At 33.8% G+C, this 72,089-nt stretch overlaps 2 protein-coding genes and 1 long non-coding RNA gene across 6 annotated transcripts; 2 read left to right on the forward strand and 1 right to left on the reverse strand.

Annotated features, from left to right (window-relative positions):
- The first annotated feature begins 42,411 nt into the window (after positions 1 to 42,411).
- Positions 42,412 to 44,361, forward strand: LOC107893024 (paired amphipathic helix protein Sin3-like 2). Of its 2 annotated transcripts, XM_016818013.2 has the most exons (6): positions 42,412 to 42,759; positions 42,865 to 42,889; positions 43,252 to 43,410; positions 43,575 to 43,755; positions 43,841 to 43,930; positions 44,038 to 44,361. In XM_016818013.2, exons 2-6 carry the CDS (start codon positions 42,867 to 42,869, stop codon positions 44,101 to 44,103), a joined length of 519 nt encoding a protein of 172 aa, XP_016673502.1. In that variant the 5' UTR covers positions 42,412 to 42,759; positions 42,865 to 42,866; the 3' UTR covers positions 44,104 to 44,361. The 2 variants fall into 2 exon arrangements, with proteins under 2 accessions (XP_016673502.1, XP_016673501.1); XM_016818012.2 differs by having other exon boundaries at positions 42,415 to 42,889.
- A 7,178-nt stretch (positions 44,362 to 51,539) lies between these two features.
- Positions 51,540 to 53,114, reverse strand: LOC107893023 (paired amphipathic helix protein Sin3-like 2). Of its 2 annotated transcripts, XM_016818010.2 has the most exons (6): positions 52,961 to 53,114; positions 52,835 to 52,850; positions 52,411 to 52,602; positions 52,172 to 52,331; positions 52,000 to 52,089; positions 51,540 to 51,763 (listed from the first exon to the last, which is right to left on the reverse strand). In XM_016818010.2, exons 2-6 carry the CDS (start codon positions 52,846 to 52,848, stop codon positions 51,692 to 51,694), a joined length of 528 nt encoding a protein of 175 aa, XP_016673499.1. In that variant the 5' UTR covers positions 52,849 to 52,850; positions 52,961 to 53,114; the 3' UTR covers positions 51,540 to 51,691. The 2 variants fall into 2 exon arrangements, with proteins under 2 accessions (XP_016673499.1, XP_016673500.1); XM_016818011.2 differs by lacking the exon at positions 52,835 to 52,850.
- Positions 53,115 to 66,962: 13,848 nt separating this feature from the next.
- Positions 66,963 to 68,709, forward strand: LOC121221124 (uncharacterized). 2 transcript variants are annotated; one of them, XR_005918495.1, is made up of 6 exons: positions 66,963 to 67,110; positions 67,197 to 67,212; positions 67,552 to 67,671; positions 68,053 to 68,236; positions 68,314 to 68,401; positions 68,491 to 68,709. It is a non-coding gene; the product is annotated as an uncharacterized lncRNA (long non-coding RNA). The 2 variants fall into 2 exon arrangements; XR_005918493.1 differs by lacking the exon at positions 67,552 to 67,671 and having other exon boundaries at positions 66,964 to 67,110.
- The last annotated feature ends 3,380 nt before the right edge of the window (positions 68,710 to 72,089 follow it).

Below are 72,089 nucleotides of genomic sequence, written 5' to 3' on the forward strand. Positions count from 1 at the left end.
AGTATTACTTCACTGTTTCTTCTTCCTTCATCTTCAAATTTTCAAAGTCCCTTCTCAAATTCAAAAGTTGTTGTTGTCTCGTTCTTTCAGTCCCTTGAAACTCCTCTTTGAGCTTATCCCAGTCTTGTTTTGGAGACTCACAAGCCATGATCCTTTCGAAAATCACATCAGACACATTATTTTGGATGCATGACATGGCCTTATATCTCTTGGCTCTATCATCAGAGTGCTGCCTGACCTGAACCACTATAGGATTGGCTCCTAAGCATGGTGGTTAAACATCCAAGTTGACAACCTCCTATAAGTCGAATGCCTGCTGGTAGGTCTTTATTTTCATTACCCAAATGTGGTAGCCTTCACTATTGAACATTGGTGGTGGAGCCGAAAAGAATCCAGATGAAGACATGGTTTTGAGGATTGAAAAATGACAAGTCCACTAATAAAATGAGCTCTTGATACCAATTGTTGGAACTAAGAAAATAGAATGAATGAAGTTTGACAGAAACTTGAGCTAGAAGGCTCTATGTCTTGCTGAGCAAACAAGAAAACTTAAGAGCTTGAGTGAAAAACTTGAGTAAAGACCAGAGCATGAAGAAGAATTTTCTGAATAATTTCATTAACAAAGAGTTGAGGCCTAATTCCATTACATATACCAGTCAATAAGCTGGTCAAAATAAGAAAATGTAACCTAAACAACTACCTACTACCACTAAATAGTCTTGAAACTAGTTAAACATAACTTGCACACATAGCTATGTTGATTTATCAATCTAACAACACCTAGTTACATCAAATATGTTACCAACTTAGTTTAAATCTAACTAAGCAACAAAAAATATTAACTTGAAGTAACAAGATCAGCAGCATTAGCTTCAGCTGCAACTGCATGGCTCGGGCAGCTTCTCTGCTTCTTGTTTGCATGTTGGCCAGCTTCAACAAGGACGAACATAGCTGGTGTGGTTGACCGAGTAAAAGAGTTATTAAAAGGCCATAAAAAACTTGCTTAAGGGATTTAATTTCTTTTCGCTAATGGGATATGAAATTACCGTCGACAAACACCAACCTTCTCCGAAAAAGATGGCTGGATTTCTTGAACCAAAAGTTTTTATGAGACTAATAAAGGTGAAATACTGAAACCATTTTCCCACAATATTTCCATGTTTAGGTATTTAATTTAAGCAATCTTACCATGTAGGAACGTGATAAGCATGTTTATTGGACATTTGTGGATGTATTACTTAGGTACCAAAGGGAGCAGAGGGACATAATTGAGCTTTATATTGAGGTAGCCTTTCTTGATTGGGTTATTACTTTCGTTTATAACTACCAAATTTTAACTAAACTTGAATTAGACTCAATTTCAACCTAAAAAGTTGACATCTAAATTTAAAATTTTAAAATTAAATTGACTCGAAATAATTGGAAACCAGTTTGTCTTGAAATTGAAATGATTCCAAAGTTTTAAAACCCAAATTGACTCTGTGTTTTGTTGTTTTAGTTTTGATATTCCAGAAAATATTAATTGTTGTTGGTTTGAGGTTGATGCTCTTTTTTCGAAGGACTATCCAGATCTATTTGACGACTTCAAAAGATATTTACCACCTACTTTTCTCTAGGTGTTAATTTGTTCACTGAGTTGAGCTATTTGGCGCCTGAGATCTATCCTCACCACTCTCTCGAATTGCAAAGGGTCATATGTACATATACATATACCAATTCAATTAGAAAAAAGAGTAAATTCACCTCAAACACTTGTGTGTTATTATTTTGTTTTGGTTTATCTGTTCGATACATGTTTTTAGTCTTTTGAGTTTGGATTCACTTTGCTTCGATGACTAAGAGAATTTTTGTGAAAACTCTTATTTTTCGAAAGTAAAACTGACTAAAACGAATTTGAACCCACGAAATTTTCTAAAATTACGCGATTTGTCAAACTAAAATTCTAACCTCGTGATACTAGATGATCTTATTGCAGTGTTAAAGCAAGGAAAAGTGGTGGAGAAAGGTAACCATCCAAATTTGTTAGCCAAGAGGCCAATAGGAGCTTACTACTCTTTCATGATCATACAATTGATTTGCTACTTCATCTCTTAAATTAATTATAAAATTTTGATCGATTTGCGGTGCTCTACCTCCTATTTGTTGTAAATCTTCATCATTATTTGAATGCATTTTCAAATTATCTTCATCAATATCCTTAAAGTAAGCGTATGTGTTGGGTAATTTTTTCATATAGTTATGCACAACTACACAAGTAATAACAATGTTTCTTTATATTGGAATGGATATGATGCAATCCTCTTCAGAAGAGGAAAACGAGCTTTTAAACCTCTGTAAGATTGCTCAATGACATTTCTTAATTTGACATTGCATAATTGAATACCTCTTCTTTTGTATGGTAGTGAGCACCATGACGAAAATTTGACAACCAATATCTGATATTACGATAAAGTGTCATAAATCCTCGAGTATATGTGTATGCAGCATCGCAAAGTATTTATCTGTAAAAAATAAATGAACATAATTTTATAATTTTATTACAAAACTAATTATAGAAAATTTATAAAATTTTTAAGCCTTTACATAAATTAAAAAAAAAAATTCTTTGGGCCTAAATGTGAAATGTATGGCTCCTCTATTATTCTCCAGTTATTTAAATATTTATTTTTCTTTTTCTCAATTTGCATATTCTTTCGTTTTGATTTTGACTCTCCCTTACACACCAAGTTTCCTTTCTTTTATTACTTTCCCTCTTCATTCCTTCTCTGTAACACGACCGAATCAAAAAAGAAAAGGTCGATCTGGACTAGTTTCTTTGCATTTTATTCGTAAGTTTCTTTAATGCAATTCTTGAAAAGGGTTTATTTGTATTTGTTCAAAGATAACTCCTATCCTATGTGAAAAGAATTCACTTTCTTTTTGGTTCTTGGCTTTACAGGAATGAAGAGTTGCTTTCTGATGAAATTGGCCAGCATGCTGCAACACCAGCCAACATGCAGATCATGAAGATCGACCAAGGCAGAAGCTGCTTCTCAAGTTCAAATGATCTAGTTCTTATTCATTTTGTAAATTCTAGTTAATGAAATGTAATTTAGTTCATTTAGAACTATGTTAGGTATATGATTGATGTAATTTGCAGCCATATGAGCTGTTAATTCTGCTTTGCTTGTATACACAAGTTAATTACTTCAAGTTTCAATGTTTAGTGGTGTTAGGTAACTATTAGGTGATTGTTTACTGTTTTTGACAAGCTTAGTGCTTGGTTTATGTATTGGCATTATGCCATTGTTTACTCAATGAATGAAACCAGTTTGTTCATCAATGTTCCTCTCCATTTTCCTTAGCTTTTTTCTTCTTTCTTTGGCTCAAATTCATTTGATTCCTCAGCAAGCATCAAGGCTTGTTGCACAAGACACTTGTTGAGTCTGTTATTTCAGTTACAACTCCAACAATTGGTATCTAGAGTCTATTTCTTAAGGGATCTGTTATACAAATCTATGGCTTCATCAAGCTTTTCACCAGCTACAGCTCAAGTCTGCAATGGATAAGGCTACCACATATGGGTGGTCAAAATGAAAACCTACCTGCAGGCTTTCGATCTGTGGGAGGTAGTCAACTCAGATGTTGAACCAGAGCCACTTAGAGCCAGTCCAACAGTGGCTCAAATCAGGCAGCATACTGATGAGAGGACCAAGAGGCCTAAGGCCATGACTTGCATCCAGAACTCAGTGTCAAATGTGATTTTCACAAGGATTATGGCCTATGAAACACCAAAACAGGCCTGGGACAAGTTGCAAGAGGAGTTTCAAGGGACAGAGAGGACAAGGCAGCAACAGTTGTTGAACTTGAGGAGAGAATTCGAGAATTTGAATATGAAGGAAGAAGAAACTATCAAGCAGTACTCTGACAGGATTATGGCTGTGGTTAACAGCATTAGGCTACTTGGAGAGCAGTTCAATGAAGCTAGGATGGTGGAGAAGGCTATTGCAACTCTGCCTGAGAGATATGAGGAAAAAATCTCATCTCTTGAGGACTCAAGGGACCTGTCCACCATCTCCCTAACAGAGTTGATCAATGCTCTATATGCTCAAGAGTAGAGGAGAGCAAGCAGACTGGAGGAGCATCAAGAAGGTGCCTTTCAAGCAAGAACAAATACTGCCTACAAAGGCAAGAAGGCCTGGAAAGACAAGCCAAGGTCTGATGCTGCAAGAAAAGAGGGTCAGACTTGCAAGCACTGCAGAAGAGTTGGTCATCCAGAAGAAAAATGCTGGTTCAATCCAGATGTTGTATGTCAGCATTGTAAGAAGAAGGGTCATATTGAGAGAGTTTGTAAGAGCAATGCCAAATCAAGGCAGAATCAGTTTCAACAGATGAAAACTGAGGCTCGAGTAGCTAAAGAGGATAGTGACCAAGAGGAGCAGGTCTTTGCTGTGTCATGCTCAGCTTCATAGGAAAGACTCTTATTTGGTTGTCTCCTAGACAGTGGATGCACCAACCACATGACACCTGATGCTGCTATCTTCAAGTCCTTAGACAGAAGCTGCAAAACTAAAGTCAAGATAGGTAATGGTCACCTTATCCAAGTGGAAGGCAAGAGTGATGTGCTGATATGCACTTCCACAGGTGCCAAAGTGATTTCAAATGTGCTTCTAGTGCCTGAAATTGACAGAAACCTGCTCAGCATAGCTCAATTGATTGAGAAAGGTTATTCTGTGGTGTTCAAGGACAATCAGTGCCAAATCAGTGATCCAAGTGGATCCAAGCTAATGGCAGTCCCTATGGCTGATAAGAGCTTTGTGGTTGACTGGACAAAGGAGTCAGACATTGCCTACACAGCTACATCAGATGAATCCAAGCTTTGGCATCAAAGGCTTAGACATGCCAACTTAAGATCGATGGCTCGAATGGTCAGAGAGGGCTTGGCTGAAAACTTCACCAACTCAGTGGAGCATGATGATGTCTGTGAAGTATGTCAGCTAAGAAAGCAGGCCAGACTCCCATTTCCCTCAAATCAAGCCTAGAGAGCCTCTGAAAAACTCCAACTGGTACTCACTGATATGTGTGGCCCCATGAAGACTGATTCATTAAGAGGAAACAGGTATTTCATACTGTTCATTAATGATTTCTCGAGATATTGTTGGCTTTACTACTTGAAACAAAAATCAGAGGTGGCCTCAGTGTTTTGGAAGTTCAAGACTGCTGTTAAGACTGAAACAGGCTGCAAGCTGAAGACCATAAGGTCTGATAATGGGGCTAAGGTTCTAAGCCTTTTGTGATAAGGCAGTCATCAAACATCAACTTACCAACACTTATACACCTCAGCAAAATGGTGTAAGTGAAAGGAAGAATAGGAGTTTGATGGATATGGTTAGGTGCCTGATGATTCAGAAGAATCTGCCTAAAGTTCTATGGGTAGAAGCAGTTAACACTGCAACCTATATTCCAAATAGGCTTCCAACCATGGCTTTGGACCAGAAGACTCCATTCGAGGCCTGGTTTGGATTCAAGCCATCACTGGCTCATCTGAAAGTCTTTGGATGCATCTGTTATGCACATGTACCTGCTGTTAAAATGGACAAGTTGTCTGAAAGGGCTCGACCTGGTGTTCTGGTGGGCTACAGCAGGAAGGGCTATAGGATCTTGGATCCTTCAACAAACAAAGTGTTAGTCAGCAGGGATGTAGTATTCAATAAGAGATCAAGTTGGAACTGGGAAAGACATGAAGCTGAGGAAGTCTCAGAAGAACTTGCAGCAGATCAAGCTGAGCCAGACCAAAATGGTCCTGAAATGGACATTGATGATGAACCAGTCAGGGGAACAAGACCATTGACTGAGATTTATGAAAGGGCTCATGTAGCCATAGCTGAACCAAGCAACTTTGAAGAGGCAGAAGGTCAGCAAGGGTGGAGGAAGGCAATGGCTGAGGAGATCAGCATGATTGAGAAGAACCAAACCTGGGAATTGGTTGAAAGGCCAGTCAAAAGGAAGGTAATTGGGGTGAAATGGGTGTACAAAGCCAAGCAGAATGCTGATGGAACCTTGAACAAATTGTAAGAAAGGCTGGTTGTCAAAGGGTTCAGTCAGAAATATGGCCTGGACTACCTGGAGACCCTTGCACCAGTGGCCAGGCTTGACACCATAAGGCTACTAATTGCCTTAGCTGCACAAATGTAGTGGAAAATTCACCAGCTTGATGTGAAGTCAGCCTTTCTAAATGGATTTCTTGAGGAAGACATCTATGTTGAACAACCTCAGGGGTTTGAAATAGCTGGGAAGGTGCAGATGGTATATAAGCTGAAGAAAGCCTTGTATGGCTTGAAACAGGCTCCTAGAGCCTGGTACAGCAGAATTGATGGTTACCTTGTTGATTTGGGATTCGACAGGAGCAAAAGTGAGCCAACACTCTATGTTAAGAAGGAAGGGACACAAACACAGCTCATTGTATCTCTGTATGTTGATGATCTGTTGGTGACAAGAGGAGACCAAGCAATGCTGGCTGATTTCAAGACCAAGATGCATGAGATGTTTGAAATGTCTGATTTGGGGAAGATGTCCTATTTTCTTGGCATGGAGGTGACACAAATGTAGAATGGGATATTTCTAAGCCAGAAGAGCTTCTCCTCGAAGATTTTAACCAAGTTCTCTATGGAAAATAGTAGAGCAACAAAGACTCCTGTTGCTGTTGGAGAAAAACTATCGAGCCAAGGTGATTTTGAGAAGGTTTGTGAAACAACCTACAGAAGTCTAGTTGGTTGCTTACTGTATTTAACTACAACGAAACCAGACATAATGTATGCTGTAGGTTTGCTCTCAAGGTTCTTGCATTGTTGCAATGAGAAGCATTTTTGAGTAGCAAAGAGAGTGCTCAGGTATATCAAAGGTACATTGAGCTATGGCTTGATGTATAGGAAAGAAGAAAGCCTAAGGCTGTTTGGGTATACTGACAGTGATTGGGCTGGCTCATTGGATGACATGAAAAGCACCTCACGGTATGCTTTCAGTCTTGGTTCAGCCATGTTCTGTTGAAGCTTGAAGAAGCAAACCTTGGTGGCTCAATCAACTGCTGAAGCAGAATATGTTGCAGCAGCAAGTGCTATCAACCAAGCCATTTGGCTAAGAAAAATCATGAATGATTTGAATGTGAGTCAAAAGGGAGCAACAGAGATCTTTTGTGACAATCAATCTACTGTTTCCATTGCCAAAAATCCAGTGTTCCATGGGAGAACAAAGCATTTCAGCATCAAACTCCATGTTGTACGAGAAATGGAGGAAGCATTAGAAGTCAAGCTAATTCATTGCAAGACAGATTATCAAATTGCTGATATTTTGACCAAGGGTCTTAATACAACTAATTCGAATATTTAAGGAAGATGTTAGGAGTTTGTAGCATCCTACCCTAGGAGGAGTGATGAAGTTGGCCAGCATGCTACAACACCAGCCAACATGCAGATCATGAAGATCGACCAAGGCAAAAGCTGCTTCTCAAGCTCAAATGATCTAGTTCTTGTTCATTTTGTAACTTCTAGTTAATGAAATGTAATTTAGTTCATTTAGAACTATGTTAGGTATATGATTGATGTAATTTGCAGCCATATGAGCTGTTAATTCAGCTTTGCTTGTATTCACAAGTTAATTACTTCAAGTTTCAATGTTTAGTGGTGTTAGGTAACTATTAGGTGATTGTTTACTATTTTTGACAAGCTTAGTGCTTGGTTTATGTATTGGCATTATGCCATTGTTTACTCAATGAATGAAATCAGTTTGTTCATCAATTTTCCTCTCTATTTTCCTTAGCTTTTTCTTCTTTCTTTGGCTCGAATTCATTTGATTCCTCAGCAACCATCGAGGCTTGTTGCACAAGACACTTGCCAAGTCTGTTATTTCAGTTACAGCTCCAACACTTTCTTCTTTTGTTCATTTCTCTGTTTTTATCATTTGCTAGCTTTAAAGCTAAATCTTTCCTTCTTTTTGGTTTAATGCATAGTTATTTGTTTGTTTTGTTCACCACTATGAACTGAGTGATTTGTTTATGTTTTGCTTGAATCTTTGTATTGGCCGTTCATGATTCTTGGATCATTACATCAAGTAAGATTTGTCACTCGGTTTCGTAGAAGGTTCTTTTTAAGACGTCTTTTTTTATTTCTACCTATTAAGTGACGGGCAAGACGAGATGGCTGGTGGTGTTGCAGCTGAAGGAGGCGGAGGCGGTGGAGAGGGAAGCACGTCAAGTGAAGAGACTAGAAACGCCGCCGAAAGGTATCTGAAGGAAGTGACGAAGATGTTTGAGGATCAACAAGAGAAGTTGGTGATGTTCCATGAAGTCATGAATGATTTTGGGACTGAGAGGTATTCCACTTTAGAAATGAAACGCCAATTTTGTTTGAATTATCAGTTGGATTAATGTTACTTTAAACATACATACAGGACGGACGTAGCTGGTGTGGTTGAGCGAGTGAAAGAATTATTCAAAGGCCATAACAACTTGCTTAAGGGATTTAATTTCTTTTTGCCAATGGGAGATGAAATTACCGTACGACAAAGACGAGCCTCCTCCGGAAACGATGGCTGGATTTCGTGAAACATTGGATTTTATAGGGGTAGTAAAGGTGAAATGCTAAAACCATTGTCCCATAATATTTTGGTGGTTATGAATATCCATGTTTAGCTATCTAATTTAAGCAATCTTACTATGTAGGAACGTGATGAGCGTCTTTATAGACCATTTATGGATGTAATATTTAGGTACTGGAGGGAGCACATGGACGTAATTAAGCTCCGTAGGGAGGTAATCTCTCTTGTTTTTCTTATTACTTAGTTTACAACTACCAATTTTGAACTACATATACTTGGAAAATTTTTTTGGGATCAATTTAAACTTAATTTGAATTAAACTTGATTTAAAAATAAAAAAGTCGATGTCATGAACTTGAATTGAGTCAAAACCAATTTGACTTTAAATGAATCAAAACCAAATTATCTCAAAATGATCCGAAAGTTTTAAAACCTAAATTGACTCAACTATTGATTTCATTGATTTCAGGTTGATGCTATTTTATCCAAGGACTATCCTGATCTGTTTGTGGAGTTCATAAGATATCTACCACCTACTTGAGCCTTATATTCTTTTTGATTCTTTTAGGTTGTTAATTGTACACTGAGTTGATCCACCATATTTGTATTTGGTGCCTGAGATATAACTCCATTCCCACAAATTGCAAAGGATCTTACGTGTAAACACATGCCCAGTTTAGCTAACAAAAAAATACAGTAAATTCATATTATTTTATATATATGAGTTTCTTCTTTTAGGTGGAAAGTAGCTTTTCTGAATTGGGTGTTATTCAACATTTCCATATCTACTTTAGTTTTAAATGCGTCTGGTTAAAAGCTTTTTGCCAAATGATCTGCACAACACTTTCCTTCTCGGTAAATGTGGCTAACTTTTGTGCGAGTCTGCTCTATATATTTCATTTTCTTCAAATTTTACAATATATATGAGTTTTTTTACAAGAGAACCCAACATTCCCCACAAATACAATCTTGAGATTTGAAAAAAAAAACATTTCTTGTAGACAAACTAAACATGTCATTCATCACCTAAACACAAAAAAAAAATCTAGCAACTAAGATTGGTTTTACCTAAAACACACTAAGAACAAACATGTACTTGTCACTGATGACATGCACCAAAATATTTTCATTTAATCGGAGGATACAGGCGCATGTACATTCTGCGGATATACTTCACATTTCTTCAACCCCGCCATATAAATTGCAGCTTCATGTGTCCACAAATTTGTTCTCACTTGGACAGTCCGCAGGCTTGAATCATATGGAATGTCCACATAATAGTTTGCATGTTCACATGATGGTCCACATAGTGATAGTCAGAATATGGACTTTCTGAGTTTTTCGAACCTCGCCTTTTGATGGTCACTAAACTAATTATAAATATGAATAAGGCAAGTACACCTATCGAACAATAGTATAGCTATGGTGAGTAGGGAATATCGTATCCACGAGGACTAAAAGTACTAGTAATTATCATTTTCTACTATTTAGTCGACAAATTAGAGTGACTTTTTTTAATCTAAAATTACTAAACTAATCTAACTAAGAACGCAACAGAGAATGAAGTAGGAAAATAATTGAGGATAACCAATGAGATAGACAATACCCAGGAAAGAATCCACCTAGACTTCACATATTATTTTGAATCTGAATTAAACGATTTATTCACTTGCGTCTTGATCCGTAGAAATCCCTAAATCATGTTAATATCTCTTTCAAGAGTAAGAACAACTGACTCTAGGTTGATTAATTGAAATCTCTTTCTAATTAAAACCGCTATCATCGCATTAACTCAATCTATGGATTCCCTTATTAGATTTGACTCTAATCCGGTATATTTATATTGTCCTATTTCTAGGATTGCATTCAACTACATTCAATTATACTAGATCTACTCTTAAACAAGGACTTTTTCTCCTCTAAAATAAGCACATTAAACATGAATTAATATCCTGGAAATATTAAAACAAGAAATAAGCATACATAATTGAGAACAAGAATCAAATATTTATCATTTAAATCATAAATCAAATAATAAGATTCGTCATAGGTTTCATCCTCCTTAGGTATCTAGGGAATTTAGTTCATGATCCTGAATAGAAACATCTCAAATTTAGGATAACCACAATCAATAAAACTTCGATAGAAATTAAAAGGAGATCTTCGATCTTAAAGGAGATCTTCGATCTTAAAGGAGATCCGCTTCCAAGTTGATTCTAATGGCATTCTTCGAGTGTTTTCTTCAATCTTCTCTCCATGCCCCCTTAGGTCTTCTTCTAGTAGGTATTTATAGATTTTAGAATGCTCAGAAAGCCTAAAAATTGGGGTTTTCTGCGTATTTGGGCAGCAGGGTACGAAATCGACACGGGCTTGCACATGGGTGTGTGGCCAACCTGTGTGGCTCACATGGGCGTGTGTCCAGCTATTGTGGAAATGCCTAACCCGTGTGGATACTGACAACACATCTTTTTGTCCAATTTCGGCTCGTTTTTTGCTCATTTCGCTCCCAAATGCTCTCCTAAGTATAGAAACATGAATTTAAAGGATTAGGAGCATCAAATTCACTAATTTGCATAATTAATCATCCAAAAACGCATTAAGAATGATATTAAAATATGTTACTTTTATAGCTTATCACCTTTCCTAGAGGCTTGGTCAGAATATCCGCTGGCTGATCTTTAGAGCTACAATAAACCAAAGTCACTTCCTTACTATGTTTAACTTCTCTCACAAAGTGATAGTTTATTTTTAAGTGCTTTGTGCTTTCACGAAAAACAAGATTCTTCACAATTACAATGGTAACTTGATTGTCACACAAAATTTGTGTTGCTTCTGTCTGTACAAGATTCAAGTTGCCAAGAAGTTTTCTCAACCAAATTGCTTGGTTGATCGGTGTTGTTGTAGCTACATACTCTACCTCAGCTGACGATTGAGCAACAATTTGTTGGTTCTTAGAGCTCCATAAGAATACACGGGATCCAAGTGAAAAGGGATAATAGTGTAGCCAATCAGCTTCAATGCTTCTTCTTTCTTAAACCATACGCCAAAGTTAGCAGATCCTTTGATGTATCTCAGCACTCTCTTAGCAGCCTTAAAATGCGACATGTTGCAGCAGTTCATAAATCTTGATAACACACCCATTGCACACATAATGTCAGGTCATGTTGCATTTAAATATAATAAGTAACCAATGAAACTTCGATAATTCTTCTCATTGACCTTCTTAAACTCTTCATTGCTACTAAGCTTTTCTCCAAGTGCCACTGGAGTGTTGACAGGTTTGCATCTCTCCATGCAAAACCTTTACAAGATTTTCAAGTCAAAGCTTTGCTGATTGATAAAAATTCCCCCGAAACATGTTACATTTCTATCCAAAAAAATACCTCATTTCTACAAGATCTGACATCTCAAATACTTTCTCCATCTGCAGCTTAAACTCCTTCACCGAGTTATCTCTACTCCCAAATTACCAACAAGTCATCAACATATAAAGAAACAATTAATGCTATGACCTTTTCAACTATTTTCACATATAGAGTTGGTTCATTTAGGCTTTTTTGAAATCCCAAATTTTGCAGGTACTCATCGATCCTTGCATACCAGGCCATTGGAGACTGTTTTAGCCCATACAAGGCTTTCCTAAGCTTGTAAACCTTTTCTCCACTTCCCTTAACTGTGAAACCAGGTGATTGTTCCACATAAATCTCTTCTTGCGAGTAACCATTTAAAAAAGGTGATTTAACATCCAGCTAATGAATTTTTCATCCCATCTGTGCCATCAAAGCTAACTAACTGTATCTTGTCTTCCTACTAGTGTAAAGGTCTACATGTAATCAACCCCATATTGCTAACTGAACCTTTCACAATCAACTTTTCCTTCAACTTATTGAGTGAACCATCAACATTGAGCTTGGTTCTATACACTCATTTGACACCAATAACTCTTTTGTGTGGTGCTTATAAACAAGCTCTCAAGTTTGGCTATTGTAAATCATTTTCAAATCAGCTTGCATTGCTTCCTTCTAGCCTTCTACTGATGCAGCCTCTTCATAATTTACAGGTTCAAGAATTGCCATATTAGCCCTTTCAAAATTTCTAATGATAGGTTGAGTCCCCCTTATTGGAAAATCATCAACATTGATCTTTTCTTACTCATATATTTTAACTTCATCAGTTATAACAATCTAACCTCAATTGTCTTGTTGTGGTTCTAATTTGTCCCAATTCTATGCTGCATTTTCAACAAACACAACACCTCTACTTGCAAACACTTTGCTAGATGATGGATCAAAAAATTTATAACCCTTCTTGTTGCTGCAATAGCCCACAAAAATTACAGGTTCTGCCTTTTTCTCCAACTTGTCCCTTTTGATAGCTGGAATATGAGCATAATAGATGCAACCAAAAATCTTCAAATGAGCAACTGACGATTTGAAACCAAATCAAACTTTAAATGGAGTATTATCCTTCATAACCTTGGTTGGCAACCTATTCTGAAGATAAACAGTTGTATTTATAGCTTCAGCTCAAAAACTCTTAGGCAAATTTTCTCAATCATGAGGCACTTGGCCATATCCATCATGATTCTATTTTTCCTCTCACTTACACCATTTTGTTGAGCTGTATAAGTGTTAGTAACTTGGTGTTCGATCCTTGAATCTTCAAAAAAATTCTCAAACAACCTTGAGGAGTATTCAGTTTCATTATCAGGCCTCACAATTTTGATCTTGCACCGAGACCGTGTTTTAATTGCAGACTTGAATTTCCAAAATACATGAGCAACCTTGGACTTTATTTGCAAGAAATAAACCCAGAAAAACCTAAAGCAATCATCAATAAACAAAAAAGGATACCTACTTCCTCTTAATGATTGAGTTCTCGTGGGTCTGCACACATCGATGTGAACCAAGTAAAGCTTTTCAAAAGCTCTTTTGGTTCTTTGTCACAGGAAACTATAACCTACTCTACTTTCCCAACTGAAACACTTCACTGACATCTTCATGCTCAGCCATTTTTGACAAGTTTTCAACCAACTCATCCTTAGACAACTGAGATAACGACCTGTAATTAACATGGCCCATTCTCCTATGCCATAACTCAAATTCATCTACTAAAGTTGTATACCCTTTAGATGTTTTTAAGTTTCGATCCACAACAAAGCTTCTATTAGACATCATAACTTATATAAGCTCACATCCACATGGATCAACAATCAAGAATTCTCTATTTTTAAACACAATAGAATAGCCTCTTTCAAGTAACTGACCTACACCTAGTAGATTCCGATAGATTTTAGGTACAAAAAGAATACATTAAACAAGTTTTGTACTTGATGAAGTGTTGATTAAAACATCTCATTTCCCTTCTGCTTTGAAGTACTGGCCATTTCCAACTTTGATCCTGGAGTTGAAACTTGTGTCAACACTCTTAAAGATGCTTTCAACTGAGGTCATGTGATTTGTACAGCCATTTTCAATGAGCCAGTGTTTTTCGAATGCTGCTTCTGGTCGCAAGGTACGAGGCAGTGAACATCAGCTCCTCTTGGGCTTGGTTTCCATCAACTGCCTGTGCCTGAGCATTTTGCTACTGTGGTTTTCCATTATTCTTGCACACCCTCTCTATATGGCCAAGTTGTTTATAGGCTCTACACTGAACATCATTCTAGAAAAAATTCAGTTTGGAAACAGTTTTCTTGCACAGCGAAAAATCAAAATTTTGAAAATCGACCCGATTTGTGATATTTATAGTAATAAATCGTAAATCAAAATCGTACTTGTGTTTTCAAATAAGTGGATTCTTGATGTTTTTCGTCTTTCAACCAAATGATCTTCTCCATTATTCTTTTACCACAAACTGCTTCGAGTGTGGGCTCAAGCCAATTGAATCAAAACTCAGAACTAGAAAAGTTTTCTTTTCTTTTAGGGTTGAAAATGAAAAATCTCTCTTCTTTAATAAAAATCGGTACAATTGTTATTTTTGAAAAATATACTTAATTACATAAGAATAAGTTCTCTCTATTTTTTGGTAGAGTAACAATCTCTCAAAGTTGTGTTAATAGTTCTACCGATGCCATCTATTTATAGGAAGAGAAAGTAGAACCCTTGTTGAGTTGTAGTGGTTTATTTCAAATAGAAAAACAACTTCCTACTTAGAGTGGTAGTAGTGTGGACAACAAACCTTAGTATTCCTACTAGGGTTGCTGCCGCTTTCATGTTATATTAGGGGTTTTTGGTCTCTCTTATATCGGGTTCAATTACGAGTACTTCCTGGGCCTTTTGACCTAGTACTCTATAATGTGATTCAACCTGATTCTATTTTTCAATTTCCTAAATGAAACTTTAATATTTATATTCAATTAAATAATTTGTCATCCCAATTTTACCCATGATAAGATTTTGACGAGTTTACCCCTAGTAAAATTTTGAGAAAATATATTTAATATTTTACCACTCAACATATTCAATATGACCGAATGATTTATTTTCATTTTCGAGCTTCCAAACAACTCAAAAACATAAACTCATTCTTCTGATCATTTCTGAGTAATCCATGTATATTTGCAAATGAATCATTTCTCATTTTTATTTTCATTTCCATTTCCATTTTAAGAAAACCACATTCATTTTCAAATGATTTCATTTCTCCATTTCGGAGAAAGCCATAATCATTTATGAATGTTTCTCATTTCTTTATTTCTGTTTATTCTATTCATTTTGATTCAAACACGTAATTCATTTTTGGTTTTAATGAGCTAGCAGAGGGATTGATTGGACATATGCAATTAGGGCTCAAATGATTTATAATTAAGTTGTGAATTTTTACCTATTAATTATAAACTCAATTAGTCACGAATTCATTCCACTATAGTTTCATGACTGAGCTTTTCCTAATGACATACCATTACAAAAGCATATACTCAGTGCTTGTCCAATGGCCTTATCATAAGTGTGTTACCCTCATAGGATATCCTTAATCCCTTTGGGATAATATCCGTTCTCTCAATATGATCCTATTTTATCTTATGGGAACCATTACATCTTCCTTCATGAAAAGTCAATTATTATTAAATAGTAAGCAAATCATTCATTACAAAGACAAACAACCCGTGACCATGTTTACTTTTCATAAACCATATAATGCTAATGAGAGGATATCATTTACCCATGTCTCAGGCTATCAATTTCACTATTGTGAACGATGCTACGTACTGCAGAAGTCGTACACCCAACACATCAACTTTCAGTTCCTTATCTATTCAAATTGTAACAACCCATTTTTAGTGGTGTCAAAAATAATGGTTTCGGGACCATAATTTCGATCAGGGAGTTAATAGTTATTATTTATTTAATATTTATAAGATCATTATTGTGTCGTATTAAAATTTGGCTAGAAAATTTTAATGTTTAGATAGTTAATTAAGTAAAAAGAACTAAATCGTAAAAGCTACAAAAGTTAATCGTAAAAGCTACAGTTTAAAGGTGATAATTTATGAAATTCTGGTTAAATTAAAAGGTTAAAAAGGTAATAAAATTAATAAATAATTTAAGCAATAGATGAACAAAGTCATCATCTTCATCTTTCTCCTTAGAAAATTGAAACTCCATAGCTCAAAGGATGTCAAGCTTTCGTCCAAGTCTTTTTCTATTGCATGGTATGAAATTCAAGTCCGTTTTTAGTGATTTATGTTTTTGAGATTGATAAACGATAAAGTAACATATTTTAATCTCATTCTTAATGCGTTTTTGGATGATTAATTATGCAAATTGGTGAATTTGATGATCCTAATCCTTTAAAGTCATGTTTCTATATTTAGAAGAGCATTTGGGAGCGAAATGAGCCAAAATTAAACAAATAAAGCTGTTGTTAAGAGCTAAACGGGCTGGACACATGGCCATGTGCCAGACCGTGCCTTTTTCACAACTTGAATCCCAAATGCAAGAAAAAAATGCAATTTTTAGGCTTTCTAAGCATTCCAAAGTCTATAAATACCAATTAGAAGAAGAGAAGAGGAGCCAACAGAGAATATCAAAGAAAATGACTCAAAAAATGCCATTGGAGCCAATTTCGAAGCAAATTTCCATTAAGATCGAAGACCTCCTTTTAATTTCTTCTAAATTTTTTATGAGTTTATTTGTTTCTTGTGCTTTTTCTAACTTTGAGATGTTTTATTCAGAATTATGAAGTAATTCCCTAGATATCTAGGGAGGATGAAGCATATGATGGATTCTATTATTTAATTTCAGTTTTACATGATAAATATTTGAGTCTTGTTCTCAGTTATGTGTGCTTATTTGTTGTTTTAATATTTTTGGGATATTAATTCATGTTTAATGTGCTTAATCAGAGGAGCAAAAGTCTCTGTTTAAGAGTTGATCAAGCGTAATTGAGTGGAGTTGCATGAAATCCTAGAAATAGGACTACATAAACCTACCTTAGAGTCAAATCTAATAAGGGAATCCATAGATCGAGTTAATATGACAATAAGGATTTTAATTAGAAAGAGATTTCAATATATCAACCTAGAGTCAGTTGCTCTTACTCTCGAAAGAGATATTAGTATAATTTAGAGATTTCTATGAATCAAGACACCAAGTGAATAAATCACTTAAATCAAATCCATAATAATAATAAAAACTAGATGGATTCTTTCTTGCGTATTGTCTCTATCATTGGTTATCTTTCAGTTATTTTCTTGATTCGTTCTCTGTTGAGTTCTTAGTTAAATTAGTTTAGTAATTTTAGCTTAAAACCCATCACTCCAATTTGTCAGCTAAATAATAGGAAAACAGTAATTACTAATACTTTTAGTTCTTGTGGATACAATATCTCTACTCACTGTAGCTATATTATTGTTTGATAGGTGCGCTTGCCTTTGTCGTATTTTTAGTTTGTCACGTGACACACATCAAAGATTGTTGTAGCTTAATCTAGCTAACTCATAGACTATTTTTTAAAACTTTTAAATGTTTTGATATGTGCTATTGATGAATTTTTTATGTTCTTGAAGTTTAATGATAGATTTATAAGCTTGTTAGCTAAATAAGATTATTTTGTAAAGTGATTTTAGTTCATTTATAAGTTTAAGGACTAATTTGATAAAATATTAACCTTGACATGAAATTATTTTAAAAAATCATAAATTATGGGTTTTATGAAGGCCATAAAGATTCAGCTAGCATTGGTTGGATTTAACTGTGATAAATGTGAAAGTTTCGAGTTTAAGGACTAAATTGAATAAAAGGTAAAAGTTCAGGATAAAACTGTAAAATGTTTATAAATGGTCTAATACATGAAGTTAAATATTTTAAGGTATTTTAATTGATTAATTGAGTTTAATTATTATATAGAGATCAAGAAACAAGATCAATTGGTTAATAATTACGAGAAATGAAAAGTTGTCGAGTAGTTCTAATCCAGGTGTCATTAGCTAATGTGTTTTGGTAAGTTCATATTAATTTTATTATGTTTGATAATGATTTGAATTTAATTTATGTATGTGATCATATATATATATATGTATAGTTAAATAGATTAATTGAAGTAGTTTTGAAAGTGATAGGTAAAGGATTGAAATATAATGTATGACATTATACATGATTGTATTGATATATGTTATTCTAAGGAATGTATGTGATCAAGTTGATTATGGTTTAAATTTATGAGGATGTAAAGATTAAGACATACAAGTTAAGGCCCGTGTGAACTCAGTGAATAACTAGGATACAAGTGACATGTCATTAGGGGTGATTCCAGTTTCCAGGTACTATGTATCGGTGTTTGAGTTCCAGGCATTCTATGTCGGTGATTACAGTTTTTAGGTACTATGTACCAGTGGTGGATACCATACTGATGATTGGAATCTAGCATTTGTTGTAGATTCTCATAAGCTTGTGTGAGTAGCATCGTGTATTGGTTAATGTCCTGATTGTTAGCTTGTGTGAGCATTATTTTCCCTACGTATCTAGAGTTAATTTACTATAGTTATCTAGGTAAAACAGTGAATAAAAGAAATGGTAATGAAATCATATGACATGAAGAGCTATGTTTATTTTGGTTATGATTTAGTATGTGAACTTTGATATCTTATGATTTTGATGATATTATATGTTCATGCCTAACCATTTAATATGGTAGGAATTATGAAACAAGGCAAGGAAATGCTAAGTCTATGTTATGTATGATTTATAAATTTAAAATAGCAGGTATGTAATGTTATGTTCTACGAACTTACTAAGCTTATTGTAAGTTACCCTTGTTTCAATTTGATTCCTTGTAGATTATTGGATTTGAGCTATCGATTGGATCGTCTCTGGAGATCACACTATCTATCAACTCTTCAGTAGCTATTTGTTTATTTTAGCCTGGTTTAAATGACATGTAATATTGTCTTGGTTATGTATGTTATAAGTACTTTGGTGATGTTTTGTCCCATTCAAAATTTGAAATATGTGTATTGATGTAAAACTTTAAAGGCATTTTGGTTGGTTTGGTCTTTGATCTCATAGGCATGTTGAAATCCTTAATGCATAATTGGATTGTTGAAATGGTATTTATATGATAGGCTAATTGGTGAACTTCAATTGATGAATTTTGCATTTGGTATTTGTTGTTGATTTGGTGAATGTATAAGCTTGGAAAGTTCGTTTGGTCTTTGATGTCATAGGCATGTTGAAATCCTTAACGCATACTTGGATTGTTGAAATGGTATTTATATGATAGGCTAATTGGTGAACTACAATTGATGAATTTGGCATTTGGTATTTGTCGTTCATTTGGTGAATGTATAAGCTTGGAAATTTAGTTTTGTTCAGGTTGGATGGCTAATGCTCATGTTTTAATTGTGGTGCCAATGAAGTCATATTGGTTAGACACTTAGGTTGAATGTTATTTGGTATATTTTGACATGTTTTGGTCTATTTTAGATAGGTATAATGGAAGGTAATTGAATGGCTTGTGATCTAAGAAATTGTAGGTGAAATGACTTGGTTTTGAACACATTTTTAGGTGCACACGGCCTGCTACAAGGCCATGTGCCACACACGGTTGCACGACATGGCCATCTAGCTTGTTTAATTTTGGTGCAGGTTGGTCCACACATCCACAGTAAGTTACATGACCGGGTGACACGACTGTGTGGCCCTAATTTACACAGAAATAGATTATTACATGGTTTGGCCACACGACCATATCTTTGGACCACACGGTCTCAGCCTTATCACACAGCCGTGTGACCACTATTTTCACTTTTAACCTGAATTTTTGTAAAATTTTCAAATTAGTCCAGATTTGTTACCGGGTTGTTTTAATAGTTTCTTATTCTCGATTAAGGCTTGATCAATTGAATGAATTTAATTATATTATGTTATGAATTTTTTGATTATTTATGTCAGGATAGTGAATAATGTTGATATTTTACAGTTGTAATACATTATAGCTTGGGCCAGGTGACTGAACCAGTATAGGGTGTTACACGAACTCAGGCTTTTACTTCTATCAAAGTGTGCAAGTCACATATACATAGTCCACCATCCACTTAGGATTTAGGTATGCCACACTATGAACGTCTCAAGTGAATAAATCCATAAACAGATTCGAGATCTATTCTGCTTGGGTCTAGTCTGATGTATTGTTAGTCCAGACAGTTAGATCTATGTCTCTATCTTTTGAGAGTCATCTGCTCCTATGCCCAAGACAAAACATCTCCCCAATTGGACTTGATAAATGACATATTAGTTTTTCAATCGGTTTACTCATTTTCGAATAAACTAAAGACATGTTTACGTCCATCCACTAATACATGTTGTCTTTTTGTATTACGGTCCGACCACGTAATACCGCTTAATAGTAGTTCAACATTAGACAACTAGTGAGAACATTTGCTGCCATTTTTCTTTGCGTGCAAAAACCATGTGAGGACAATGTACAAAGTATTAATGTAAATCATTAATAATTTTATTAACCAATCTATTTGAAAAATTTCAAGTTTATTTAGACGAAAATTATAACGTCCCGTTTTTAGTGAAATCAGAACAATGGTTTTGGACCACAAATCTAAGGTCATAAAATTTATTTTAATATTATTTTTTGGTCTACAACATGACATTATTATTTCATAAAAAAATTCCGTTAAGAAATTTTATCATTTGTAGGCTCAATTTGTAAAAAATGACTAAATCGCGTAAAGTGCAACAGTTGTGTTCCATGAGCTAAAGGTGTTAAATAGCTATATAAATTTAAAGTGGAGGTCCTTATGTGGTAATTAGACCATTAAAGGTGATAGTGGATGTGCATGGCTGGGTAATTGAGCAATTTTTGAAGTTAGGTAAGGGTAAAAAGGTAAATAAAGGCTAAATTGATAAAAGAAAAGATGTCATCTTCCTTCCTTATTCATGCTTCAGTCGAAATTCACCATTAAAGGAGAAGAGAAATTTTTTTCAAGCCTTTTTCCTTCCATGTAAGTGATTTCTTGTCTCGTTTTTGTTGATTTTTATGTTTTCGGGACCGTTGTAGCTTAATCTAGCTAAATGGAGGACTAATTTGCAAAAATATTGAATATTTTGATATTTTACATTGATGAATATAATAGATTTTTCATGTTTAATGGAAGAAAATGAATCGTTGTTGTTAGTTAAACAACTTTTGATAAGAGATTTGTAATGAAATTGTCAAATAGGGGCTAAATTGAGAAATGTGAAAATTGTGTTAAATGTGTGAAATTGTAGAATATATGGGCTTCGATGAGCACCTATAAAATTCAGCTAGGCTTGGGTGTAGAGAAATTTGCATGAATTTCATTTTACGAGCCTAGGGACTAAATTATAAAGAATCAAATGTATAGGGGCAAAATGATAATTTTGTGATAATATGAATTTTGGATTAAACTGAATGGATTGAGAATTAAATTAGTTGAATTTGATTATTTAGATCAAGAAAAACCACGTTCGAAATTAGATCGAGGCAAAGATAAAGCGGTAAATTGATCTGTCAATTTAATTCGTACAAATTCGAGGTAAGTTCGTATGTTTAATAAGCATTAAATTATATGTGTTTAAATGCTTAATTGATATAATTGTTATGATACAACACCACGGAAATTCTCAACGAAGTATCGACAATGTATGGATCCCAGTTGAACCTTAGGAATAGATAGTATACAAAAGACATGTCATTAGGGGTTACTGTGTTTTGGGTGCTGGTCTTGTACGTCCTATCGGTGGCTGAGTTTCTGACATGTGTTGCGGTTACTTTACAGCTTGTGTGAGCAGCACCGGATAGCCACGTCTTGACTGATAGCTTGTGTGAGTTGACCCAGTGATAGCTCGAGAGTGAGCATCTAGATATGAGACAGAGGTGGTTTTGACCACGTATTGGCACTTAGTGCGTGAGATACTTGAGTATCTGATAGTATTCCAAATGTTTCAACGGGCACAGATGATGATATGAGGTTATAAGAGTTTATACGAACCAGTATAGGCATTCATGTGAAATACGGAAAGTAATTCATAGTTAGGCTTTGGGCCAATTGGAAGTTACCTATGTTTTAATTATGCTTATCTAAATTGTGGACGAACGGTAAGTTGTATTTATTAGTTATACGAACTTACTAAGCTTAATTGCTTACTTTGTTTAAATTTTCGTGTTTTATAGTGATTCGGAAGCTTGCTCCGTTTGAAAGTTGTCGGAGATCGCTTCGCACTTTCAAACTCTCATTTTGGTATTCTGGACTTTGTATATCTTGGTAAAATGGCATGTATAGGTGTTTTGGCTAATGTAGCCTATATGTTTTGTGGTGTTTTGGCCATTTATTTTGGCTTCAATATGGTATGTGTTTGGTTATGTAAATAAGTATAAATGACTTTATAGTATGTGATGTATAGTTGATTGGTGAATGCCTTGTTTGTGTATTGGTATTATGGGAACCAAATGGTTGAATTTGAGATGTGGCATGCATGCTAAGTTAGGCACAATGTTTTGCATATAAGTTTAACCATTTAGGTATATTTTGGAAGTGTGATTGGTATGTTTTAAAGTGGTCAATGAATGTGTTGATGGATATCATGTTGTATGTGTGAATATTACATGTTATAATATATATATTGGTTGGTTTTGAATGATTATTTATGCCATGGTTGTATGTGCATTGTTGAGCTTAGGTTGGTGCCACATTGGGTGAGATATATGGCTTGGAAAATAACCTATTTTTGTCCATACGGGCAGAGACACGGGCGTGCGTATCAGTCATGTGTGACACACGGCCAGGTAACATGACCATGTGTCCCCTAATACTTCTATAGAAATCAAGTCAGTAGCTTCACACGGCCTAGCATACGGCCTGGCACACAGGCGTGTAAAGCCATTTCGAAGGGTACACGGCTAGGCACACGGGCGTGTGGTCTGGCCGTGTGACCCAAGTTAGTGAGTTATACGAGGTCGGACACGAGCTACGACACAGCTATGTGTCCCCATTCTGAATGCCTACATGGCTTGAGGCACGGGCGTGTCACTTCTCACACGGCCTGACCATACGTGTGTGTGTCCCCTGCACTTTGAAAATTTTCCATGGTTTTTTAAAAATTCCTTAAGTACTCGGTTTAGTCTCAAACCACTTTTAATGACTATTTAGGGCCTCAGGGCTCGTATTAAAGACTATATGAATGAATTTGAATGGCTTTTGTTTGGAATGAGAAATGAATATGAAATGTATAATTGTTTGAGTTATAAGTCTGGTAATGCTCTGTAACCCTGTTTCGGTGTCGGATATAGGTTAGGGGTGTTACAAAAATACTACACTTATCCAACACATAAGGCCTAAACCAGCAAAACCTTTTCGAATGACTTGTCTTCTTGCGATAAAAGCATGGAAGATACTTCTTCTTCCCATCATATCTCTTTTCCTTTTCTCTCTTCTCTATCAAGTCATTCTTTCCTTTGTAATTTGTGGAGATCAAGCCTTCTTTTCCTCTTTCTTGAAAGGCTCCCTTAGCACGCTCCTTTTGTCTTGATTCTCTCATCTGCTCTTAAGCATACAACGCATTGATCAACTCTGGCAGTGAGCCTGTTGACAAGTCCTTCGAGTTTTCAAGAGAGGAAATTTTTTACTCATACCTCACTGAAACAGTGGTTATACCCATCTCAACCACCCTACTATCATTGAACTGGTCTTCAAGCAGTCTAATATTATTGACCACCGCCATGATTCTGTTTGCATATTGCTTCACTGTTTCAGCCTCCCTTATCTTTAAATTCTCAAAATCTCTCTTTAGATTAATGAGTTACTGCTGCTTGGTCTTACACAAGCCCTGAAACTTCTCCTTTAGCTTATCCCAAGCTTCTTTAGGGGTGTTACAAGCCATAGTCCTAGTGAAAGTCACATCAGAAACACCACTTTGCATGCACTACATCTTTTTATACGTCTTACCACGATCATCACTATGCTGCCTGATCTGTGCTATGATAGGATTCACCCTTAATGGTGGTGTCTCAATATTAGCATTCACTACCTCCCACAAGTAAAAAGCCTGAAAGTAGGTCTTCGTCTTTACTACCCAAATTTGGTAGTTTTCACTATTAAAAATAGGTGGTGGAGGAGGTGAAAAACTTGTTAAAGACATTTTTGCAGGAACAAAAAAATAGCCCTCAAAGATCAATAACTCTCGATACCAATTTTTAATGTTATGACAAAGAAAGAAAGCAAAATAGAGAATTAACAGTATAACGAGTTTGCTCTATATATTTTATTTTGTTAAAACATTACAATATATATGAGTTTCTTTAGAAGAGAACTCAACAAACCCCATTAATACAATCTTGAAACTTGAAAAAACACTTCTTGTACACAAATTAAACATGTCATTTATCACCTAAACACAAAAAAAAATCTACCAACTAAGATTGGTTTTACCTAAAACACACTAAGAACAAACACACACTTGTCAATGATGGCATGTATAGGCACATTCTACGAATATACTTCACATTCCTTCAACCCCGCCACATAGATTGTAGCTTCATGTGTCCCCAAATTTGTTCTCACTTGGACAATCCGCCAGTCTTATATCAATATGGATTGTTTGCATAATAGTTTGCATGTTCACATGATGGTCTGCATAGTGATTGTCTGTGAGGCAATTCGTCAAATGATTGTCTGCCGAGTGATTCACATTTTGACTGTTCACCATTTGTGCGAGCTATTGCATGGATGGCCATTTCACAAAAAATCTCAAACCAATGTGCTAAAAGGATGAGTACCCTCTTCACCATTTTTCAACAAATATATCCTTAACGTCAAGCCTATCTCAAGAGTTACACATGACAATCCTTTGCTATTTGTTAGTAGAAAGCCTTCTCTCGCCCCTATAATTCAGCATGTAAGTTGTTAGGACTCTCAATTTTGCACATGAAACAAGCAGTCCATTCACCATGTTTATCTTTAATCAGACTACCGGCAATAGCACAATTTGAAAAAATTCTAACACTGCCTTCCATATTCAACATATAAGCTCCAGAAGGTGGTTTTATTAGTAGGAGGGATAGATTTCATCAATGCACTAATTGTATCAGTTGTCAGTCTCTTTCCATAGCCAAAAACTTGATTGGCAGTGTTTAAATTTGATTATAATTTATAAATATTAATGAAAATAAAAAATATCTTTTAAATTTTAATAATTTAATGAGCATTTAAAACTCACAAAACTGTTTGAAATGTACGAGTTTAAACAACAATAACAAAAAAAAATTACACAAAAATAGTCGAGCCCCCCATTAGAAGACTTTTTTTTTACTATAAATATTTACTTCAGAATTTTAAACAAACAAGGAAGGAAATATTTATAAATTGAAATTTAATAGGTTTAATTATGAATTTATTTCTTCTAAAAAATGATAAATCATATTTGTTAGAATTTTGGTAGTTGTATTTTACAAATTTTAAGAAGTTGGTCCAATTGACTAATTATATTAGAACTTGTTAAATTACTAAGCTTAAAATTATTGGTACGACAACTGACATGGAGTGCTTCTATGGGCAGTAACTTCTCTATTTTCGGGGTTTCCTCAGTGCATTAATAGTTCATAGAATGCAACATTAGTGACCCCTTTCAGCTTGGATGAGTTCAAAGTTGCTATAATGAGGACGTATTCGGATAAGGTCCCAAGCTAGAAGATGTGAATCCGACATTCTTTCAACATTATTGGCCGATTGTAGGTTCTAATAGTTTTAGTCAGTGTTGCGACTTCCTTGAGAAGAGTGAATTCTAGGCTAGCCTCACTATGATAGTTGTGCTTGTTCCCAAGAAAGACAACCCAATGTATGCAAGATTTTCTCCTGATTGCGTGTAATGTTGTTTACAATATTCTTGTGAAGGTGCTTGCAAATAAGCTTAAGCATCTCTCGCTGAGTATTATCTCGCCTATGCAATCAATCTTTGTGACTAACAGATTGATTATGGATAATATTCTAATTGCATTTTAGCCTTCACCACATGAGGAATAAAAGAAAAGGACACATTGGGGAAGCTAGTTTTAATATTGACATTAGTAAAGCGTATGACAGGCTTCGCTAGAATTTTCTACATTTTATTGTGTTAAAAATGGAGTTTAATGCTAAGTGGGTCAATTGCATAATGTTATGTATGTGCACTCTCCTATTTGGTCTCATTTAATAGAAAGGATGTAGGGTCGGTTATTTTGAACTGAGGCTTGTGTCAAGGCGATCCACTCTCCCCTTACTTGTATATATTGTGTACTGAGGAGCTTAGTGATTTGCTCCAACGAGCTAAGTTAGGTGAGTTGCATAGGGATTCAATATGTTAGTTAGGGCCTAGTGTCTCGCATTTGTTTTTTGCTGATGATAACTTCTTTTTCTCCCGAGCTTCTAAGACTAAGTGTTATGTCATTAAAGATATTTTATCTTGTTGTGAGGAAGCTTCGAGGCAGACCATTTTTAATACCCTAAATATTTTGTTACACATGGAACTATTTCGGTAACTAAATAGTGAATTTGTGAGAAATTAGAATAAAAGTATTAGTTAAAGGATTTTTTGGAAATGAATTTGATATTTGGATTTTGGAAATTATGAAAAGAATTTTAGAATTGAATGTTATGAAATGACCAAATCATAAATTTTTAGAAGTTTGAGGACTAAAATGTAAAATTGACCAAAAATGAAAAATGATTAATTATTTGACATGGAAACGTATTGAATTTCATTTTATTATAAAAATCACTTTCGAACTAATTTGGAAGAAATTTAAAAGTACAAGGACTAAATTGTAAATTTCATATTTTTGTTGAAAAGGGTAAAAATGTAATTTTTTTACCTAAGGATGTCTATAAAGCATTAAATGAGAAATATGAAAAATTGGGTTAGTTGATAACCAACTTATTGTGAAGATATTATGCTTTGAGGCATAAAGGGGCAAAAAGGTAATTTGACCCTGAAAAAGCATTTTACATTGAAAATATTAATTTGATAATTAATTTATTTATGGAATTATTTTGGATCATTGAGCCAATGAAATAATGAATTGGATAATAAACTTTTAAGACTTGCGCTTGTATATGGACTTGGGCTTTTTAGCCCACCTAGGTGTTTTTGTAACACCCTTACCCATCTCTGTTGCCGAAATCGAATTACGGGATGTTATAATAATAAACAGAATAGGAACATGTGAATTTAATTAAAAAATTCAACAAAACATTCATCATATCTCAATCATTCAAACAAACATGTTTTGCCTAGAATTCCGAGCTTAAATCGAGCTTACGAAAGCTCTAAATCAACCCGGAAACAATGAAGGACTAAATTGAAACATTTCAAAAAAGAATGGGAAAAAGTGTGGAATAGGGGTCACATGATCTTATAACCTGGTCGTGTAATAGGCTAAGACCTTGTGGCCTTGATTCACACGACTGTGTATCCAAGCTGTGTAACTCACTGAGGCCGTATGGGTCAAAGTGCAAAATTTCTACAAATGTCACACGGCCTTGTGGCTGACACATGTAACTAACTGTGATCGTGTGATTTGAAAGTAACCAAAAATCAAATTCCACAAGATTGTGTCAACAACCCGTGTGTGGCACACGATTCTATGCTAAATCGTTTGATCTAAAAATGTACTTTAACATGCAAGGTTTCAACCCAAACATTCATCTATGTCATGAATATGCATATAATCTTTCTTTAAACTTATCCAAAATACACAATAATCATGCCAAAACACAAAATTTCCTATTTCTAGCCAATATACCTCAAGGCACTATTACATACATGAATGAACTTCACGATACTTTTCCATTTCACGAAAACTAGAACATAACCATGCATATGCCTTATAAACAATCAAAATACCAATTTTCTATCATCTAAAATTTGATCATATTTCCAAACCAATACTAGCAAGTTTGACAACAAAAACCATTTCACATATCGTGATTTTAACATCCAATTCAATCTTGAAAATGTTATACCATGATTTCTGACAAAATCGCACCTATTCAAACATCCTATATCATAATCAAACCTACCAAAACTCCATATTGTTCCATCACATTCCATATTGAATAATCACATTCAAGCTACCATATCAAAACCATAATCAACATACAAAAATGTCAACAAGCAAACATTCTTTACATAGCATCATTCACACCTTGTTATTACAAACACTTATATACAATTCAACCCTTATTACATGCCACATAATCGAATTTGAACATTAAAAAGTCTACCAAAAGGTGGTTGGATAGTGTGATCTTCAAGTTGATCCGGTTGAAATAGAAAACAAAACAGAGTAAGCTTCAATTAAGCTTAGTAAGTTCATAGGTTCATAATAATAAAACTTTCCTTAAATCCCACAATTACAACATAACATATTTAACTAAACAATTGTCCATGTTACCATAATTCACATCATTAGGTGAGTTCATCGTATACATAATGAATAAATGTTCCATTTGATGTAATTTAATCTCAAGTGAAAGTATATTATCAAACCATTGCACATATGCACTCATACATCGTAGAACTATAGTTTATCATATGGTAACACATTTTCCATTCATTATTCTTCAATAACCATATCAATTTAGCCTGTTGAACTATTATGAATAGATATGGATACACGATTATCAACCCAACTCATAAAGGAGTTACAATCCTGATGCTTACACAACTCATGAAGGAGTTACAATCCTATGAGTTGATGTTAAATAGTGGTCAGCCAGTCCAAAGAGCAGAAACAAATATATTCGTCACTTCGGGAGAGTGTGCTAAGAAAGGCAAGGCTAAGTTCTTTGAGCTACCACAAGTGGAAAGGAAGAGAACCAGAAAGTCAAAAGACTTATCTAAGTCTAAATGCTTCTTCTACAATAAGAAAGGGCACTTCAAGGCAAATTGTTAAGAATGGAAAGAATACCAAGAAACAAAAGGAAAAGGTATGAAACTCTTGATGACAAAAGCTTGTTTAGTGGAAGATTTAATAGACCACTAGGTCATTGATCCGAGAACCACTAATCATGTTTGTGTTTCTCTACAGGGGTTCAAGAAGACGAAAGATATTAGAGATAAAAGCTTATCATTATGGATCAGGAGTAGGACAAGTGTGGCAGCCGAAGCAATAGGAGATGTACGTATTTATTTTGATAATTTTAGGAAGATTATTTTAAAAGATGTTTTCTATGTACCAAGTTTCAAAAGAAACTTAATTTTTGTTGTATGTTTATATAAAGACGACTTTGACTGTGACTTTTAATAATAGAATTGTACTATTTAGATATCACAATCTTATCTGTAATGGATTGATGTCAAATAATCTCTATTTTATCAAAGAAAAGATGTACACATTCCTTGAGATTGAAATATTGGATAAAAGACTTAAAACTTCTCACTCTAATAAGGCGTACCTTTGGTATTTGAGACTTGGTCATATTAACTGAGAAAGAATCGTTAGACTTGTAAAAATTAGCATCATAAGTTCTCATAAGGAAGTTGATTTTTCACAATCTGAATCTTGCTTGGAAGGTAAGATGACTTAGCGATCTTTTAATGTAAAAAGAACGAGGGTTGGAAAACTCCTGGAACTTTTTCACATTGACGTATGTAGCCCCATGAGTGTTAGTGCAAGTGGTTACGAGTATTATGTAACCTTTATTGATGACTATTCTAGATATGGGTATGTATACCTGATGCAAAAAAAAAGTGAAGCATTTGATAAATTCAAAGAGTTTCGTGCGAAAGTGGAGAAATAACTAGGTTTACCCATAAAGGAACTTCTGTCTGATCAAGGTGAGGAATATTTATTTGATGAGTTCTTGTGGTACCTCATGTTATTATCCATTGTGGTGACTTTTGGTTACGAGATCTGACAAATAGATGTCAAGACAATGTTTTTGAATGGCTGTCTTGAAGGAAACATTTACATGATACAACCCATCGGATATATAGCTAAAAGGAAATGAGCATAAAGTTTGCAAACTGCTTAGATCGATATATGGACTTAAGCAAGCATCCCGCTTATGGATCAAAGATTTGATTAAAAGATCAAGACTTATTGGATTTGAGAAAAACATAGATGAACCTTGTGTTTACAAACGTTTAAGGGATGGAAATGTGGTCTTTCTCGTTATATATCTTGATGATATTCTAGTAATTGGAAATGATGTAGAGACATTGTGATTGGTTAAACTGACAGTTTAGCATGAAGGACTCGGGGGAAGCTAATTTTGTTCTAGGTATTCGAATCTTAAGGGATCGAAAGAACAAAGTGATAGCACTTTCTCAGGCTTCATACATAGACAAGATATTGGAGCGTTATGCAATGACCGATTCGAAGAAGGGCAATTAACCCTCCATATCAAGATATCATCTCTCTTTAAAGAACTGCCTTAAGACAATGAAAGAAAGAGAGAACATGATAATGGTTCCTTATGACTTGGCAGTAAGAAGTCTCATGTATGCTATGCTATGCACACACCCAAATATATGTTTTACAGTGGGGTTGGCAAGTCGATATTAGGTGATTCCAAGACCAAGAAACTAGCAAGTAGTTAAGCATATAATCAAGTATTTATGGAGCACGAGGGATTATATGCTTGTGTATTATGGAGGAGATCTTACTCCCATCGGATATATTGATTATGAATTCCATGTAACAACCCATTTTCAATGGTGTCAAAAATAATAGTTTTTTTCACCGCGATTTCGATGAGTGAATTGTTATTTTATTATTTATTTAAAGTCTATAGAATTATATTTAGGTTGTATTCAAATTTCGTTAAGAAATTTTGATGTTAAAATGGTTAATTATATGAAAAGGACTAAACCGTAAAAAGTGTAAATGTTGAGTTCTATTATTTAAAAGGTTCAAATGGCTCTAGAATTTTAATTTAATGGACTTGAAAGGTAAATATATCATTTGATGAGTTAGTGGATAGTTATGGACAAGGTTTTAATGAAATTTTAATGATTTTAAAAGGTTAATTTGGTAATTTAGTAATTAAAAAGAAAATTAAGTAAGAAAAAATGAACCAAAGTTATCATCTTCATCTTTTTGTCATTTTGAAACCCTAAATTAGCCATTGGAGAAGAGAAAGTTTCGGCCAAACAATTCACCTTGCATGTAAGTGAATTTTGTTTTTAATGATTTTATCTTTTCGAGTTCATTTTAGCTTAATCTAGCTAGCCCGGGGGTTAATTTGCAAAACTATTAAAGGTTGAGGAACTTTCCATGGATTTTTTTGAATATATTTTGTAGTTATTTGATAGATTATTAATCTTGGTTGTGAAATAAACAAGTTTTGTTAAGTGATTTTGGTGGAAATTACATTTAGGGATTTATTTGTGAAAATATTAAAATTTTATGTTAAATTACAAATTTTTGGTTTAATTGAGTTCATATAAGTCCCTATGAAAATCGGTTATTTAGTATGGAGGATAAGAATGGTTAAATTTCAAGTTAAGAGCTTAAGGAGTAAATTGTGAAAAGTTAAAATATTAGGGGCAATTTTGTAATTTTACATAAATATGAACTATAGATTAAATTTAATACTAGAAGTACTTGATTGATTGAAATTATCTATTTAGATCAAGATAAACAACATTCGGACTTAAATAGAGGAAAGGCTAAAGCTTCGGGTTAGTTCGACTCTATTTCTACGCTCCTAGTTATCGAGGTAAGTTCGAATGAACTACAATCGTTTTAATGTTAGAGAAATTAACTATTTACTATGTTGTTTTAATATAATTTAATTTTAATACAAATGTGTAAATGACATGTCATTAGGGATTCCATGTTTCGGGTGCTGGTCTTGAATGTCCTACCGATGGCTGAGGTCTTGCATTTTTTATGGATTCTCCACAGCTCATGTGAGTAGCATCGCCTAGCTTACATTTTGACCCACAGCTTGTGTGAGCAGACTCATTTCACAGCTCATGTGAGCATTGATGTAAAGGAAAGGTTACGGTTATATGTAAAGGCACACTATGTGTGAGCTTTCCCAAGTATCTTATGTAATTCTGGATGGTTCAAAGGGTAAGAAAAGTGAAATGAAATGTTAAGTATGCAAATGAAATGAATCATGATCTTATGGAAGCATTGATGAATTAAATGTTATGTATGTATATGGTAAACTACATATCTTATGTTTAATTTCATATGTATCATGAACAAGTATACTAACTTGTGAATTTGATGTTGTATAGGCTTTTACTAAGCTTATGGCATTGGTAATGGTTTATTCTTAATCTATGAATTATATTATTGGAAGTAATAAGCTATGTTTAAAGTTTATACGATCTTACTAAGCATTCATTGCTTACGTAGTTATTTTCCTTTGTTTTATAGATTACCAAAAGCTCGACCAGTTGGAAGCTCGTTGGAGACTATCACACTATCCAGCAACTAATTTGGTAGCTTATGTGTATTTTGGCCAAGTTTTATAATGACATGTATAGATTGTTTTGTAATGGTATTTTGAGAATGTTAATGGTGACTCGGTATGTTTATGCTTTGAAGTTTATGTCTAATTTGGTTATCTACAAAGTCTTACCAACTTATGTCATTTTGGTCACTTTTAATGGCATGTATATAAGGTTATTTTGGCATGATGATGATGGCTTGAAAATTGTTACTTGTGATAAGTTTTAGTATACATTTGAACTAGGTTTTTTTGTTTGGAAAATGGAAATATTGACATGTTTAGGTAAATGATGTATGGATGCAATTGTGGTGCCCTTGAATGACATATTGGTTAGGTGAATTAAGTCCCTTCAAAGCATGCACAAATGGATTGGTTTGTTATGCATGAATTGGTTATGAAATGGCTTGATTTTAGGTACATTTTGGGTTCACACGGCCTGGGACATGGGCTGTCACATGACCGTGTGACACACATGGCCTGGCGACACAAATGTGTGTCATGTGAGATTTCTTAGTGTTCCAAGTCAAAGAGTTACAAGGCCTAGCACACGGTCGTGTGTGGCAACTCAGAGAGTTACACGGCCTAGCACACAGGCGAGCACACGGGCGTTTGTAACAACTCAGAGAGTTACACTGCCTAGCACACAGTCTGGCACATAAGTGTTTGGGGCATCTCAGTTAGTTACAAGGGTGAGGACACGGGCTGAGACATGGTCATGTGTCCCTTGTTTGAATGTTACACGACCTAGGGTGATATCACATGGCCGTGTAACCCCTGTTTTCCAGTTTTTGCAATTTTTTCTTAAGCTTCCTATTTTGTTTCAAATTAGTCCTAAATTGCTTATAAGCTATTTTTAGGGTCTTAAATGCTCGATTTAGGGACAAAATTCATGTCATTGAATGATTTATTCTATGCTTACTTTATTTAAATGTTATGATGTTAATTGCTTTTTGATTGTACAGTAATGCTCCGTAACCCTAATTCGACAACGGAGACTGGTTAAGGGTGTTACATTTCAAACATGTCGAGATTCGAAAAAATTGACATCAGGCTGTAATTCTATAGTGTGAATAAGTATCAAACAAGGTTACACTGCTAACTTTACTATGGAGGGCTGAATATTAGATATGGAAAAGCTATGGCACTATAACAGTGCGGATATAGCTAAACCTAAAAGAAACCACATAAGGAAAAACGCATTAAGGGAGATGGTAGTGTTTGACAAAATGGTAGACGTATTCAAAGAACACATTTGGGGACAAACCTTGGGGATTTGTTTACCCAAGACTCTTATAGCTAAAAAGCTCTTTGGGAAACATATGGAAGGCATAAGAATGCAAAAAATGACTTATCTACTTCACTAGCACAAGTGGGAGACTATTGGATCTGGTGCCCTAAGTGTATTATTTTCGTCAATATACACTTGAATTTTTTTTGAACTGATTGATTAATAAAATAAATTCATTGATTACATTAATATACTTTGTATAATTTTCCTCACATGGTTTTTGCACGCAAAGCACATTGGAAGAAAATGTTGCTCATTTATTGTCTAAATGTTTAACTAATACTAAGTGGTATTATATGGTCGGATCATAGTACAGAAAGACCGCTTGTATTAGTATACAAACCTAAACATGTCCTTAGTATAATCGAAAATGAGAAAAACCTATTGAAAGACTCATATGTCGTCTATCTAGTCCAATTGGGGAGATGTTTTGTTTTAGACATCGAAGCGGATCACTCTCAGAAGATAGAGATATAGATGTGACTAACTAGACTAATGGGCAGAACCCCAGAAGAATAGATCCTAAATTCGTTTATGGATTTATTCACTTGTGATGTTCATAGTGTGACATACCTAAATCCTAAGTGGATGACAAACTATGTCTGTGTGACTCATACACTTTGATGTAAGTAAAGGCCTAAATTCAAATAGATAAGGAATTGAAAGCTAGTGCTTTAGGTGTACGACTTCTGTAGTATGTAGTTTCATTCACAATAGTGAAATTCATAACCCAAAACATGGGTGAATGATATCCTCTCATTGGCATTACATGGTTGATGAAAAGTAAATATGGCCACGAGCCATCAGTCTTTGTGATGGATGACTTGATCACTATTTGATAGTGATTGATTTTTCATGAAGGAAGATGTAATGGTTACCGTGAGATAAAATAAAATCATATTTGGAGAATGAATATTATTCCAAAGATATTAAGGATATCTAATAAGGGTAACACATTGATGGCAAGGTCATTAGACGAGTACTGAATAGTTGCTTTCGTAATGGTATGTCGTTGGGGAGAGCTCAGTCATTATACTATAGTGGAATGAATTCGTGAATAAATAAGGTTATAATTAATAAGTGAAAAGCTAGAACTTCATTATAAATCATTTGAAACTCAACTACAAATGTTAAATCAGTTTCTTCGCTAGCTCGTTGAAACCAGAAATGAAGTGTGTGTTTTGAATAGAAAAGAATGGAATGAATAGAAAAAGAGAAATGGGACATATTTAGAAATGATTATGGTTTTCTCTGAAATGGAGAAATGGAATCATTTGGAAATGAATGTAGGTTTCCAAAAATGGAAATGAAAACGAAAATGAAAATTTGCAATCCTAAATGGATTACTTAAAAAATGATCGGAAGAATAAGTTTATGTGTTTGGATTGTTTTGAAGCCCGAAATGAAAATAAACTATTCAATCATAGCGAACATGTTAAGTTGTGAAATATTAAACATATTTTCTCGAAATTTTACCAGAGGTAGAATCGTCAAAATTTTACAAGGGGTAAAATCGTCAAATTTTTGTTGGGAGTAAAATAAGGATGAGAAAATTGTTTTATATATAAATATTAAATTTTATTTTGGGAAATAGAAAACTTGAGTCGGGTTGGATCACATTACAGAGTACAGAGTCAAAAAGACCAAAGAAGTACTCGTAATTGAACCCGATGTGAGAGAGGCCCAAAACCCCTCCTGTAACATGAAGGGGGCAATAACCCTAGTTGGAATACTAGGGTGTGCCATCAACCCCTCTTCTACTCTAAGTAGGAAGATTTTTTTATATTTGAAACAAACCACTACAACTCAACAAGGGTTCTACATTTTGTTCCTATAAATATATGGCACCAGTAGAACTATTTACACAACTTAGAGATATTGTTATTCTACCGAAAAGTTGAGAGAATTGATTCTCAAATATTACATATAATTTTTCTAGAATAACAACTCTATCGATTTCTATTAAAGAAGAGAGAATTTTTGTTTTCACCTTAAAAGAATAGAAAACTTTATCTAGTTCTGCATTTCAATTCAATTGGTTCGAGCCCACACTCGAAGCAGTTCGTGGTACGATAATAGTGGAGAAGATTGTTTGGTTGAAAGCTGGAAAACATTACGGATACGCTTACCTGAAAACACAGGTACAAATTCGATTAAGGTTTATTGTTATAAATATCACAAGCCGGGTTGGTTTTCAAAATTTTAATTTTCTGCTATACAAGAAAACCATTTTCAAATCGGGTTTTTTCCAACAGTAAGAAACGCATAAGACTACAACTTGGCTATGAAAACCCATAGAGTCTGTCATGGGAAATTATGGAAAAAGTGAGAGGTATACGACCAAGTACGCCAGGCACAAGAAACCACACAACTGGAAGAAGAGTAAAGGTAAGCATAAGTAAGACAAACGGGTCATAAGGTATCTACCAACATTGATGAAAGAGGTAAGGAAAGATAGGAAATTCGACAAGGTATGGGTGAAGTCCCAATGAGAATTAGAGGAAATTAGTTCGAGTAAGAGCTGACCTAATTATGGAAATGAAAATGGGAAATTGTCCTAGGATCACATGCAAGAATCTAAAATCAAGGACAACCTGTAAGTGTTCTATGAAACTAGTTTCTGAGAAGCAAATCTCGTAGGAGGATGTAGAAGTTCCCTCTGAAGATAAGATTATGTCCAAGGGATAGAATGTCTGACTAGACTATTCCTCTTGAGGAAAGTCTAATGTGAGTACACCGATGAAGTGATAGTCCGTAGGGATGAAACAACAAGAGGGATAGATCCGTAGAGAGGAGGCGAGCAAGTGAGATGATAGGCTCATATAGTCGTATGAGCAATGGTCTGCCAAGATGATAAATCAGTTTTTCGCCACGTAGGACAAGTGAGTCCCTGGTTAGCCAAGTGCATAACGCAGATTATCAAAAATAATCCTCCACTACGAACAATAAGGTAGAATTAGAATAGGATCACTAGAGTAGCGAGGCCTACTGGAAGCCAGCACAATACGAAAATGTCAACAATTCCTTCAATGGTAAGGTAAGAAAAGTAGAAAGTCCTCCAAGGGACTAGTCCAACCATGGATGTCCGCCAAAAGAGGTATGTCCTAAGGACCCTTGGGAGAAATAACACGAGAAAGCTACTAAAAAGGTATATGATGAGGAAATTAGGCGAGTAGCCATGAAAGTCTGAGGTCAACGAACACCCTATGTCAGGGGAAATTATAAAGGAAGGAAGAGAAGAAGAACGGATAGGTTTTGTTGATAGAGCGAAGTATTTGAGATACGATCGACTAAGGAGTCCGACCAGAGGATGGTCATAAAGTGAGATAAGTAACTCGGAGGATCGAGTGGAGCCTGCCACCCTAACAATGAAGCTCGCCTAGAGCATTCAGGGAGTTAATTTATATTTGTTTTAATTTTACATTGTTACCCTCGTGCAATAGGACTTAATTATGGTGTAGCTATGGAGCTCACTAAGTTTTTTTTTGAACTTACAGTAGTGTGGCTAATGTTCGTAGGGATTGTAAGGCCAAATTGAGGACTTAGAAGAGGAATTGAGCTAGATGGAGTGGAGATCGAGGATCGTTATTAGTCCAATTCATGCACATAGAAAGGGGGTACTAGATGAGGCTTCGCCTCAGGAATTGTTATATCTGGATAATGCCTTTAGGTTTTGGGAAAAAAAGGCCAATTAATCTCTAGAAAAAGTTGTAAGAATTTCCTTGGAAATAAACAGTCGGATTAGAAGTAGAAATTTACGATATTAAACATTCAGTGGCTTAAGGCCTTTGTTGTAAGAATTATTATTTTAAATATTCATTAATAGATAGTTTTATTTTTAAATTGTTTTATAACATCTAAGTTAGCCAAATTAAGTATAAGTTCATTTGTGACGCTCCATACCTGGATCCAAAGGACGGGTCGAGCGTAGGGTGTTACAGAACCACCTCTACATGAATCGATTCTTTTCAACCCACCCAAATGCCTCTAAAAAAACCAATCGCCTTTACCTGATGGGAATACTGGAATCCTAATTTAGTAATGATTCTATTTTCTTTTTCTTCATTAACTCTTGTATCTAACAAACTTATAATATTAGGCTTGTATTTTGAATTATAGTCATGAAAGATGCGAGGAAACTTGATACTAGCACGCCCCTGACAATTCCAAGATAAGATTGACAAGTTCATATATCCACAACAGATAGAAGAAAACCAACATTTACTATATGGAGATCTTTAACTCCTCAACCCGTTTCTCGTCCTTCATCGAGAAACCTTTACCACCTTCCTTTTTGACCTAGGCATTAATTAACTAAACCATGGAGTTCATCGTATCAGACAAAGGTGCTCGATGGGATTCAACTAACTTAAACAGACCCCCACATTCATAGATGATTCTATTAAGCTTCTTTCCATTTCGACCGACATCTGATTTTGCACCTGAGCTTCGCCCTATAAAACCTAATTTGCCAAAATTTCTGCCTATGGAGTTAACATCATTAGTATTGACATTTTCTTTAAATGAAACCAGTGAATGTTTTTCAAGGTCTTCAAAGATGGGATTAAAATGGGAAATGGTTCCTACAAGTCTTTCTCTTGTAAGAGAAAGGCTACTAGCAATACCTGCAACTGAGTCAAAGAATTCCAAATGGTGAGATGGAACACTAGTTGAAGCTGAACACACACTGTTCGATAGAAGAGACCCCAGCGATCCTGCAAAACTCAACCCACAGTAACACAATGGGTGTTGGAGTTGGATTTGACTGTTGCGGAATTTACTAGCCCAGAAGAGCCCGATCCAACTACCTAGACAAGTTTCTTCCCTAAAATTTTATCATAAATCTCACTAACATGTTGAATTGACCCAAGCCCTGCGATAGCCACTTTCTCAATTGAACCTTCAAGCCCAAAATTTTGCACTTGGTTCACCCCAAGCATTTGGTCTACTCCTTGCTTAGCTGATCCAACCTCCCGACCTTTTTCCCAAACAGATTACCTGGATTCTTCTCCATTGAAGATCCCTTTTTCACTTCACTACCCTCTAGTTGATCCACTGATTCAGCACCATTTCTTCCCTCTATCTCATCTAGCACTGTCAACATCAAGAATCTGGAACCCAGTGTCACCTTCCCTAAATTCTTAGGCTTTTGGTTGGTTTCTGGAGTCCCTCAGACTTTGCCACGATTTCCTCTCGACTTGCATCCATAGTCCAAACATTCCCAAAGTTTCTGCCTTCTCAACATCTGTGACCATAGAATCAGCCACCGTCTCATTTCCTTCCGCCTAGTTCAAATTCTCAATCGGTGTAGAACACAAATCTTCACAAGACCATACCAGCCACATGAAAAACATATCATAGGCAATGATTCATATTCAACCCGTTGGGTCTTGCCATTGATCAGAACTTGAGACACTAAAGGCTTTTCTAAATTGACATAGACGACTGTCCTAGCGATAGGACCCATTATTGTACTGTTGATGTTGAAGTCGAGCTTTGTGAACCTTCCAACCATGCTACTTATTTCTCCAAGAATCTTCCTTTTATACATATGCCTGATGACTCTAGGCAATTTGATCCATGCCAACTCAACATTCTAGAAAGGTTGTAATGGACTAAATTTTCCAGTCCAAGGTTGAACCATGAGATATTGGTCGTAGATGATCTAGGGCCTATGTGATAAAACCGTTTCAAAATCCTCGATGCACTGGAATTTTGATAAAAGTAGTCATGTTTTATATCCATTAGTTGAAATGGCCTGGAGAGTCACCATAAACTACAAACCCAATTGTAGAGAGCAGTATAACCTATGTTCCATCCTAATAGTTTGATTACCACGATTGTCCCCATGTCCTTGATCAAGATTTGTTGGATCTAGTCAGAAAAATCTATTGACCAAACCCCATCGATTGTTGATTTCATAACATCTCCTTCCAAAAAATCAAACTCCTCACCATCTCCCAATCCAACACCACTAGCCATCGCACCAGATCACTTATCCCTCCAAGACTGGGTTGGTGCTGGAACTAAATTTATTGTCATATCTATAACTACACCTTCTTAGTGTTACGGTCTTCAAAAGAAATACCTTCACCACCACCTTCTTCATTCACAACCATTAGCAAAAATCTTTTAAAAAAGCCTAAAATTATAAAAAAAAAGTAAGACTTTAAATAAATAATTGAAAACAAATTTCTTTTAATACCATAACATAACTAAAAAAGTATTAAATGTAACAAGTATATTTTTATAATTTTTTTAAGATTTTAATTAATAGTTTTTCCTATCAATCAAATTCGTATTTCAATAATAACACATTTGATTAACTGGAATGGAATAAGGCTAAAATGGAATAGTCATTCTGTGGAAATGGAAGTTGTAATGGAATTGAATAGCCATAACAGTAGTTTGATTGGATGGAATGGAATGAGTATTCTAATAGCATTCATATGTTTGGTTGAGGGGGAAATATATGTAATAGCAAAAAAAATATTACTCGAGTGACGAATATGCCCTTTATCATTTTAATGTATTTTTCACATCAATTTAATATATAAAGAATAATATTTTTATATTAAATTACATTAAAATATTCTTATTTTTATATTAAATTATATTAAAAATTTTAAAACATTTTATTTATATATTTTTAAATTTGGAAATAATATTTTATATTAATTTATATTAATTTTTTAAAATTTCTCCATCTTCTTCATCTTCATTAGTCCCCTCTCACCCCCCAAATTCATCTTCATCTTCCTTTCCAACATTTTACAATACAAAAAGCATCAATTGCATCACTATATATGCATTCATTTGGTTGCTTCTACTCAACAACTCTGATTATTTCTCCGTTGAACCCTAACCAAATCACATTGTCCCAACATTTCCTCCTCCCTATCACAAACCAAAAGGTTTAACCCACCAGTCTCTCTTTATCCTCATTCATGCATATCTAGAGAGAAGAACAGTACAACCCAAGCAAAATATAATTCTTGGAAATCCAAGACTAACTATACATGTGCTCAAGAGAGGGCTTCACCATCCTTATTTATATTAAATAATCCATAAGCGAAAAAGGGAAAAGAACCTATAACTTATCACAAAACATGTCAAAATCACTATAATTTCATTCCATTTCAAAATGCACCTAGTCGTTTACAACTCCTGAGTGGCAACACACAACTATATCATGTTTGAAGAAACCAAAATGGTCAACTTCTCAATGCTTGCTTCATCTAAAATCACAAGCAAATTCGTAATGGTTTGAAAAGAAAAGAATTACACCAACTTTTCTACAGGTAAGTTGAGAATAGGCATCATAGACTGGCAATCGCTCTTCAATGGAAACACGACATATTGGACACTTTTTGCACTTCTTACAGCAAGTGTTGAGAAAGAAAATAAACATTATTAATAATTAAAGAAAACAAGTTCCACATCCTTTGATAAGAAATAAAAATATTACACACCATATGCCAAAAACATCGTATGCCACTACAAGTCATGTAAATACCATAATATATATTTCTAAGTATATATGAGGCCTAAGCCAAAGCTTTCATAGACATCTTTGCATTAACCAATAGTTCAATACTGAGAAAACAACTAGAATGGAAAATATCATTGTCAGTATTACAAGGGTAGATGCAAATACCTACAGAGAACATGATGTCTACAAGGAAGCAGGACTACACTGATTTGTTCCTCAAAGCAAACTCTACACAGAATCTTTTCCTAAGTAACAAATCCATTCAATTAATAAGCAAATAATACAATATATATTAGCCAAACAATTAGAATAACTTGGTAACAACTTAAGCTCGGTGCTGAAATGATTAAGATTTAGTCCCTGTGCTACTTGTAATGCTTAACGAGCAGATTACCAAGTTTCAACAAATTTCGGAGGACAATCAACAGAAAAACCCTAACTCCTTATGTTTCTATACATGCATATGTGTGAACCATCACCATTATATATTCTAGTTCCCTAACTTCCCTCTACAGATGTATCCAATAATGTACATACCAAAAGCATCAATTGCTTACAATACAAAATAGAACCCAATTCAGAAATCGGTTCAATCAACCGGCCTATAGTTGACCCATAATTCTAAATAAAAAGTTGTTTAAAAATGATAATGACAGATTCAAATGAAAAAAATCTTTAGGAGAAGAGAAATAAGGAGTCAAACTGTGAAACAAAGCCCATGAATTCTTACCCAGGAGCCAATTTGAGCCAAAACCTAACAAATCCCAACCTGAAATTGAAATCCAAAACTATTGAAACAAGAAATCCCATATAATAAATAGAAATGCCCATAAAACTTAATAGAAAAACAAGCATAGAAGCAATTTAGAAAAGAAACAAGCTTTTTTGTCATCAAAGAAACAATCTGAAGGGAAAAAAAAAACAAGTAAACTCCCATTTTATTGGGGAATCTATACAAACAAGTAGATTTTCAAGCTTAAAATAGTGAAACTAGATATTAAAAATGATTAATTATGACTAAATAACCAAATAGAAACCAGTAAATTTCTAATTTTATTTTACTATAAAAAATAATAAAGAATAAATATCTACCTAAAGTAGATATTTTCAAGCTTAAACAGCCACTCAAAAACTTAATTTTTTCTTCAAAACAATTCAAATATAAGAAAAATGGCTAAAAAACCAATACCAAAAGCAAAAGAAAGTAAAAAATCAAAGCTGAATCACAAAATAAAATATACCCAGATCTTTTCACCCGTTTTCAAAAGACATCTTTAAATTTTTTTTTTCCAATTTTCTTTTTCTTTTCTTGTTTTGATTTTGACTCTCCCTCACGTGCCCAAGTTTCTCTCTTATTATTTTGCTTCTTCAGTTCTTCTGTTTTACACGACAGGGCCAAACAGAAAAAAAAAACACACACACACACAAAGGATCAGAGAAAAGTTAAACTGGTTTAGATCATTTGCCTGTTCTTCGTGTAAGATCTAGAAAGTAATTTTCTTTAATCCAATTTTTGAAATGGGTTTATTTTTATTTCTTTAAAGATAACACCTATGCGAAAAGAATTCACTTTCTCTTTGGGTTTTGGCTTTACAGTAATGAACTGCAAAATGGCTCAATGGTAAGTTGTTCTTCTTTTTATTTTGTTTTTAGGGTTTGAATGATTGGTTTTGTGTTTATATGAATGTTTGGATTTTTTTCTTTTGCTGCTTGGTTATTGTTATCAGCTTTAATGGTGTTTATATGTGAGATTGTTTTCTTACCACTATCAATTGAATAATTCGTTTATGTTTTGCTTGAATCTTTGTATTGGTCTTTTATGATTCTTGGATCATTACATTACGTAAGATTAATTGTCACTTGGGTTTGTAATATTTGGGAAATTCACTTCAAAGTAAAGGGTTCTTTTAAAGAGTTTTTGATCTGGTATTGCTGGAATGGCTGTCGTTCTAAATTTTCTTTTATTATTTCTACCTGTTAAAGCAATGGGCAAAACCAAATGCCTGGTGGTGGAGGCATGTCACGTAAAGTGACTAAAAAGGATGCCGAAACATATCTGAAGCAAGTCAAGGAGATGTTTAAGGATGAAAAAGACAAGTACAACATGCTCCTTCATGTCATGAGAGATTTCAGTATTCAAAGGTATCCCATGTTTTAGTTTTTTGTTGGATTTTGATGGAGTCTATTTACTTTGGGGTCAAATATGGATTTCGAGTTTACAGTCGTTTTGGATTTAGTTCATTCGGTTTGAGATTGCTTTATAAACTACTAAACGTATGATATATGCATTTGTCTTATACATACAGGACTGACGTAATTGGTGTGGTTGAGCGAGTGAAAGAGATATTCAAAGGCCATAACAACTTGATTCAAGGATTTAATATGTTTCTGCCAAAGAGATATAAAATTACAGTCGACGAGGACAGGCCTTCTCCGAGAATGATTGCTGCACATAGTGAAGCAATCTATTTTGTAAACAAAATACATGTGAAATACTGAAACCATTATGCGGTCATCTTTGGCTTATCGATATCCATGTTTAGCTGTCTAATTTATCCATTTCACTATGCAGAAACGTGATGAGAATGTTTATACATCATTTCTGGATGTATTGAATAAGTACCGGACAGGGCACACGGACATAATTAAGGTCCTTACCAAGGTAATGTGTCCTGTTTCAGTCGTAACCATGCTTGAACTTGAACTAATTCGATTAGTTTTAGTTTTTATTTCTTTCAGAAACATGACTTGTGCATTGGTTTCATTCAGGCTGCTTCTCTTTTTGAGGACCATCCGGATCTGCTTGAGGAGTTCATAAGTTTTTTACCAGGGTAGGGTTTAGGAACACAACAAGCTCCTACCAAAGCCTTATAATAACTACATATTCTGTCTGTTCTAAGCTTTAATAGCTGACTGATGGGAGCCATCAGATTGGTATATCTTTTTTTATTTAGGCCGCCAGATTAGGCGCAATTTTAAACAAAAATATTTAAATAAAAAATATTTGAGCCTCTTCGATGAGATGACAATTCTTTTTCTCTGTAAATATTTATTTTACTTTCAGACTTTTTTTAAGGTTAATTTTTCCTTTTATTTTGTTTATTCATTTTACAGTTTATATTTGAAGTTTGTAACTGTCCCTTCTAACAATATCATCTCTAAATGTTAAATTTTATTATTAAGTGAAATTAACTTAGATTTCAAACTTCAAGTTTAACCAAAACATGCCTTATAAGTTCATATCAGTTCAATATGTTTCAAAGTATCATAGAATAAATTTTAAACTCATTCAAGCTCAAATACATAGAATAAATACATTCAAATTGAAAATAAACAAATCTTGTTTAAGACAAATTCAAAAGAGTTTCAAATTTATCATTCAACTTCACAATTAAACAACCAATCTAAGTCTCTATATACATGCCAATAATCTAATACTAATGGTGTTTAACACTTGAAATACAGCCTTAAAAGTTTAAAGTTTAATGGGGACACCATGACTTCTTAGCAAGTACCAAACCTACACCTATTTCGTTATTAATGTTGAGCCCTTGAGAAATTTTTTTGGGAATTCATTAATGCCATGTTTAGCCTTTCTAATGGATTCTTTTCTAATTACTGATTCAGGCTCAATTTACATGTTAATGGTATATTCGTTATTCCCATTATGGATCTTGAACATGTGGCTCTAATGAGTATTAAACCATACATATGTTCATCTTTTTAACCAAATTCATACACAACTTTGTTTATTTTTCTGTTGGGTTGTATGAACTCAAAAGTTTACCCTCAATTTTTATGTCTTATGTCTCATAATTTAACATTGTTATGAAACACGTAGTTCTTTAATTTGCTAAGCTTTTAAGATATTCCACTTTAGAATACAGTTTTCAATTTATAGACATGAAAAAATTTTATTATCAAGATTTTAGTTCAATTAGCCCATAGTAAACACTAGGGAAATGACTCGGATACAACAATCTCCCTACAAAACATACCAAGGAGCACATAGTACTAGGTACCATTCCATATTCCTCCTAAACACACCAAGGGCACCAAAGTGCCAATCCACCAAGCATATCAAAAAGAGCACCAAAGTGCTAAGCCCAAAGGTATCAGAACATGCATGTGACAGCATAGCCTACAGGAAACAAAGAGTGCACATAATATGTACAAAGCCTGAAGGCAACAAAATTTAAGGTATACATAAATCCCTATTGGCATGTCAATCATATCCTGACTACTTCACTAAGCTTACTAGGGCATTTGAAAGTCACTTATAACTTGTCGTTCAAAGCTATTAGCACATTTAATAATTACTTAGAGGCATGTTCTGTGACAGAGATCATTAAGACGACTCATGGTCTAAATACATATATAGGTACTTCGAGTACCTCTCATATATTCACAAATTTCATAAAAACACTTTAAATGCTTCCACATACATGTTCAAATCCATATTCAAATTTAGGCCTTGTGATATGTTCATTTACTTATTAACATCATACAACTACCAAAATCAAAAGGGAGTCAGTATGACCTCAAATGTATACTTAAAGCCAAAATTTCATTTATAGCCTCATGCGCATATTATAACACACTAATTTGTCTCATTAAACAAAAAGGTCTATAATGACATATTTATCCAAAAAAATTTCCAGCGGTGACATATCAACAAGTTTTTCGTATTAGTTACACATTTCATAAGTAATCATTTATTTACAACACTTTAACACAAGGAAACGTGCACACATTCCTCTACATACTCATTTTCATATTTATTCACATATCACAAAACATGTTCATTAATTGTTCGATGGAAACCAATTTATATAATACATTAGCATTTGATAGTTGAATTTCTAACCTAATTGATATATAAATGGATGGGGTAAAATTTATGAACTTAAAGTCATCGAAGTTGTTTTTCAAGTTTAGAAAATTAGTCAACTTATGATGAGTTTTTGGATGAGATCTAGGAAGTGAACATGATTGGATGTTGTTAATAAGTTTGCAAGAGCCTAAGTTGTGAAAAGGGTAGCCCAAACACACATCAATTGAAGATCGAGTCTAGTTAAAGCTCATTTGGATCACTTGAAGACTTACTTGTTTTATTTTTTGGTCTAATCTATCAATGACCCAATTGAGAAATTTATTTTTTAATCCCAAGTTAATTTATTTTCTTGTAAACTTAGCCTTTGCACAACTCTCATAAAGCTGGCCAAATTTATTTGGTCTTTTCTTTCCTCCTTTAAGTTTCTTAGGAAAAAATAGTTACCTTTTATAATTGTCCATATCTTTAGGCTACATTTTAGGGATTTTTTTTATCTTAGACATCTAGATTTTCTAGGCTAGTTTTTAAGGACTTGTTTCGCTATTTTTTTTAGCTCTTTCCTTGTATAAAAAAGGGTAGCCACCCACCATAGAAGACACCCAACTTTTATTTGAATAAAAGTACTATTTGAGTTCTCCTTTGCAAGAAAACTTCTCTTGTTTCTTTAAAAAGAGTTTTCAACTCAATCTTCTTTGAGATTGTTGATAGGAGTTTTTCACCCTTCAGTTTGTCAAGTTATCTAGCTTGAAGGGTTTATTAAAGCCATTAGTAGAGTTTATTGAAGCTTGTTCCTCAAAAAGTCTATTGGATATCTTTCTTCCTCATCACACCATTATCATTTTTATCATCTTCCATCTCTTTTTCTTTATTTTTATATTATTCTTTAATTGTTCCTAACTTATTTATATTTTAATTTGATATTTGACCTCATCTTTTTAGAGAACAAGATTTGACTTTTCTCCATAAAAAATCCATCACGTATTGGCTAAATCTATCTATTCTTGTTTCAAATCTCTTTCTTTTCAAACCTATTATATTTCATTCTTTCTAATTTTTCGTTTCTTTAATTTTCAAACTTGAATACTAAAACTTTTCAACAACAATAAATCGATCCATTTATTGCCCTCATATAACTTGAAGGGGGCGGCAACCCTAATACGAATACTAGGGTGTGTAGTCCACCCTACTCCTACTCTAAGTAGGAAGTTATTTTTCTATTTGAAATAAACCACTACAACTCAACAAGAGTTCTACTTTCTCTTCCTATAAATAAATGGCACTGGTAGAGCTATTAACACAACTTTGAGATATTGTTACTGTACCAAAAAATAGAGAGAATTTATTCTCAAGTATTAAGTATATTTTTCCAAAATAAAAATTCTACTGGTTTCTATTAAAGAAGAGAGACTTTTTATTTTCACCAAAAAAAAAAAGGAAAAGTTTTTCTAGTTTTGTGTTTTGATTCAATTGGTTTGAGACCACACTCGAAGCACTTTGTGGTACAAGAATAATAGAGAAAATCATTTGGTTTAAAGTTGAAAAACATCAAGTATTCGCTTATTTGAAAAGACAAGTACAATTTTAATTTAAAGTTTATAGCTATAAATATCACCGGGTTGGTTTTCAAAAATTTAATTTTTCACTATACAAGAAAAATGTTTTCAAATCGATTTTTTTCCAACATGATGTTTCATGTAGAGCCTGTAAATAGCTTGGCCATATAAAAAGGGTGTATAAGAATAACGGGCAACCACAGTAGCAAAATGCTCAGGCACAAGCAACTGAGGGAAACCAAGCTCAATAGGAGTTGATGTTCTCCGCCTCGTGCCTTGCCACCAGTAGCAGCACTGGAAAATGTTGGCTCATTGACAATGACTGTACAATTCACATTACCTTAGATGCAAGCATCTTCAAGAGTATTGACACAAGTTTCAACTTCAAGATTAAAGTTGGCAATGGTCAGTACATCAAGGTATAAGGGAAAGGAAATGTTTTAATCAACACTCCATTAGGTACAAAACTTGTTTCAGATGCTATTTTTGTTCTCGAAATCGAACAGAATCTTCTAAGTGTAGGTTAGTTGCTTAAAAGAGGCTATTCTGTTGTGTTTAAGAATGGATAATTCTTGATTGTTGATCCTTGTGGATGTGAGCTTATATCGATTTTTATGTCTAATAGAATCTTTGTGTGGATTAGAACTTAACAACATCTAAAGCCTATACAACTTCAATAGATGAATTTGAGTTGTGGCATAAGAGAATGGGGCATGTTAATTGCAGGTTGTTATCTCAGTTGTCTAGGGATGAGTTGGTTGAAAACCTATAAAAAATGGCTAAGCATGAAAATGTCAGTGAAATATTTTAGTTGGGAAAACAAAGTAAGTTGCAGTTTACTGTGAGGAAGGCTTGGAGAGCCTTTGAAAAGCTTCACTTGGTTCACACTGATGTTTGCAGACCCATTAGAACTCAATCATTAAGTAGAAATAGGTTTTTTTTTGTTTATTGATGATTGCACAAGGTTTTTCTGGGTTTATTTCTTGAAAATGAAGTCCAAGGTTGCTCCTGTATTTTGGAAATTCAAGTTTGTAGTTGAAACACAATTTAGGTGCAAAAATCGTGAGGTCTGATAATGGAACTGAATACACCTCAAGGTTTTTTGAGAAGTTTTATGACGATTCAGGGATTGAACACCAGCTCATTAGCACTTACACACCTCAGCACAATGGTGTAAGTCGGAGGAAAAACACAATCGTGATGGATATGGCCAGGTGCCTCATGTTTGAGAAAAAATTACCTAAGAGTTTCTGGGATGAAACTGGAAATACAACTATTTATCTTCAAAATAGGTTTCCAACCAAGGCTCTAAAGGAGAAGACTCTATTTGAATCTTGATTTGGCTTTAAACCTTCAGTTGCTCATTTGAAGATTTTTCGTTGCATTTATTATGCTCATATTCTAGCTATCAAAAAGGACAAGTTGGAGAAGAAGGCACAACCTAAAATTTTTATGGGCTATTGCATGAACAAAAAGGGCTATAGAGTTTTTGATCCATCATCCAGCAAAGTGTTTGCAAGTAGAGATGTTGTGTTTGTTGAAAATGCAACATGGAATTGGGACAAATCAAAACCAGAACAAGACAGTGAAGGTTAGATTGTTATAACTGATGAAGTTAAAGTAGATGAGCAAGAAAAGATCGATGTTTATGATTTTCCAGTAAGAGGGACTCGACCTATCATTGAAATTTATGAAAAAGCTAATATGGCAGTTCTTCAACCCGCTAGTTATGAAGAGGTTGCATCAATAGAAGGCTAAAAGGAAGCGAGCTCAATGCTGATGGTTCACCCAACAGGTTGAAGGCAAAGTTGATTGTAAAGGGTTCAATCAGCAATATTGGGTTGATTACATGAAGACTTTTGCACCAGTAGTAAGACAGGATACAATCAGACCACTTCTAGCTTTGGTGGCTCAGATGGGATGAAAAATTCATCAACTAGATGTTAAATCAGATTTTTTTTAGATGGTTATTTGTAAGAAGATATTTATGTGGACTAATCATTTAGTTTCACAGTTAAAGGAAGTGGAGAGAAGGTTTATAGGCTTAAGAAAGCCTTGTATAGGCTAAAATAGGCTCCAAGGGACTGGTATGCAAGGATCGACGAGTACTTGCGAAATTTGGGATTTCAGAAAAGCCTAAGTGAACCAACTTTATATGTGAAGATAGTTGAAAATGTTATAGAATTAATCGTTTTTTTATATGTTGATGACCTATTAGTAATTGGGAGTAGATATAACTCGATGAGGGAGTTTAAGCTGCAAATGGAAAAAGTACTTGAGATGTCAGATCTTGGAGAAATAAGGTACTTTCATGGGACGGAGGTGCAACATGTTCAAGGGGAATTTTTATTAGTCAACAAATTTTTTCCTTGAAAATCTTGAAAAGGTTTTGCATGGAGAGATGCAAACATGTCAGCACGCCAGTGGCACTTGGAGAAAAGCTTAGTAGCAATGAAGAGTTTGAGAGGGTCGATGAGAAGAATTACAGAAGTCTCATTGGTTGCTTGTTGTATTTAATTGCAATACCATCTGACATTATATAAGCAGTGGGCATGTTACCAAGCTTTATGCACTAATGCAACATACTGCATTTTAAGGCTGCTAAGAGAGTGCTAAGATACATCAAAAGATCTGCTAACCTTGGTATATGGTTTAAGAAGGAAGAAGCATTAAAGTTGGTTGGCTACACCGACAGTGATTGGGCAGGATTGATGGATGATATGAAAAGTACCTCTGGTTATGTTTTTTCACTTGAATCTTGCGTATTCTTATGGAGCTCTAAGAAGCAACAGATTGTTGCTCAGTTGTAAATTGAGGCAGAATATGAAGTTGTAGCAGCAACAGTTAACCAAGCAATTTGGTTGAGAAAACTTCTTGGCGACTTGAGTCTTGTGCAGACTGAAGCAATACAAATTTTGTGTGACAATCAAGCCACCATTGCAATTGCGAAGAATCCCATTTTTCATGGGAGCACAAAGCACTTCAAGATAAAGTATCACTTTGTGAAAGAAGTTGAATAGAGCAAGAAGTTACTTTGGTTTATTACAGCTCTGAAGACCAGTTAGCGGATATTCTAACCAAGCCTCTGGGAAAGGCAAGGAAATCGACTTTCGCATCATGGTGGTAGAGGAGGAGTGTTGCGAGATGGTCAACCATGCAATAGCTCGCACAAATGGCAAACAATCAAAATGTGAATCACTTGGTGAACAATCATCTGACGAATTGCCTCATGAGCTATCACTATGTAGACCATCATCTGAACATGCAAACTATTATGCGGACAGTCCATATGATTCAAGCTTGGCGGACTGTCCAAGTGAGAACAAATTTGCGAACACATGAAGTTGCAATCTATATGGCGGGGTTGAAGAAATTGGAAGTATATCCGCAAAATGTGCTTGTGCCTATATCGGTCGATTGAATGAAAATGTTTTGGTGCAGCCATCAGTGACAAGTGCTTGTTTGTTCTTAGTGTGTTTTAGGTAAAACCAATCTTAGTTGGTAGATTTTTTATGTGTTTAGCTGATAAATGACATGTTTAGCTTGTTACAAGAAATAATTTTTTTCAAATTTCAAGATTGTATTAGTGGGGTTTGTTGAGTTTCTTGTAAAGAAACTCGTACATATTGTAAAGTTTGAAGAAAATGAAATATATATAACAGACTCGTTATACTGCTAAATCTCTGATTTGCTTTCTTTCTTTGCTCATAACACCGATAAGATTGCATCAAACTTATAAACGAGAGTAGGGTCACAAAAATTAGCCACATTTACCGAGAAGGTAAGTGTTGTGCAGATCATTTGGCCAAAAGCTTTTAACCAGATGTATTTAAAACTAAAGTAGATGTGGACATTTTGAATAGCACCCAATTCACGAGAGCTAATTTCCAGCTAAAAAAAGAAACTCATATATACGAAATAATATGAATTTACTATATTTTTTTGTTAGGTAAATTGGGCAAGTGTATATATGTATAAGATCCTTTGCAATTTGTGGGAATGGAGTTATATCTCAGGCACCAAATACAAATATGGCTCAAGTAGGTGGTAGAAATCTTGTGAACTTCACAAACAGATCTGGATAGTCCTCCGAGAAAAGAGCACCAACCTGAAACCAATAGAACCAAGAGTTGAGTTAGTTTGGGTTTTAAAACTTTCGGATCGTTTCGAGATAATTTGGTTTCGAATCATTTCAAACCAAATTAGTTTTGACTCAATTCAAGTTCTGTGGACTTTTTACTTTTAGATCGAGTTAAAAATTTAATTCAAGTTTAAATTGGTCCGAGAAAAATTATCTATGTTTAGTTCAAAGTTGGTAGTTGTAACCAAAACAAGAGACATTACCTCCCTACAGAGCTTAATTAAGTCCATGTGCTCCCTCTGGTACCTAAATATCACATCCATAAATCGTCTATAAACACTCTCATCACGTTCCTACATAGTAAGATTGCTTAAATTAGATATCCATAAACCATAACCACCAAAATATTATGGGACAAAAGTTTCAGCATTTCACCTTTACTAGCCTTATAAACTCCAACGTTTCCGGAGGAGGCTGATGTTTGTCGACGGTAATTTCATATCCCTTTGGCAAAAAGAAATTAAATCCCTCAATCAAGTTGTTATGGCCTTTGAATAACTCTTTCACTCGCCCAACCACACCAGCTATGTCAGTCCTGTATATATGTTTAAAGTAACATTAATCCAACTGATAATTCAACCAAAACTCGGCGTTTCATTTCTAAAGTGGAATACCTCTCAGTCCTGAAATCATTCATGATTTCACGAAACATCACCAACTTCTCTTCTTGATCCCCAAACGTCTCCATCACTTCCTTCATATACCTTTCGGCGGCATTTATAGTCGCTTCACTTGACGTGCTTCGCTCTCCACCGCCTCCGCCTCCTTCAGCTGCAACACCACCAGCCATCTCGTCTTGCCCGTCACTTAATAGGTAGAAATAAAAAAAAGAAAAAAAAGCCTATCTTAATGAATGATCCAAGAATCATAAACGACCAATACAAAGATTCAAGCAAAACATAAACAAATCATTCGATTCATAGTAGTAAACAAAACAAACAGATAACTATGCATTAAACCAAAAAGAAGGAAAGATTCAGCCTTAAAGCTAACAAATGATAAAAACAGAGAAATGAACAAAAGAAGAAAGCAACTTACGATTCAGCCTTCATTCCTGTAAAGCAAAGAACCAAAACGAAAGTGAATTCTTTTCACATAGGATAGCAGTTATCTTTGAACAAATACAAATAAACCCTTTTCAAGAATTGCATTAAAGAAACTTACGAATAAAATGGGAAGAAACTAAACCAGATCGACCTTCTTTTTCTGATCCTTTGTGTTTATTATTTTCCTCTTTCTTTTTTTTTTTTTTTGGTGCGGCCAGAGAGGAAATTTGGTGCGTGAGAGAGAGTCAAAATCAAAACGAAAGAAAATGAAAATTGAGAAAAGAAATTAGTTATTTAAATAACTGGAGAAGAATAGAGGAGCCATACATTTCACATTTAGGCCCAAAGAATTTTTTTAATTTATGTAGAGGCTTAAAATTTTTATCAAAATATTTTTCTAAATTTTTTATCATTATAATTAAAAATTATTTGCTAAATTTGTTGATAAAAAAAGTGTTAAAATTTTAATGAAAATGCTATGAAAACTGTTTTTATCCATCAAAAATAAAGAGAAGTATTGAGAATTGCTACATTGATTCTTAGAGACCAAATGCTAATTCATAATTGAATGGTACTACAAATATAAACGAAATTCTTGATGGTAATCCAATGCATTACCTAAAGATTTAAAGAATAAATAAACAAGTATATATACATATGACTAAAGAATGATTGAAAGATTGTCGTTATGTAAAGTTGAAGATTTTTCATGACATTAAACCACAATGTGAGAAATTGTGTTATAAATAGAAAATTCTAACAGATCCGATTTATCATTAATTAAACCTTTAACTGCCTTGTTTATTTAAATTCTGAAGTAAATATTTACAGTAAAAAAGAATTTAGTCATCCAATGGGCACTCAAATATTTTTGTTTTAACTTTTCTTAACTCGTTCTTGTACATTTTTTATAGTTTTGTGAGTCTGAAATTGTAACACCCTATGCTTGGCTCAGTCGCTGAACCCGAGTAACAGGACGCTATATCAAACATCGAACTTATATGTATTCACACAACCTCAAATACATGCAACCATCGCCACTTTCAATTTTTCGGGGAGTATTGAGTCTTTAACACCTTAACAACATTTAAAATGACTTATCAAACATTTATTGACATTAATGACAAGTTAATCATGCATGGGGACCATCTAACAAAAATTCCCAAAGAAATCATGTAGGTATCGATACCTAAGATTAAGTATCGATATTTATGAAGATAGGTATCGATACCATTAGAAAAATCAGTACCTTTTTAGCATTTTGTTTCTTCACAAAATATTGGAACCAAACAAATTATCGATACAAATAAAAAAGTATCTATATTTTTACCCTGAGTATCGATACTCGAAGAAGGGTATCGATACCAAATTAAGCTATTGACTTCTTGCACATTCATTTCAACATGGAGGTATCGATACATATGCCCCGATTATCGATACATCTATACAATTTGTCCAAAATCACAGCAAAACAGGACATATAACACATTTAAACATTTTCCACTTCAACATGCATCCAGAACCTCGTTATTCAACATCAAAATAAGCAAACTAAAAGATCAAAGCAACACCAATAGTTAAATTCAAAATATTACTAATAAAACAATAACAAACATCCATAAAGTACTATTAGTCTAAAATCATATCAACCATTTAAGATATAATAATAATCAACCAAAAACTCTACCACGTTGTCTTATTCCCACAGTTCAAAGAATAGCAAAAAGATCACCTACTCAAACAATAAAGCCTAACTTGGATCACTTCCTTGGAATTTCGCACCGCTCACACCGCAACGTTAAATATCTATAATGGTTTAGAATGGAGTATGTGAGCTTAAACAAGCTCAGTGACTGATCAGAAAACTACCAATAAACATGATATCACACATTAAATGAAAACAACCAGAACATGTTTACATACATATTTAACCATGGTGACATACTAAAGATTTATACATTATTTATCAACTCATCTAACTTTGTAATCACATATTTATGTATACATCACATTTCGTAATTATTCAATTAATGATAAATTGGTACTTGAGACTATGAAACATATAGGTCGGCTCTACCACCACACATTGGATACATGGGTCTCCAACATACCATTGGCTCGAAGAGCCGAACATGTCCCAAAAGTGTAGAATTTAGCTAACACTCTCCACCACACCAACATATCCCGATGAATGGAGCAAAGCTGACATTCCCTTATCTCTCTGAACTGTCCCGACTTAGTGCCCAAATCAAATCTCAAAGTTAAGTACTCACATAATCCTATGGCATGCCAACTATATCCAACGGTCTCAAAAGGTCATAAGGCCAAAATATTCAAATTAAAACACACATTTACTTACCGCTTTCTGCACACTTTCACTACACATTTGCATTAGTAGCACAACATCATCACTATCATTCGAAATGTATAACATACCCACAATTAACACATTTCACAATAGCCATCACAACATATATTTCATATCACATTAACATATCATAATACTCAAACCACATCTCATAATTACATAACTCATGAAGTTAATGAGGGAAATAAGAAAACTTACACTCGAAACTTAGGATAGGGGTTTAGGCTACTCCTAAGCTCCCACTTAACACTATGAATCGTGTCTACAAACAGCGATTCCAAACATTCACTGTTCGCGCTTTCGCCTAGTCATCGAAAGCCTAAACTAGCTTTTCGTTTCCTTTTGCCTTACTCGTCAAGGGCTCCAACAGTTCCAAATCTTCACCAAAATAAATCATAAAGCAAACCCAATTAAAGTTCATCTATAGACTCACCTAAAGCAACCAAAAATGCAAGTCTAAGCTAGTTCCTCTTGAAACTGAAATTTTCGACTAGCATAGCCAAAACATAAAAATCTCAATTCCTACTCATTCCCTTTGCTTAAAATCGATTCCATTCATCAGATTCTACTCTTGGTGGATTCTCTTACAGACTCCAGCGATTATCATGACACCAGTTACCTTAAAACTTCAAATCAACCTTAACAATAAACTTAATTGGGAGAGTACAACATTTTGTTCAAACAATAGTATCCCAAATGACTTCCATACAGAGTTTAAAAATTCTCAAGTATGGTGGGCAACTTACACCACCTTTAATTCCAGATACACAAAGCTCTCTATCCTAGTTGGTCGCTAAGGGTGTTCAAACGATTAACCGATCGGTTAACCGAACCAAACTAGTATTAATTGAATTAACTGAACTTTTTAATCCTTTAACTGTTAACTGAACCAAAATTTAAAAAAAATTAATCGAACCGAAATATCTTGGTTAATATGGTCGGTTAACCAAATTAATTGAAATATTTTGGTTAACTGAATTAATCGAAATATATATTTTTTTCTTAAAACAAGTATAAAACATATCAAAAATAAATAAATTGATAATGTTCATTTGACCGAATTAATCGAATTAAAATTACATATTATATGTATTATTAATTATTAAGATCAGTTAGTTCTATTAATTACCCGATTTCAAATCGAATTAACCAATAATCAACCTCTCATAAAAGTATTAATTGATCTCCGATCGATTAACCGAATTAGATTGGTTCAGTCGGTTAATTCGATTTTAACCAAAATTTGAACACCTCTACGAGACTCTACGGTGGATTCCCTAGTCTATCACACTATTTGGGAACTCATTCAGAAAATGCCCCGAAGGCATACCTAGATTTCACCATACAGTTAAGTAATAACTCGTCAAATAGGCTCTTACGCTAGATTTCATTATACAAGTTTTCCAGATGACTTGTCACCAAGGCTTTCCATATAAGACCCCATATAGGACTTACATAATTCACCATACAAGCTTTCCAAATAATTTATCACTCAGGCTTTCCAGATTACTTTGCCATTAAGGCTTTTCAAGTATTTCTCCACAAAGACTTTTCGGATAATCTATGTTTACTATTCTGGTGAGCTATTCTCTTTGGATGCCATGAGGCCTCTCCCACTTGGTCTTACACCTGCACGCCCTCTTGGTGTATCATCATATGATGCAATGGCCATGGACTTTCCACATATATATTTCATGATCTGCCAATCCAGTTAGCAATATAACTACCTTGCTAAAGGCTACACAATATATCTCCTCTTCACAGTACTTTGTCTGTCTGATTAGCAATATAACTACCGTATCAAAGGCTACACAAACATATATATGTATATTTTTTCTTCACATTTATCAATATTACAGACTCGTCTGTACTAGACTCGTACCATAACAAAGGTCTTTTTACTTAGACTTTGACCATACACACATGGAAATTTGATTACTATTATCCACACATTCCAGAGGCGACATACCCACTCTCTAACAGCAAAGTCACTTATCATGCAACGTCATATTCATACAACTATCAATATTCTTCTTTTACATTCATTCAGATATTTCTCAAGGAGACATACTTATCTACAGAGGTATCAACCATTTATTCGAAATAAAATGATATACAGAAGTCGTTTCTAGAGACTGACTAGAGACTCACCTTTACCTCGACTAAGAAGTCCTGTTTCAATCATCCTTCCTGATCCAGCAGCAGCCACTACTCAAAAGATCATAGAATCTCCATTAAAACCTTATTTGCTGATAGGTTACTATTATTTCATTTATACATGAACCTTATGTTGGGTCTTCCACTCAAAACACATTGTTCGTACATCTTTTACACATCCCTACTTTTTACTTTCATAACATGTAGAGCTATCAAACTTACCAGGAGGTTGAATAATCCATTGACTTAGAAAACCTTAGCTTTAGCTTACCAAAGAAAAATAGGAGGATGTTTAGAATGAAAAGAAGTAACTAGAATTCAATTAGAAGAGAAAAAAACCATCTGAATGCACCCCTTCACCATATATATACTCTCACTCCCTTATAGTGGATTTTAGCAAGTGGCAATATTAACTGAATTTGTCCCCTGATTGCCCAACAAGATTCAGGGAAAATAAAGGGAAATCCTACTATGACGTTATGGTAAACCAGTCAAGAAGAGAGTCAAATCAATCTGGTTAACTCCTAACTAATCTTGTTATAAGAACTAACTGAACAGTGCTCATACAAACCATACGTACTTCATCTTGGCAATGACTCTCATATGGTGTGATCTTAAAGACAATTAATTCTTCCTATAGTTTTTCCCATATACTTAATAAACTCTTCGTGTTTTAGCTAAGAACTCTGAGGCGTAATCTTTCTTCACTTGAAGATATCTTGGACCAACTTGTTAGATACTGATAACGGGCAGATACTTTCATGTTAGAATGCATCAATACTCTATCTAGCTAACGAATCAGGCGGGTGGCGGATCATGCTACTATAATGCGCCAAAACAGTTAATGTGCATACATTATTCTCTCAAACTAGATTCATTGAATTTTGGGTGTGACAGTCGAATCATAAAATTCAACTTGACTTGAACTAAAAACAAATCAAATTACTTATTTAAGTTAACTCAAAAAGATCAAATAACTGGAATAATCCAATTTGATTAACTCGAGATTCAAAAAAATTGATTTTTTTCAAGTTGAATCGAGTTTTGTTCACCCTACAAATAAACTTGTATTTGTAAAAAATATACTTAAGGATTAATGAATGAAATATGAACAACAACAAAGTTTATGCAAACAAAAAGAAAAAAACTTTCTCTTATAACAAAACATTTGTTATGTCAAACAAAAAATTTGAGATAACAAAACATTTGTTGGATACATTAAGTTATGCTTAGCAACTAACTTACGCAATAACATAAAAAAACCATGAAAATTTAAGGCTAAATATTTTCAAAATTTGAGCCCAACGTTTTAGAGGTTGTTCACATAAGGACCAAAATTTTCAAAATGGTCATATAAGGTTTAACCTTTTATAAAATTGCTCAAATGAAGGTCAAACCTTTCAAAATGGTTAAATATGAGTCAAACCTTTTTAAAATGCTCAAATAAGGGTCAAACATTTTCAAAAGTGCTCAAATAAGAGATTCTCAAATATCGTATACCAGGTTTCAAATTATGTTTTTATTATTTTCTTTACTTTTCAAATAATATCTAATCCAGTTATTATGTGTTTTATTCAATACACGTCAATATTCACCTAATTTCAGTACAAACTAGGTTAAAGTACATGAAAAACCCTTATTTGAGCACTTTCGTAAAGGTTAGGCCCTTATATGATCATTTCAAAATATTTGACCCTTATGTGAGTAACCCCTAAAAGGTTGGGCCCTAATTTGAGCATTCAGCCCAAAGTTAACGTTACTTCCTTCAAAAGTTTATTTGGACAACACGTAGTAATTGAATGAAAGTGTAATTACTAGGGTAGTAACTACAGGTATTCATCGGTCGGGCTGGGCCCAGAAAAAAATTTCGGCTAGCGTCCTAGGCCCGGGCCTGGCCTAGCCTGAAATATGGGCCTGAAATTTTGTCCAGGCCTGGCCTGGGAAAAAATTCCTAAGCCTGAGCCCAGCCCGGCCCGGCCCATTTTTTAATAAACACCAAAAATTTATTTTAAAAATAAAAAAAAAAGTATTTTAAAAATATTTTAAAATTAAAAAAATAAAAAAATATATATTTATTATATTTATTAAAAAAATAAAAATATATATATTCAATTGTACATTAAACCAAAGTTCATATATAATTTTGAGATTTATCCCTTACAAAATAGATTGAGTAAAATATGTTGAATTATTTTATAATTGTTATGAATATCTTATTAAGTGGATGTCCATCATGATCAAAATAAAGTTTTGATGTACTTTAAATTCTAATAGTTATTAGAATTAGATCTCTATTTATTTTATACTTCTTATACCTATAAATAGAGACTCTAATGAAGCACTGTAATCATCCATTTGATCAATAAAGTACATTCTCTATTACTTTCATATTTTCTTTGTTCTTTATTCTCTCCATCTCTCTTTATTTTATAACACGTTATCAGCACAATCTTGCTCAAAGTGATAGTTTCTTTTATCGACGATCAAATTTATCTTTCATTATTTTCAATATTTTTTACGGCAAGATGCAAATTTTTTTACAGGAAGCTTCTTTTATTTAATGTTTCATATCTGATTATTATTTTTCATTCTTTTTTCATTATATGTTATCATTGTTTTGATTAACTTCTTTTACTTTTTGTTCTTAACGATGTGAAAGATTTGATACCGTTATCTATATGAAATCGAGAAATAAGATCAACTCTCAAAGTTTGCTTTTTAATATTTGCTTGAGGATGATCTCTTTCTCTTCATTAGAAAGGATGTTTATAATCATTACTTCTCATCCATGGTAACGTAAGTCAATCTAATAAACTTTTTTTGAAATTTGATTTCATTTCTATTAAAAAGTTCAATTTATATAATTCACTATTCGTATCTCTATGGATTTATAAAACCCTTCATACATTTAGTTATTAGGATTTTTATGTGAAGATAAATATTTTTTTTTCATTTTTGATAGAATTGATTGATTTAATTTTGATTTTGATTAAGATATATGATTATATCAGAATGTGAGTAAAAATACTTACTTGTCATGAACATTGGGATATTCACCCTGTCAGTGATAATTTCATATCATTGTAAATTTTGAAATGAAATTATGTATAAGGGGTAGAGGTTAGAAAATATTTATGTTTAAATTTTTATAGTTGTAAAGTTATTTTAATTTGACACTATGATATTTTGTATTTTGTTGTGGTATGATATATAAAATATATATTATCTAACCAAAATGATTTATTAGTGACATGAATTTATTATTTGTTACGTTTAATATATGTTTTATTTATACCTATTCATTTTATTTTTATATGAATAAATAAAATTTTATTTAAAATAAATTAAGTATTCATTAAGGTTATACAATAAAATGATTATATGCTCCTGAAGAGCTAGTATTGCATCAAATTGTAAAAAGCTCTTTAAGAGCTAATATTTTACCTCATTGTGATGCAACATTTTGTAAAATATAATATTGTTTTTTAAATCAATAAGATATATGTTGAATAAAACCTTCATGTGTTTTACATTAAAACCATATATAGAAATAACGTGAGATACTCATGTATTTGTATTATATATATTCCCCGAAGGAATACATTACACTATATTATTGAAATATCTAACGTGCTCTTGTAGTAGGAATATTGTGAAAATGACTTTAAAAGTATTTTTGAAAGATCTCATACCTTCTAGTGGCTAAGTAAAATAATAAGTTACTAATGAAAAACTATGAAATTTTTCCTACTAGTTCTACGTCATTCCTTGAAGTGAATGTAGTAGTACATAACAATTATGAAAAATAAAAATATAGAGATCATGATTGTTGTTGTAATTGAGGATGTGGTTGGAGACGTACTAATAATTGTTATCAGGGTGGTTATAATAGTGGTACTTCTAACCACTAGAAAAAGAATAATAATGAAAAATAAGAAAATTATGGTTAAAATATTTGAAGATTTTGACATATTCCCTGAAGTGAATATTGTAAATAATTGTTTGCAAATTATACTTATTTTATTGAGATAATAACATTATGGACTTCACATTGATGTAGACATTTCCAGAAGTAAATGTCACAATATTGCTTATATGTGAATACAAAATAAAAGGAATGACGATAAAATTATTAATTGTCAAAATTTATATTTACATTATTAGTACAATTGAAAAACATGATTAAGTAAATACATTTACTACTAGGCGTAACCAGTTAAACTGTAACACCCCTTACCCGTATTCCTTACCGGAACAGAGAATGAGGTATTACTAAATTTTTAAAAAAATTTCGACAGCATTCCTACTTATTTTTGCTTAAACCTCCTGCAAATTTACAACACATTTCAATATACCAACCAATTTCATTTGTATAAACACACATACAGTTTAACTATTAATAAACACTACATTTAAAAGGGAACCATAACATATATTTACATGATGATCCCACATTACATAAGTCGTCTATACATGCCATAAAATTTCGGAACACTAGTAGTAAAATACCCCAAATGTGAAGGATAGTGTAGATGATTGTCTGACTTCGTTCCAATTTCCGAGTTGTTGGAAGTCACTATAATCAAGAGAAAAATAAAATCGAGTAAGCATATAGCTTAGTAAGTAAACACATGATAAATAAGTAATTACTCCCATAACTACACCAAAATATAAACTTATTCATGAATAACTTTATTGTTTAGGCAATTTCCAGCAAGCTGTTTTTCTGCGTCATAGTCACTAATTTATTTTTATCTGGAGCTACAGGGCTCCAAATTGAGTTCCATAAATTTTCTCTGAAACTAGACTCATATAAAATTTCACCATAAAAATTTCAGAATTTTTGACCCAGCCAATTAGTACAGTTTATTCATTAAACCTTCCCCTGTTTCACTGCCCAACGGTTCTGACCCTTCCTCACTAAAATTCACTTAACTCTCTGTACAAAATTTGAAAAATGGTTTCGCTTGTTTCTAATAAAAATAGACTCAATAATAATTCCAGAGATATAAATTTCATGCCATAATTATTTTTTTACAATTTTTGGTAATGTTCCAAAGTTAGAACAGGGGATCTCGAAATCAATCCAGCCCTGTTTCAGTAAAATTCAGATATCTCCAAAAATACAACTCTTTTGCTTATTCTATTTCTTTCATATGAGAATAGATACATTCAACTTCAATTTCATATATTATTCAGCTTCCCATTCATTTTCCACCATTTATGGTGATTTTTTTTCAAAGTTACCCAATTGCTGTTGTTCAACACAGTTTATAATTAAATCGTTCCTTTTGCGTTTTTGATATTTTCTCCCATCTCATACATGGGTCGATTTAGTATTCAACTCAATATTTACCCCATAAAATTTTCCACCACATGGCAATATTCACCTTCCACACTTTTTCGTTGAACACTCGGAATGTTAACCGTTATCGGTGGATCCCGCACTTAGCACCACCACTGAATCGGGAAATCAGCACTTAGCAACCCCTCGGGGGAATCAGCACATAGCAACCCCCTTTTTCATTTCAAAGATACGGTGGATATCGCACTTAGCATCACCAATGAATCGGGGAATCAGCACTTAGCAACCTCTCGGGGGAATGAGCACATAGCAACCCCCTTTTCATTTCAAAGATATGGTGGATATCGCACTTAGCACCACCAATGAAATCGGGGAATCAGCACTTAGCAACCCCTCGGGGGAATCAGCACATAGCAACCCCCTTTCACATTTCAAAGATATGGTGGATCACGCACATAGCACCACCAATGAATCGGGGAATCAGCACACAGCAACCCCTTTTATATACAACATACTCCGGCTTATTCCGAGTGTTCAACCCATAAACCATATATTGCAACCCTTTATCACCTTTCCCGATTTAACAACATTTTTAGGATATTGCCAAACATTTATTTTAATTCCAAATAAATCTCAACATATATCAAATAATATCAAAATAATACATTAAGTCACGTGTTTACTTACCTCGGTGCAAAATATCGTAATTTTGCACTTTACTCCACTATCTTTTCTTTTCCCCGTTTGATATACTCTTCACGTCTTTCTTGATCTATAATAGCAAATTTAACTCGTTTAATATTCACATTTATTAAAATAATCCACCACCCAACTTTTTGAAAAATTACAATTTTACCCCCAAACTTTTGCATAATTACACTTTTGTTCCCAAGCTCAGAAATTAAACTTCATCACTTATTCTTATGTTTTATAACACGCTGAACATTTTTCCCTTCTATGGCAACATCAAATTCCCACTCCAACACATACTTTTGAATATTAATTATTTTTACCGATTATGTCTATTTACCCGTTTTCGCTTAAAATTGCTTAGCAAAAGTTGTTTAACATAATCTCTAGCTTCATATTCCACCATAAAACAGAAAAATAAACACATTTCACCTATGGGTATTTTTCCAAATATGAACCCTAACACGAATTAATGGTAGAATAAGCTAAACCAAGTTACCGGGACTCCAAAAATACGAAGAACATTAAAAACGGGGCTTGGAATCACTTACTATGGAGCTTGAAAGCTTAAAAACCCTAAATATGGCTTCCCCCTTGCTGATTTCGTTCACCATGAAGAAGATGAGCATATTTTGCCATCTTTTTCCCATTTAATTCTATTTAATAACCAAATGACTAAAATGCCCCCATTTAAAAAAATCTATTTCACCCATTTCTTATGTCTATTTTTGTCCATCAACTAACTAATGGTCTAATTACCACATAAAGACCTCCAATTTAAAATTTCATAACAATTAGACACCTCTAAGATGTAGAACTCAACTTTTGCACTATTTACAATTTAGTCCTTTTGACTAAATTGAGTGCCCAAACGTCGAAATTTTCGAACGAAATTTTTACGAAAATTTTCCGTGAAATTGTAGACCATAAAAATATAATAATAACCATATTTTCCCTCGTCAGATTTGTGGTCCCGAAACCACTATTCCGACTAGGCCCAGAATCGGGCTATTACATAAACCATCCTGGATCATATATGATTTTAAAATTAATTAAGAATTCATATGGACATTCATTAAAGAACCAGAAGATTCTTTAATTTAAAAGAACTCTCATATGTTGCTTATTCTCAATGAAAATTGATTATTAGAAACTCACTAGTTAAAGTTGAAATTTTATGTTTTGCATTTCTGAAATGAATATGGGCTCATTCATCCACCATGTGGATGATTTTGACATTATATGATTTTGGTAGATGCATCTACAAAATAATCATATGTGTTATCAACTCGTAACCTGTCATTTGTGAGATTGCTTGTTTCAAGAGCCAAATATTTCCCATCTTACAATTTTTGGATGGGTGATATATGTTTCAACTGCTCCACCACAACACACAAAGATGGGTCATCATAAGAGATTGGGAATGTATATTTATGAGTCTCCTTATAATATTTTTGAGCTATTAATTTGAGATTTAGTTATGACATGAGTTGTCAATTTTCCCAACATTAGGGAGAGAGAATAAAAATTTTGATTAATAAAGTACTTGAAATGAATTATCAATGTCTAAGATCCTCATACAAAGTAATGTGAACCAGAAGTTCAACAGATAATTCATTTTACAAATCAACTGTCAGATTCATTAAATCTCACATACCAGTTGAAAATGCTCCAATACGAATTGATGTCCTAATAGGGCAAACTATTAGTGCAAAAGAAAGTAATCCATGCCTGAAGCATAGAAGACTGGTCGGTTCCAAGGATAAAAATTCTCATAAAAGAAACAAACATTTAATATGGTCATATAATGGAGGCGGGAGTTCTTGAAGAGTACCATGACATAACTAATTATAAAACTCAAGAAGATATTTAGGTACCTAAAAGTGAAAATGAAAATGATGAAAATAAAAAGATCTCAATAAATTATGTCAGTACGAGAAAAAAGATGGAAGCGAAAAAAATGTAATTGTCGACAACAATTTTACTTATAATATTGCTATTGAAATAATAAAAGAATATGAGAATCCTGAGCCTAAATCTATTGAGGAATGCAAAAATAGAAAAGATTGGTCAAAATGGAAAGATGCAATTCAAGCATAATTGAATTCACTTTCTAAACGTGAAGTTTTTGGACCTGTAGTCCAAACACCTAAAGGTGTAAACCGGTAGGATGCAAATGGGTATTTGTGTAAAAATGAAATGAAAATAAAATGAAGTTGTAAGATATAAAGTACAACTTGTAGCACAAGGATTTTCGCAAAGGTCCAGCATTGATTATGAAGAGACATATTCTCTTGTGGTGGATGCAATCACGTTTAGATATTTTATTAATCTGGCAGTACGTGAAAAACTTGACATGCATCTAATGAATGTTGTTACAGTCTATTTATATGGTACATTTGATACTGAAATTTATATGAAAATCCCTGAAGGATTTAAAATCCCAGAAGGATATAGAGTTTCTCAGAAAATTGCTCAATTAGATTAAATAAAAGTTTATATGGATTAAAACAATTTGGGCCTATGTGGTACAATCGTCTTAGCGAGTACTTGTTAAAAGAATGTTATAAAAATAATTCAATTTGTCCATGTGTCTTTATAAAAAGGTTTGGATCGAATTTTGTGATAATTGCTATTTATGTTGATGATCTAAATATTATTGGAACTCCTGAAGAGCTTCAAAATACAATAAAGTGTTTAAAGAAAGAATTTGAGATGAAAGATCTTGAAAAAACAAAGGTTTGTCTTGGCTTATAAATCGAGCATTTAAAATATGGAAGTCATGTTCATCAATCAACTTATACGGAAAAGATATTAAAGAAATTTTACATGAATAAAGCACACATATTGAGTACTCCGATGATTGTACGATTATTAGATGTGAATAAAGATCAATTTTGTCCTTGCGAGAAAGATGAAGAGTTTCTTGGTCCTAAAATACCATATCTAAGTGCCATTGGGGAATTGATGTATCTTGCAAACAACACAAGACCTGATATAGCTTTCGCTGTAAACTTGTTAGCAAGATTTAGTTCTTTTCCAACACGTAGACATTGGAAATGGAATTAAACATGTATTTAGATATCTCAGAGGGACTATTGATATGAGGTTATTTTATTCAAATGATTCAAAATCTCTACTAATCGGCTATGTTGATGCTAGATACTTATCAGATCCACATAAAGGTCAATCTCAAACAGGATATTTATTTACATGTAGGTGTACTACCATATCATGGTGTTCAACAAAGCAAATATTACATACGCTTCTTTAAATCATGCAGAAATAATTGCAATGCATGAAGCAAGTCAAGAGTGTGTTTGGCTAAGGTTATTGACCCAACATATCAAGAAGATATATAATTTACCTTTACAAGAAAAGATGCCAACTATCTTAAATAAAGATAATGCAACATGTATAGCTCAATTGAAGGGTGGTTACATCAAAACTGATAGACAGAAACTTTCAATCATTATACAAACAAAAAATTTCAAACTATTTTATTATTTTAATTATGTTATAATAATTACTTGAAATAATTTATTTAAAATAAAAACAATTTAAAAACCCACAAAAACTTATTTAAACTTTTTTTTTCAATTTTCTTTTTGTTCTCTTGTTTCGATTTTGACTCTCCCTAACGTACCAAAGCTTCTCGCTTCTATTGTTCTTTCTCTCTTCCACGACCCCCTCCCAAGAAAACCAGAAAAGAAGTTTCTTCGCTTTTCCTTTGTGCAAAAGCTGGAAAGTAAGTTTCATTAATGCAATTCTTGAAATGGGTTTTCTTCAATTTCTTCAAAGAATTCACTTTCTTTTTGGTTCTTGGCTTTACAGGGATGAAAGCTGAACCGTAAGTTGTTTTCTTCTTTTGTTCATTCCTCTGCTTTTTATCATCTTTTCGCCTTTTTTTTAGTTACTGTTTCCAGCTTTAATGGCGCTTTTGGCTGCAATTTTTTTTTCTTTTTTTTTGGGGTGGGGGGGTTTGAATAGAGTGGTGGTTTGCTTATGTTTTTTGTTTGACATGGTTTGCTTGAATCTTTATGTTGGTCTTTTATGAATCTTGGATCGTTACATTAAGATATCCCACTAGGTTCTTTTTAAGACCAATCATCTGTTTAGGGTTTTTCTATTGGTATTCTGTTGAAATGGCTGTGGTTCTAATTTTTCTTTTATATTTCTACCTATTAAGCGATGAGCAAAACGAAATGGCTGGTGGAGGGGAAGGGGAAGGAGGAAGCAAACTCACTAAAAAATATGCTGAAACGTATCTGAAGGAAGTCAGGGAGATGTTTGAGGATAAAAAATACAAGTACGACATGTTCCTTCAAGTCATGAAGGATTTCAGTACTCAAAGCTAACCCCTTTTGGAGTTCAAAACTTCAAAATAGGAGTATTTTTGGTTCGGGACTATTTGAATTTAGGGTTTTGGTTGGTTAATTAATTTGTTTTGGGTTTGAGTCAATTTTATATTCAAGTTAGTTCATGAATAGCTTGTGACACGTCACATATAACTGTTTGATTATTTCATTAATCACATAGGATTTTAATAAAAAAAAGACTAATTTACTCTTTGATCTAATGTATATAAACTAATTTATTATTTTTTTAGTAAAAAAGACAAAATATAATTTTACACACAATATATGAACCTCTATGGTACTTTTATCAACATATCTTTGGTGTTATGCAGGGCTGACATAGTGTGTGTGATGGGGCGAGTGAAAGAGTTATTGAAAGGGCATAGCAACTTGATTCAGGGATTTAATTTGTTTTTACCGAAGGGATAGGAAATTAGCGTGGACGAGGAGAAGGCTTCTCCGGAAGAAAAGATTTCTGAATTTGATGAAGCATTCGATTTTATAACGCTAATAAAAGTGAAATACTGAAACCATTGTCCCATAATATTCGGATACCAATTGCTATCTCTAATTGATGCGATCTTACTATGCAGGAACGTGATGAGCATGTTTATACATCATTTCTGGATCTTGTAAATAAGCACTGGGGGGGAGCAGGACGTAATTAAGTTCTATACCAACGTAATGTGTGTTTGTTTCGGTTTTGATATTATGAATTTAAATACAAATTTAATCTATCTTACTTATTCTTTGTTTCATCGGTCTTTCAGGTTGCTTCTCTTTTTTGGGACCATCCAGATTTGCTTGAGGAGTTCAAAATTTTTTTACCAAATACTTTAGCCTCATAATAATTACATATTCTATTTTTTTTTCTATGTTGTTAATTGTTCATTGAATTGACCCACCGGATTTGTATTTGTCCCCATCACTCCCACAAATTGCAAAGGATCATATAAGTATATACACATGCCCATAACAATAACACCAAAAGTTACATATTATTTTGTCATTTGAGTTTTATTCCACGTATTGAAAATTAATATTTTTAATAATTTTTTCTTTTTAAATATGCTTGATAACTTATTTTTTTCAATATAGTACCTAAACTATCATTTTATGTATTATGATGGTACCTAAAGTTAACACCCATAGTAAATGTTAAACTAATCAATAGAAATTTGACACGTGGATTATTTTTTCAAATCATCAAGTCCTGAAAGAAAAAAATGAAATGAAATTTAAAAACAAATGACTAAACCTAAACAACATAAGTTTAACTTTAAAAAAAAATCATTTTCTAACTCAAAATGTCTTCAATTTTTTAAAACCTTAAATTTTTCAAAATCTTTCGAAATTTATACAAGCCGAAATTTCCCTAAATTATGTCTCTAATATGATTATAAGAATCTTGCAGGTTGATTGGTAAATAGTTATAATCCAAGTTTTCTTTAGTAGGAAACATTATGATTAAGGGTATTAATAATATTGACCGACTTAGGATTAAGGGAAAGGATAGTGGAAAGATTATATAATGGAGGATTCTTTCATTTTGGCATTCATTTTTATTTCTTCCATCTTCTTCTCTGGTTTGTTCCGTAAGAGAGAAAAGTTAAGAAGTGATTTGCATAGAGGGAGAAAATAAAGTATCAACTTAAGTGATTGAGCATTTAGTAAACTGGTAATCTTTCTAAGACTTTCTAAAGGATAAAGAAATGTCACGTTGTGCACTCTGTGCCACGTGTTATCTAGCTTTGCGGAAGTTCAGGCGGATTGTACAAAGAATGTATATGCTTGGTATTTGACTTTGTAGAGATTCGACTGGACTATACAAACATATATGCGCACAAGTATATGAAAACCCTGCAAGGGTTCTATGTAAGTATGAGACTTTGTGAAGTCTAAGGCTTTAAGTCTCATGTGTATAAGCAAGTCCACCACATTTGGTATTTAAGTTTATCGTTAAAGGTATATGTTGGAATTCACCATGCGAAGTTCGCGACAAAATTCGCATATGAAATATTTCCATATTCATGAATCTTCTTCAATGAATCTGTATACATGAAAGTCCGTCGAACTTGTCCTTTAAGATATACGTCAAAGTTATATGTGACATTTTACCATGCGAAGTACGTGACATGAATCTGCATGTATCTTCATGTATGAATCTGCCACATTTATGAAGTTTCTTCTATGAATCCACATTTATATGTCAGTATTCAATTATGGATCCGCACGCATGAGTTCGCCATATATGAGTTCACATCCATGAATCTTCTATATGAATCAATATGTGTGACAGTCCGATGAATGTATCATTAGATTCAAGCTATGGCAGTCTGTTGATATTGTACTCATTGTAACTCCCCAAAATTTTAAATTTGGGTATTGTGAATGTGTGATACAAACATCTGTCAGCTTTAGTGGTTATGTGTTTTAGGAGTGTTTGGGAGGTCCTAAGTTCAAGCCAGGACTTGGGCAAATTTTAGTATTTTTATAAATAAGTTGTATCTTTGGTCAGTAGGCTTTTATATAAAAGTTGGCAAATAAATAACAGAATGGGCTTGCTGGTCTGGTGGATAAGTGGAGTGTTGGTGTGAGGGAGGTCATGGGTTCGAGTCTTTGGGATGGCAAAGGTTGTATTTTTACTCCTAATTTTGGAAAGAGTTGTGCTGAACTGGGTTTCTAAGTGGTGGATGTGTAGTGGGAAGTGAGAGAGCAATTTTAGGAGTGAATTAGCGGATTATGAAGGAGCATATTCAAAATCTGATCACTTTTTCCTTTTTCGAAAAAAAAGAGTCATTTTTCTCTCCATCTTTTTGACGTTTTCTCTCCCCCATCTCTGCCGAATTTTTTTCTTCTTTGCTTATAACTCGATTTTCTTTTCTTTTCTTTCTTCTACTGCCGAAATTCCCTTGTTCCCACTACATCATTCTTTCCACTTGCTTTCGTAACGTTAAGCAACACTTGTGCAAATTTGGTAAGTTGTTGGGTATCATTTTAAGAGATTATTTTTTGTTTAATAGTTTAATTCTGGGGTGTTGGCAGTAGCATTTCGGGAGGATTAAGGCTCTCCTCGTGATTTTCGTAAACGTACCGACTTGAAGTTTTTGCGGTAAGTATTCATCGTTTTATGAGTAAGTATTTTGGTTCTGGGATTTTGATTAATCGTGAGGTAAGACTGATTATGGTGTTATTTGTTCAATTATAGACTTTAGAGTGCCCGGGGACTATTTTAGCATAAAAAAAACTAGGTGTGTACCCGAAACATAAAATTAAGGGATTCGGTGAAAAGTCGAAATTGCTTGCTATTTAGACAGCAGCAGTAGGCTAACTTTGAAAAATCACCATAAATTGTGGAAATCGAATTAGAGGATGAAAAAAAATATGGAATTAAAGATATTTGAGTCTAGTTTATCATACAAGAAACTAAGTAAGCAAAAGAATTTCATATTATGAGATATTAGAATTTTAGTAAGATAGGGTTAGAATGATTTCGGAATCCCCTAACTTGACTTTGGAAAATTATTAAAAATTGTATAAAAATAATTATGGGTTAGAATTTATATGTTTAAAATCCTGAATAAGTCTACCTTCAAGAGAAACAAATGAGAACATCATCTGAATTCTGCATGAGAAGATAATTAATTTTTAGTTCAAAAAGGTCAAAACTGTCAGACAGCAAAATAAGGGAAACTTTAAAAAATCAACTGTACTTATTGGCTAAACCAATAATGCTAAAAATTTTATGGTAAGAATATATATGATTCTGGTTTCAGGAAAAATTTGTGGATCTTAATTCGGAATTCTGTAGCTTAAGATACAAATAATTTAGTAACAGTGACTCAAGTAGATTGCTTTGAAGGGTCATATGAGAAAATAGTGGAAACACATATGAATAATTAACTAGCACGGGTTAAATTAAAATGGATCACGAGACCAAGGCCAATTTGAGTCATGTGGGCCACACGGGCGTGTGGGCCCACACGAGCGAACATCATGGGCTTGTAGGCCCATTTTTACTTTTTGACTGATAAGGTTGTACGGGTCGCCCAAGTTGACTGTGAACCTACTGTAGGGTCGGTAAGTTTACCTAGACCCCTAATTGACTGAAATGACTGTATAACTGATATGATTAAGCCTGATGATGCCCCACTGACTTGATACTGTATGCCCTATTTACATGCATGATATTATGTTATAGCATGTCATATCTGTATATTGCATTGCATTGGGTTGGGGATTATAATGTTCGGAAGAAGTGTACTGAAAGGCCTCAAGCCTAGTTTACTGGCAGCTTAGCTGCAAACTACTATCCAGTGCCGCATTCGGTACTACTTGGAGTGTAGGAATGGGTTGGTTGATTATATCC

This window comes from Gossypium hirsutum, chromosome D09 (genome assembly GCF_007990345.1).
Source record: "Gossypium hirsutum isolate 1008001.06 chromosome D09, Gossypium_hirsutum_v2.1, whole genome shotgun sequence".
NCBI classification, from domain to species: domain Eukaryota; kingdom Viridiplantae; phylum Streptophyta; class Magnoliopsida; order Malvales; family Malvaceae; genus Gossypium; species Gossypium hirsutum.

Coding starts and splice junctions, on each gene's coding strand:
- LOC107893024 (XM_016818012.2), top strand. CDS start 42,822: ATGCGAAAAGAATTCACTTTCTCTTTGGGTTTTGGCTTTACAGTAATG. Junction 43,411..43,574: donor AGAGATTTCAGTATTCAAAG/GTATCCCATGTT, acceptor TTATACATACAG/GACTGACGTAATTGGTGTGG. Junction 43,931..44,037: donor TAATTAAGGTCCTTACCAAG/GTAATGTGTCCT, acceptor GGTTTCATTCAG/GCTGCTTCTCTTTTTGAGGA.
- LOC107893023 (XM_016818010.2), bottom strand. Junction 52,332..52,410: donor AATGATTTCAGGACTGAGAG/GTATTCCACTTT, acceptor ACATATATACAG/GACTGACATAGCTGGTGTGG. Junction 52,090..52,171: donor AGTTTATAAGGCTAGTAAAG/GTGAAATGCTGA, acceptor CTTACTATGTAG/GAACGTGATGAGAGTGTTTA.